Below are 60289 nucleotides of genomic sequence, written 5' to 3' on the forward strand. Positions count from 1 at the left end.
GCAGTGTGGGCAATGCTGGGGCTCTTGCTTTAGCCTTGGCTGCCTGAATTCCTGGCAGGTAGAGCTGCTGCGTGACCGCTGTCACGGACAGTTGCACCTGATGTGTGGGAGTTACTTGGCACATGGTGGATGTAGTTTCCCATTGATTTTTGGTGGAATTGATTTATAGAGCTATTTAATGGAATTGATTCCTTTTACAACTTTTTCCCGTCTTAAAGACCAATTGTTTTTCTTGAGTGATGGCTGCAGGTTTGTGTTTATGTATTATTATGCTCGTGCACCCACAGTCCCAACTGTGTTCTCTCTACTTGAACTGCGAAAGAAAGTCTCGATCTCAAATGCCATCTTAAATCTTAATATTATGTTTGATGTATGACCTGGAATAAATTAAACGTGCTAGAACTTGCAAGATGAAATCCTAGTGGTGGGTATAACCACAAAGCAGTGTTCTATTAAGCCAAGGACTGTCGAGAATGTCTGTTGTGGTTGTGTCTGGGTTATGAGTGGCTCCCTTTGGTTTAGTGTAGGTGGATATTTTTATTCCGCCTGGCTTGTGAACAAGGGGATGAAACTTCAGAATTTACCTACAAGAGGAGTAAGGCTCTGCTGACTTTTCCTTTACAAGCCCATAGGTTGGAACCACATTTTTATCCTAAACCCAGTATTTTTATTGTATTTTAATGTATTTCATTGATTGTTACTCGAAAGTGGTTTGTATTAAGGAAACATTATATATTATACCTGGAGGAGTACTATGAGAAAGTGTGAATATTGTAATTCTCTGTTACTGTTCGTACTTTGCAGGTCAGTTCTGTCAGTAAGCTTAAGTGGCAAATTCGTGTTGTGGTTTTGGGCTGCTTTCTTGTTCCCTTCCTTTCTGTCTTTCCTCTTTCAAGAAGCACTGAAATAAACATGGGCAGGATCCTTACTCTGGGTGGGACTCCTGAGCAGATATGCCGCCCAGATTTCCAGATCAGAGAGATTTAAATGTGTATGCTGAGGGCTTATGGTCCAGCTAACAACTGCCTGTCAGGATACAACAAAATAATCTCTGAACTAGCCAGCACTCAAGTCATACAATAAATTAGTAATCCAAAAGTACTGCCTTCAATGGCAAAGTGAAACAAACATCAACTCTCACAGCTATGAGAGTTGTGTGAAATTTAGCTAAGCAATTTGGCAGCTGTATGCAGCACTAACTGGATCTTCCAAGTGGTCTGATGTAGCTGTGAGCCCAGTACATTTGGGTAATCTAATTATCACCACAGAAGTGAAAGAGATAGAGACAGCAGTAGTCAACATCCTATTTGAATAGAAAAGCTCTGAACTTCATCACTGCTTATGAAAACTTCCACCCATGGCCAGCTGTAATCTGGAGCCATCTAAAAACTGCTGAGAATCCAGCAGGGCTCACTCCTGTGCATCTACCTTACACTGTGAGTTTAACAGGATGGCCAAGAATAATATCATTAGGATGCTGAGTGTGCAACTGCTGTAGGAGTGGGCTGTGCGTGTGGACAAAGCTTAGCACGAAAACTGTAGCTGGTAGATGCATGATGCAGAGCAGATAATAGCAGAGTATCCGGTTGTCTTGTATCTGCAACTCCAAATACCACGCACCATTAATTTTGGAAAAGGACTCCAAATGTAAGCAAATTGCTTTGACCCAGATTTTAAACTGGTAAAGGAACCTGAATTCACAGGGAAGGCAATATGGGCCCTTTTGCAAAACATGGTATTTAAATGTGGCTTGCTTAGAGAAACTTCCAACAACAATCAACCTTCACCCTGTGCCCCAGAGGACTGCCAAGACTTTATTCAATGTCATAGTGATCCTAAATGGCAGACTTTGAGAGGGAAAACTGTATCCTTGCTTTGTAAATGAAACTGCAGAAGTTGAATTATACTGTAGTTTTACAGAGGTGTTTTATATACTACAACCACATTATAAAGTAGATTTTGTTTGCTAGGAATTATCCTAGTGATTTGTAGTCTGTCTCTGGCAGATGTGTCTCTCTCTGACCATCACATGCCCTAAGCAATTATGCAGAGTTAACAAAACCTAGAGAAGACAACTGCTCTTATCTGTCTTGCCCCATGCCAAGTCTTTGCCTTCCACTCTCTGCTGGGAAATAGTACAAATTCCAGGCATTCTTTGGAAGGGAGAGGGTTAAATTTAAAGAGAAGGATATCTTGTCTTTCACCACTATTGGGGTGGAAAGATTTTAACTCTGTCTGTTCCCCAGAGGTGCTTTGTGTGACGGTATGTCCTTGTAGGATAGGTTGGACATTAAGGATCTGTACTGCCAAGTTTCTTCATTGCCATATGGACAGATTCAGGACATCAGAAGAAGCATTTACATGAGAATACATGATTTCATAGTTGGGGTTATGTAAATTGGACTATGTTTGACTATGTTTGGCTTAGGGACTGCAGAACCCTAAGGCTGTCACTGGGCTGTACCAGCACAATCTCTTCCCTGAAGAATGTTCCAGTCTAAATAGTAGATGGTAGTAGATAGTAGATAATAGTAGATAGTATAGTAATAGTAGATAATAGTAGATAGTAGATAGTAAAGCAAAAGGGGAGAGAGGAAGCAGAAACACAAACAGATGCATTATTTGGCCGAGGTGGTGTGACAGATGTAGAGAACTAGGAAGAGAACCTAAACTCCTTCAGTTACAGTTTACTTTGCTACCAGAATAGACTACTGCTATTATAGCACTCTTTTTTTCATCCTTACTCTTCCAACTAAATTAACTTTCCTTGCCTCAAGGACTGACACAGTCCCTGTACAGTCTTCTGGCTATCTTAGCTATTCCAGGGAACTGGAACAACAAGCACACAAACAAGCCACTGCACATTGACTGATCATTGCTTACTCTCTGCACTTGGGGCTTTAGCTCATGGCAGTGAGAGGTAACCAGTTACAAACCAAGACAAAGGCAGCCACACAAGCAGCAGTTGCTTCTGGATTTGCACAGCTACTCATCAGTCCTGCTTGTTCTAGAGATGCCTACCTTGCATTTTGGTCTGCAGGTTCCTGGTGCCTGCCTACATGGGGTGAGGCCAGGTAGCGCCAACACCACCTCAGGCTGCTCTGGCTCCAATTCAGATCTTCATGAGCACCTTGCTAGTGTTAAAAATTCCTTGCCAAACTCCTACCTTACAAAGCGTTCGAGGGACTGCATTTCTGTAACCCCTGGATTTGGAAAGCTGTGAGATGAAACAAATATTCTCCAGAAGATAACAAACAGGACCAAACAGTTACTTACTCTTTGTGTGCTGCCTTGGTAAATTTAAAGACTTCTGTGTATTAAATGACGCAATAGCAAATTCCTTACAAAAAATAAAATGTCTGTAATCAGATAATGGTTGCTCTGGTGCTAGTGGTAATATGGCATTGAATATCTCTTGGTTTGGCTTCCACGATTCAGGAGTGAGGGGAACTGGAATGGTGTTTACTGAGCCAATAAACTTCTCACTAAACATAATTCATGAGCTCTAGCTGGCTAATAACCAGGACCTCAATGCTCTAACAGTTGCCCCCATACATATTAAAACAAAGCTTTATTTGAAGTGAAAACTTTTAGAAAAATAAACTTCATGATTTAGTGGCCTCTAATATTGTCTGCCTCCACAGGCCATGAGAGATCTCATAACTAGAGAGTAGGTTTAAAAATATTTCTATTGCATTCTTTTTGACCGATGCTGAAAGGCTGCTTGGTCCAGAGATTGCCTCAGCATAATTTTTTGTTTGCTATTTTCAAACTTAGAGGAATCCATATGTTTTTTTTAAAATAACACTGTGCAGGGATTTTTCTTCCCTATTTATGTTAAAGAGTTTCTGCTGGCCATTTGAGTGTTTTAGGCAGTCAGCATTCTTCAGCTATATGAGAAAGGTGAAGAGCTGTAAGAAAGTTTATTCTCTTTAAGAAGGCATTTTAAAAATTACTTCCATAACCTTTCTTACAGTCCTAGTTTTTCTCTGGAGAGATCTTCATCTGAACAGGTTTATTTAAACACTTGCTAGATTTTGTATAAGGATTTCCCTTCCTCTCCTCATGAATGAAAACCTGTGCTTCTGCAGGTTCACTCAAGGAGTGCTCCTCCTTGGAGCACTACAGAACTTCAGATCTGGATTGGTTTCAAATCCCCATCATTTCCCTGTGTGTAGAAGAGTATTCTCGTGTTCTGTGTTTGTTTAGTTTCTCATGAATTAAATTTACATTCTTAAAGAATCCTGAGCAGTTCTCAGAGGGGTGTGGGTGATTGGTGGCTCTGCTCTCTGGGGCACGTGTAATTTGTACTGGGGCAGAGTAGTTCATTTTTAAGGACTGGGAATCACTTCATTTAGATTTCTGCTAATGGTTTTACCTTCTGGGGAAGCCTTGCCACTCTGTGCTGCAGCTTCTTCCTTGGACTGATGACGAAACAAGGCCTGCCTGCCTCCTGTCAGATGCTTTGAAGTCTGCAGATGAAAGATACCATATGAATGCAAAGTACTTGCCAGTTAATGTCAGCAAGTCATTTTGCTTGTACCTTGATGAAAAAAGCTTTATTGTCAGCTTACAATGAATTGATTTACATATGCACCAGTAGTTCTTTCCCTTTTACTTAAGTCTTTTGGAAAATTATATTGACTACCTCTCAGAAAGATAGAGGGAGGTTAAATAACAAGCAGTAAAGATTATCGAGGAAATTTCTCATCATGCAATACCTTAAAGATAATAATATTTTGAAAGGGAAAGAAAATAACAACTATGCACAAGGAGTTTCTGCTAAATACTGCCTCATTCCTGTCTTTCAGGGATTATTTTCTCATGCAGAGCTAAGTCTAGTTCCATCAATGCATAGAGAAGTTCTATTATTATACACTGATTTGATAAGATAATATAATTAGTGTCTTGGTCCATTGATGCAGACCTCTACTGTCCAAAACCAACATTAGGTTATTAAATCAATTCTCGTATTTGTTACAGTAATAAGATAAAATAGCATTATTTAGATACCGCTTGTCTAAACTTAGATAAGTCGTTCAACCGTATCTCTGTTTGCTTATCCACATTCTTCCTCTGCTTTTAAAAACCAGCACAAATTCATGAGGTAGGTGCAGACTTTGGATTTCCTGGTCTTTATTGTTTGGTGTGGCAAGGTCTTCCCTGTCAGTTATTTGTGTCTTGTCTGTGTGGCTCTGCCTCCCCTGCAGCAGATGGGCAGTGAGGAAATGAGGGCTCCAGTGGATAAATGCAGCAGCAGCAGCAGCTGCTTTCAAGAAGGGTGTCCATGAGCAGGCCACAAGTGAGATGTGTCCAGGCAGCTAATCTGGACAGATATCTACTGATAATTTCTGCTGACACACAGATCAGGAGACCTGGAATTGATGGCTAAACTGGCACAGAGCCAAAGTCAACAGAGAGAAGAATTTTTAGGTAGAAAGGCAAGTTTCCCAAATTACAGTAGTCTTGGGGAGCTTGGGAGCCTTCTGGCTCCAGAGCAGGAAGAAAGAGGCTTTGCCAAATGCCCATTTCAAGTATAAACACTCTCCCAAGTTCATAGACTGATACCGTTATTTAATATTCTGCTGGAAGTGGGTCGACTTACTCAAAGTTTGTACAAATTGGTTTTGTAGGTAGGTAACCTTTGATGAGTTTTGTTTTCTGGTTGTTTGGGGTTTTTTTTTGCTATAGAGGCTCAGATCCTATTGGACAATGACCAATCCAACCTGATGTTAAGGGACCATGGTGTCTAGTGAGATCTGGTGTTTTTAAATATTGTATTTTGTATTAACTTATGCTGCAGACCACAATTCTGCTCTGTCCCCTCGTTTTGTAACATACTTATTTGCATGGGAACATCCTGCTTCTTGCACATATGAGGACTTCCAGGATGAAGGCTGAGCCCTGCAGAGCTTTGTTCCCAGATTCTGCGGTGGAACACAAGACTCTTTGAGAGTGCAAAGGGCCAAGCTGTCCTGCTGTGTGCTCCTGGTGTGCTGCTGGCATGACTGTGCAGGGCCAGACAGGGAGGGAAGGCTATTTAATGGGGCCATGTGTTACTGGAACTTGCCATCTAACATTCCTGGCTTTCCCCAGTGTGTTCTCCCCCTTCTAGGGTGGAATGCAGTAATTGCCATACCAGAAAGAAGCCATGAATTGTCTGTCTAGCCTGGCATCCTTTCTCCAAGACAGGCAAACACCAGATGCTTGAGGGAAAGGTACAAGAACTCCTAAAACAAACAAATATGGTATAACTTGCACATAGAGGAAGTTGGTGGTTGGTTTATGCCCTGAGGTGAGGGAGTTTCTAGACTTTACATGAGTGTGTAGCTGGGTATTCTCTTCACATATGACAGACTTGTACTCACGCCATTCCTGCAGACTCCCTGCCTCTGGAGTTGGTGCCAAGGAACAGCACAGCTCAGCTGCACCCCTGCACTGTGCTGGCGTGGCCCTCGGTCCCCAACTTCTGCAGCAAGGGGTCTGAACTCTACAGTGTGTTGCTGATATCGTTGTCTGCAGAGAATGCCAAGAGACTGTGTTCCAGGCAGCATTACCAAATGACAGGATTTACTCTGTTCAGTGAAGTGTGATCTGAGCTCTGCCCTGCTCCTGTCTTCTAAACACGGGAGCAGGAGGGTTGGCTCCATTGGTGTTCGATCAAGGCCAGTAGGGGACCACTGAACCTCTATCATGAGTCACGATAAGCGCTGCTATCTGGTTCCCTCCCTCCTGGTGTTCTCCAGTGGCCAAATCTTTCATCACAAGCTGCACACACAAACAGCGTGTCCTGCCACACAGGGACCTTCGCAGGAACTGGTGTGAAACAGCCTCCAGCAACTGAAAGCATGAGGGAGAGAGGCCTGGGGAGAAAGGAGAAACACCTCAAGTGATAGCTTCATTGTCTGGTGCTGATGTAGAAGTCAGTAATATCCAGGATCTGTGTTCACCTCAGGGATGAGGAAGAGGAGAGTGCTCTTTTTAATTAGGTATTGCTAATTCTTTCCCAACCAGCCAGCCTGGGATTTCCTTGCATTCTGAGGCAATGCTTTCATCCATCTCCTGTTTAACAATCTGAACTTGCTTGAGAAGTTGTTTTTCTTTTTTGTGGAAGATTGCATTGGAGCCAGAGTGTTGTTTACCTAAGATCTATAATAAAAATTCTTTATTCTTATTTTGCTTCCTCTCCATCTCGAAAAGGGGTGGCATGGAAAGCAGCACGTATTCCGTAGGGAAGATCTTTTGGGTTCAGCCTATTTAGTAACCACAGTTACCAAACTGCTCTCACTGCAAGCAGTTGGTCAGTCTCCCTTGTGCTATCTGGACTTCTATAGTCTATGGTTCTGATTTGCTGCAAGCTCTCCCAGCGATCTCAGGTAAACTGAAGAAGAGAGGTTGAGTCTCTTCCCAAACAGCAGCTATGGATTGACCATTATCTGTCATTTCTCCTCTGTGAAGTGATTTTTGCTGAGCCTTTTGATGAAGAAATGTTCTGTCTAAGCCACTATGTGGGTTGTGGTGTTGTAAGACCCATGATGAAGCTGTAAGAAGTCCATACTACTTACTAAGCTGGAAACATACCTTGTTGCTAACAAACAACGTAACAATCTCAATTTAAAACTCGAGAATTTTCCTCTCTGTTAGGTAGTCAAATCAGTAGCTCATGGAATGGTCTAGATCCAGGTCCATTGACAGACTGCAGCTGATGTGGCTTGGGTCTGGTGTCTGGCTGTTTTTTAAGCAATGCTGTGAATATTTCTTACATGCTCTTGTGTTTTTCTGTTTTTTTATTGTATCAATATTCTTTTTTCTTCTGATACTTTAATTTTTAAACAATGCATATGGTCTGATAGATTGAAACAAGAGACAGATGGAAAGGCAGAGGCAAGTTTTTCTAAACACAGCTTTAGATTTGTAGGCATGGGTAATTAGAAAAATAAAATTTATCATTTTAGTTAGCTTATTTTTGAGTGAAATGAGGGAAATTGAGGGAAATGAGCATTTCTTAGCATGGAAGTGGGGAGACTTCCTATGCCACATTCAGCTCCAGCATAGCATGTAACTTCATCATGTGTGCAACCCACTAATCCCTGCATGGGCATTCTTAAAATTAAAATGTTCTTAATTTAGTAGAATGAGATAAATGAAATTAAAGTTCCTTTTTTAATACTGAATGAGGGTGTCTGTACAGAGATACAATGTGGTTTAGCTAATTCACTTTAAATTCACAACTTTAGTTAATCTGAATTAAGTTTCCCAAGTCCTGCGTGTAAAGACATCTTTATTTAGAAAAGGCTGCTGTTGTGGAAAGAGCAATGGATTCAGCCCTGTCCCGAGGCATTCTGGCATGCAGCTCACTTGTTCTGAGACAGAGAGTTTCTGGGCATTAGCAAATTGTCTACCACATCCTTTTCTTCTCCTCTCAGAACGCCTCTGTGCCACCTCTAAAAATTGTGGTTTCTGAGCCATTACTCTGAGTAACTCTGGCTGTATTTGCTGTGCAGCTGATGAAACAATATTTCAGCAACTTGTACCATTTTGGAGCAGGGAAAGTTAAACTTGTCCTGAAACCAGTCATGAACACACCCTTTGGTCTGAAGGGCCTGTCCAGTGGATGTTCCTTGCCCAGGCCAGGTAGAGAGCAGGGAGCAGGATGGGGGAATCTTTTGTGCATAGCAAAGGTTTGTGCAGTTTTCCACGCTTGTGCTGTGTATAATTCGGAAGCAAAACCATGAGAACAACTGTCTTTTAGAGTCAGAATTAGCTGAGCGGCTTGTTCCTGAAAATATTTGCTTTTGTGCTTGGAAATGATCTTGTGGTCATGTTACATTTTTCTTATGAAAAGAGAAACTGGTCACATGGGTCAAATACAACCCTTTAGGACAAACCCCTAAATAAAACTGTTTGCCACATGCAAGGAGTGCTGGACCATGTAACTCTCACTGCAAGTTTCACCCAGTTCACTTTATAGGACTGCTTTCTAGCCCTTGCCCTAATGGGAAATGGTTCATAGGATAGTTGCATTGTCTCATGGGCTGCTGGTTTTGGTAAGAGATCAGCTGGAGGGGGATCATTGGATTTCTCTACCTTTTTTCAATTGTAATTTCCAGTATGTTGATCATAGATGTTATGAATAATGGGTAGGAGAAAACAGAGTAAAAGTTATTTTATTGCACTCCATCCTTGAGTTGGAGTACGTAGATAGCCACAGTGAGGAGGAGATGCTTTTCCATGGGCCAGCTGATGAATTCATGTTCCTTCCACCTGGTGAAGTTCTGCCTGACATGCTGAAGTCTCCAGAAGCCCTGAAAGCATCATGCACTGTGCGTGTGTACTATAAATAAACTTTTAAAAACATAATTTAAAAACACCTCTGGCAAAGCACATGCTTAACTGAAACTTGTCTGGTCAAGGCTGACTCAGTGGTGTAGGAAGAAGATGGGGAAAGAGCAAGTGGGAGCAAATAAGTGAAACCTGCTGTCAGAGAAAAGGCACTTGTTTGTCATTTCAGAGTGTCCAAGGTCTTGGCATGTGAGCTTTGGGAGATCCCTAGTGACTTTCTGGATATTTGCCCTTGGCATGTGTGTTTGTGAGTGATCTGAGATTTCATTAACAAAGCTGCACAAACAAGGTTAGTTAACCTGTTAGAAAAAGATCAGATGGCTGGGAATCATAGTTGATTCTCCAGTTCTAAGAATCCAAACAGCTCTGGCTGAAGGTCGCCAATCAATTAGACAAAATAATTTCAAGAAGTCCCCTTAATGAATTTTTATGTCTTCCACCCACAGTTTGGATAGCTGCAACCCTTTATTTTAAATGGACAATTCTTTTGATCTGCACAGAACCAGAGGAGGTTTGGGGAGATGAAACTCTCTGAGGGTAAATTGCTCTGATAGTATCTGTGGAGGTATATAATCTATATAATCTGCATTGCTCCTGTCTCAAAGCAGGTCTGACTTACCTACTTGTTTTTTAAGTTGTATGAAAACATGATGCATCTTCAAGCAAGAAAAAGAAATTACAATGAGGCTTCTTTAGATGGGGCACTAAGGGGTTAAAGGATTGCCCAGTCCTGAGGAAGCCTGTTTCAAGGCAGGCATCCACTGGAGTAAGGTTTTGCTGCAGACACAGGCTGATGTGCTTGCAGCAAGGATTGTAGCCTTATCAGTAAAGATAAACATGCAAAGGCTTCCAAACCCCTGTGTCCCTGCCACTTGTTTGGGATACTTTTCCAAAGACCAAGAGAAAATATAAGATCTTCACCAAGATAGATGCTCCTTCCAAAGGAGGCAGCCAGCAGACTTTGTAGACAGAGACCATGTATTACTCTGTGGTTTGGAACAGGTACAGGAGATATTAGTTTCCCTGATTCAAAATAGTACTTGAGACCTGGCAGTATCATTTGGGGTTGGCCCTTTCCCCTCGCCCATCAGTCTTTTGCTGAGTGTCCAAATGCTGGACAACGCTGGGTTTTGTTGCCCTCACTGAGTTACTTGCCATAGCTAATTTCTGCTGCCAAGCAACCTCCAGGCTTTACTACCCATTTGTTTGCCATTTCCCACAAATACTTTGAATGTTACTTTATTTTAATCCTGGTAATGAGAGGAGAGGAATGGAGATAGTGTTTCTGTTAAAAATGCACAGGATCAGCTACAGAATTTTGGGCACAGAACAGACCACTTGAGTTGCCTACAAAAATAGTCCCCATGGTAATATTAGGTGTAATTAAGGTGTAGCCTTGTAAATATTACACTTTTCTTATTTCTCTCTCCTCCTGTTCTGTCACAAAACATGGCAAAGCAGGAGATGCAGAAATCAAGCACTTGGCTTCTCGGAGTCAAATTCCAAAAGTCTGCACTGAAAAATGCAGAAATTATTCCAGATGGGTGAGAACTGGCACTCTTTTTCTGTCCAGGAAAGTTTGTGCCATTCGGCAGGCTCAGCCTGGGTCCCTCTGTTTTGCCACTGAGCCTGATTGACACTTACATGTGTGTGGCCTTTTTACACGGTGGTGGACTTAAGTTTGAAAATCCAGACATTTTTGAACTGTGACAACAGTTGGTATGGTGTTTCAATCTGTATTTTACTTTTTAAAAATTATATATCCTATTTTAAAAGGGAGTGTGGCAACTTACTGCAAAAATCAGAGACGAGAACGGATTACAGAAACAATTTAAAAGTTGCTCCCAATTGAGTGAGTCTTTGAATGTGGAAAAAAGAGACTTATTTCAAAAATTTCTCTTAAACTCACAGTGTGATAGATAAAGCTAGTTCTGAGAACGTGAAAATGTGGGCTCCATGTGCTAAAGCTATTTGAAAAGAGGTGTGAGTGAAGGGGCTGAGGTTGGTGTGAACGTCAGACTTCCTGCCTTCTGCACTTTCTGTGTCGCAGCTGTAGCACGTTCATAGTGTGGCACTTCTTTTAAAAGGGACTCTGAACTAGCCCAGCCTTTCAGGGAAAGACAAGCTGCAGCCAGAAATTCTGGCCCATTGCAGGATGACAGGAGGAAGAGCTTTGTTACTAGCTTGTGTTTGATCTTAGCTGTTTTTTTTTCTGCTCTCAGTAGCATGCTAATGATACCTGTGGGAGCTGAAAAATGGGTGAATTCCTGCTAGGGTGCGGACAAGTTCGCAGTTTAGTTCTTGTCCTCTTCTTCCCCTCTGGTAAAAATTTTGGGGGCCGTCCCAGATACATAAAAAGGAACTTTTTCCTAGAATAATTTCTGTCCTACATCTGCTGAGGAGTCTGAATCAGAAAGGCAGTAAGCAGTTGACTCAGTTTGTTTTGTCTCCTCTCCCCCTTTCTTATGTTTGAAATTATGAGTATTTATGGGAAATGACTGGCTTGAAAGTCTAGGACAAGTCTGAGCTGCCCATAAGCCATTCCTTTTCCACAGTTCAGTTTTGCCTCGTTTATTTTAAACTGTAAAGCTGAAATGCCAAGTGCATCCTAACTCCCCTTTAGTTTCAAATGCCAGAATTGCAAGTTTCACATTTCTTACTTGTGATTCTCTACATATTATGTCCCTCTTGGTATCAGAGGACCCAGTGGGGTGGGCAGGCTGCACCCTGGGTCAGAAGAACAGGGAGATGGTGAAACAGAGGAGTGCCAAACCTGGAGGCACATACACCCCAGTTTCTGCTGCTGCCCAGGGAGAGGGTCTGCAAGTCTGTGATAAGGGATGGAAGGAGACCAAGAGTGATGGGTGGGCCCCCAAAGGCGGTGATCTGGATGCCAACATATCTTGCTCCAGCTTTGCAAGGAGCAGCATGCAAGTGCTTCAGAGGGAGGGCTAGTTGTGGTCTGTGGTTTAGGGAGTTGACACAAATAGTCTCTGAACCCTTTTTTTATGGGCCTGCGAAGGAGTGCTCTCTCTGGGGAACTGGAGCCTGTCATCCTTGGTGTAATCCTTTCTTGCTTAGCAGGTTCGAGGCTGTGCTCAGAGCAAGCAGCCATGGCTGGCTGACAGAAAGGGGGGTTTAGCATCCTACACAGTTTGTGCTGTGTTAGATTAGAATGGGCATGTTGGTAATTAAACACTTGGGTCTGGGCTTCTGTTCCTAAACTACTGCTGTAAATCAGCAATTGAGTTCTGTGGCAGGCAACCTTTGACAATATTTCTGTGCCCAAGAACCGTGTGGGCTAGGCTATTTTTAAACCTCTTTCAGTAAATGCACTGTGTAACATTTTTGTGGACAGAAAATACAGAACAGTGTGTTGACCTTCATTGCTGATCAAACTTCAGTTGCACCCAGCCATAACTGATAGCAGGTCTTACCTGGATTTGCTTTCTGTCAATGCATGTAGGTGGTCACATGGAGGAGAAGTAAAATACTTCCATAATCTATATATATATATATCATAAATACCTGGATGGAATAAGAAGAAATAAGGACAAATTGTGTCAGAGGGGAAAATGCATTGCAAATCTTTCAACTTCAATGATAAAATATTCTCATAGTTCAGCTATTTCATTCTACATGAAGGCTGATGCTGAACCTAATAAAAATCACCCAGATGGAGAGAGATCGCTACCTAGTAGTAAAATACCAGCACTCCTGTTGGTGTGCATTGGGCTCCTTGTACCTGGCAAAGCACTGGTTGCACTGATCTTCCAACTGGGACTTCTACAGGGATGGCCAGTGGGAATCTTAGTGATACTACAAAGAACCCTGTTTACTCAAGAGGGCATATGTACATCTTTTAACAATCTGGTTGTGTACCTTCTTTGTGGGAGGATCCCTGACCTTATACAGAGAGGGACAAGTGCTAATTAACTTAATTCTGGGAACAGGAGGTGGTATGACCTTTTCCAAAGTGATTCTTTTGGGCTAGAGTTTACAGAGAGGTATTTGCTAGGACTGATGCCTGGGTTTGCTATGAAAACATTATTAATACAGAGGTGTAAAATTCCCTGGTGTGGTCAGGGTAGAAATTAACCTCCCAATCTCTCTGGTTAGGGTTCATGGTTCCTTGTCTAAAAATTGTTGGCATGGTGTCCAGATTTATGTTATTTGGTATCAAAACACAGTTAGGTTTTCTATCATATCTTTTAGCACTGAGCACAGCAAGTAGATCCAAGTTATTATTAGACCATTGTTTTGGACACCACCCACTGGGTTGTGAACACCCCATCTTTTATTGGCAACACAGCGGGAAATTAATTTCTGAGGAATTTTTTTCCTGAACTATCAAGGTGTTATTTATTCTGAGCACCTTCCAAATTCCAACCTCTTTGGCCAAAGCAGTAAGGCCATCTTAATGCCATCTCTGCTGTGCTCCCTCTGAGCAGCTCAGGGACACAATTACAAGCACTGAGTGTGCCTACACCATCCCATTTTTGTTCTTGCTACCAGCACTAAGCAATCAGTCCCAGTTGCTCCAGCGTAGACAAAACCAGAGGCAGCTACAGCACTGCCTTTGCAGCAACTGCAGAGAGCAGAGCCTATGGAAATGTGCCTGAGGTGAGCAGGACACAGGGCCATTGGGCTGACTCCGCTGAGGAAATGAAATGCAGCCCCAGACTGGAGGCAAGTTGCTGTAGACCCCCTGGCTGGCCACGTGTCAGGCTCACAAAGCATTTATGATGCCTGGCTGCAGAGAAGTAAGCAGAAAGCTGTCCATGGTTACTTACAGCTGGAGAAAGGTAGGAAGACAGCTAATAGAACTGAATTTTTCTCAGGCAAAGAAATATCTTTGCCCCCTGCTCCCTGTTGTCTTCTAATGTAGTTTTAGAAACCCCAACGAGGCAACTCTCCCTCATTCCCCACCACCACCCCCAACAACAAAAAAGCACAGGCTCGCTGGACCCTAAGAGAAACAAACATAAGCACCTCTTTGGAAAACACTGCTGAGGCCTGCGGCCATCCCGCATTCCTGAGGAGGCTGCGAGCCTCCTCCCCAGCGTGCCTGCCCAGCAGGGCAGCCGGCTCCGCAGGCCGCGCTGCTGCTGCTCCCTCGCTGCACCGACATGCCCGCACACAGACCCCGGAGGGGCTCGCACCTCTCTCTGCAGTGGCCGTAGCCACGATTTGTGCTGCCCCTGCTCAGGGGAACAGAAGCAGCGCCTTCACCATGCGGCATTTTCTGCCATATTCATTCAAAGGACAGCTCCGTGTCTGAAGTGCTGCCTGCCTGAGTACGGCTACGGGTACCGCGAGGTAAACAGCTGCCACATCCTCATCCTACTTCTTGCCACGACACTGCAGTGGAGCTGGAAGTTTTTCAGCAATGTAACTAGGTAAGGAGTATTTATTTTGATGAAAATGAAGGTAAAATCCCTATTTCCCAGTTGGTTTGACCCCTATTTACGAAGATCTAGTAATGCATGTGTGTAGAAGAAATATCTACATGAGTGAAAATGTGCCCTGCTAATATTAAAAGGTACACGGTGGAATTTTGCCTAAGGATAAAATGTCATTTTAATTGAAAGCTGCTGTAACTTGATAGGGCATATCCACAACAGTTTTGAGGATCTACTTTAAAATACAGTTAAAGACAGAGACTACTCCCACTACTCTGTCTCTTAGATCTACATGTCCTCTTTGATCCATCCATGGCGCTTATGATTCCTAAGAGACATGCATACTGCCAGTAGTCTGAACTCATTAATATTTATAGGATACCTTTCTTCTGAAGATGTGCTTTGCAATTATTAATTAAAAACCATGTCACAAAACCCTAAAATTTAGCTCCACTTCATAGCTTATAAAATGAAAACCCAGAAAGTCTAGGTGTCCTTTGCATGAGACAAAGTGAGATTAGGAATGTGGCAGCATGGACTTCTACTGTGCCGTATTTCTTTATCTTTCTTCTACCAGTAGCTTTGGACAAGGCAGCACAGGTTTCCTTTGACAATAAGATACACCATGAGCCTGTGCTACATAGGTGATACTTAGAAGATGAGTGAAGGAAGCCTTCTCTTTCATTCTGGTTCTTCACACAATGCTTACTTGCTTTTTAGAAAGCTTCTTTAAAAATACAACCTGGAAATGCTTCGTCAGCCCTGCAGACCACAGACCAAGTGAATATTTATTTGAACATGTTAAACCCTTCCCATGCACACAGTATTTTAGTTTCCATGTTAGAGTAGAGAAAAGGGATGGTGAGTTATAATCCACACCAGACGTGGGCCCTCTCTTCTCAGTCCTCCCTGGTGCTTATGGAATGAAGGAGCTTGGCTCAGTGTGAGACTGATAACGGGAGGGAGGGCTTGCCATGCGATTAGACCAGTTCACTGTAAACACCTAAGTTGCACAAGTGGCTCAAACTTTGATCTTTTTGTTGTGGAAAAGAAATCTGAGACTCTGAAACCTGCCCTCAGTCACAAACAAGGAGATGGACATTACTCAAGCCCAACTGTGGAAATGTAAATACAGTTAAATGTGATCAAAATGGGAAAAGCGCTTCTTTCTTCCTCATCCCCTGCTCCCCAGTGTACTGCCTACTTTTACCAGGGGCTCCTACTCTGACTTGTCTAGCTCTGCTTGTGAATGCAGGCCCCAGTCTCACACCTGAAACACCCAAATCCAAATGCTCCCGAGTGCTGTCTGGGATAAGGTTTAAGCCACAGGTACAATTAAGCTTTTAAGTGGTAAGCCTATTTGGTTAGGGGCACACCTAGACCCTGCAACGAGCTGGGAGAAAAACGATCAGTCCTTCAAACTGACAGGTGGTTCCTGAAATAATGCTGGAAGGGTTAAGAACAAACTACAGCATTTGTGATTCTTCTGGTATTTAGTGTAACAACTCTCAGAACCAGGTCTCTGTGGGTGCATCTGGCTGCCCTAGTGAGGTGGGATTTAATTTTAATTACAAATCTGGTAATGGATTATTGAAATGATGGTTTTGCTGAAGCCTTGGGCACACTCTTCATAGTCCTGTCTTTTTCTCTCACCCTGCCTTCCAAACACTGAAGCAAATGGATAAGTTTTGTAGGTGTGTAGTCTGTTAGCCTGTGGTCTCTTTTACTATTGGCATTTAGGCCTTTGATTAGATTTTTAGAGGAAAAATGTCATAGTAGGTTGTCTGGTAAAATGCTGGTGAATATTTTAAGATGCAAATGTTCCCAGGCATTCAATGAACATAAGAAAAATGGGGGATGTGAGACTTCAGCAATTCCTCACCATTCTGATTTTTTGCACTGTCATAGCTTTGCTTTTACAATCATTAGAACAGCATCAGAGACCTTTGCTTTGCATAGCCTTGAGTCCTTGGGCAAGGATTTAAACATGGAACATTAAGACACGTTAGTGAACATGTCCTAATTAGTCTCTTCCTTGGCTACCACATCCTCAAAGGCCACAAGCCTTACCTACACTATACCTCTCAAACACCTTCAACAATATAGCATTTTATCCTAGTCTAGACAAAGTCTTAAGGGTTATGTTGTCTAGTCAACTAATCACTCATTTTAGTGGGGAAACTGCTTTTCTTTTAGGATTGTTTCTGTTTTTTCCTCCTTGCTGTCTCTTTTCTCCTCCTTGCCTCTGCATACCTTCCCTGCAGCAACTCCTGTTCCATCTGCTGTAATAGAAGCATTAACTATTTAATTGCTGATTAGGAAAATCTCATCACGTGGACTTTGCAACAATACTGGAATGGGAGGCAAGAGGAAGGAGATGTGTGAGTTCCCAGTTCTGTATCACAAGCTGACCTGGGAGCGCATTAGTCATTCTTGACGCCATGAGGGTGTTTAATGTCTCTTCAGTCTAATGGGTACAACAGTTGAATGAGATTTGGATGTACCTGAGCCCTTGTCATCTCTTGCTGCTGAACTTGCTATTTTGACCTCGAGCAAACTAGGCTGGGCTTTTTGTCCCTTAGGTGGATATAGGGCAAGTACTGTAGCTAAGTGCTTTTTGGTTCTTAAATGCAGAAAACATAGTCATGCAAAGGACTAGTTGCTTTTCTTGTATGGTAAGAAGTACTGTGAGGTTTTGAAATCTTTTCTATGTGCTTCTGCACCAAGTTGCAGAGAGTGAGATGAGAAGCTGGAAGAGATCTGCAGTTCTCCAAGCAGTGAAAGCCCTTTTAGCTCTGCATTCCCAAGCAGCCATATGGGGCTTCTGCCCAACTGACTTATTTCCTTGTGTGATGCAAATTCAGCTGGTGGCCCCCTTCTCTCCCCCTGGCATCTGCTATTCTAAGTATTCGCGTGGGTTATCAGCATTTCAGCTCCTCTTTGCACTTCCAGCACCCAGTTGCCACAGTCGGGTGTAGTCTGTAGTAGATACTTGTGAAAACTCGGCAGACTCGGAGGGGACTGTGGGCGATGTGGTAAGAAAAGGTGTGCAGGTGGACTCTGTAACCCACGTAGTCAGTCTCTGCCCTGAGGGCTTTTTGTGGCTCGTTGTAATTGCCAGTTTCTCACTTGGTTTTGCAGGACTCTGAAAGTTGCGTTGGAGATGAGAATTGGACCTTTTTCATTCTGTTGTGAAAAAGAAAGGACTAAAATATTGGGATAATTTGAAACTAATGAAATTGCCATTGTAAAAGACAAGAAAATGGTATTCTTAGCAATTAGCAAGGAAAAGCATTTCAGTCAGACTGAAACTATCTTCTCATTTGTTTGGGGAGTTTATTGTTAGCAGATGTTTAATTTCCATAAGCAATTAATATTTGGAAAGCTTAAAATTATTTTATATATGTAAAAAAACGCTTGTATTTTACTTCAGTGATGAAGTAACCACTCACACAATGTCTCCTCAAAGACCTCACAAGGGCCAGAACTGGGCTTCTTGATGCTTTAAAAGAAAACATGGGTATATGTGTAGGAGAGTGCAGAGGAGAGGGTAACTATGTATGGGCACAGCATGGAAACAACGGACAAAATACCTTTGAGGAAAGGGACAAAATATGCCAAAATACTTATCATCTACCAAAATACTTCTATCTACCTCTATCACTAACAACCCCTACTTCCCCTCCCAAAACCCCACCTCAAAAAAAAAAAAAAAAAATCCAGTTAAAAAACATCCTTGCAGATCACGTGGCAGCTGGCAAAGGCTGCTGCTCCTTCTGCCAGAGGCAGTTCAGGCTCTTGAAACAAAGCAAACTGGGTTGAAATTCTAGGCATTAAAATACTAAAGCAGCTGCCTTCCTGACATCCTGGGTTGGACTCTGATTTCAGTTTCGCTTCTGCTAGATCTTGGGTAATGTCATTGCTATGGTGTAACTGAAATGAGAACTGGGGCTGCTAATCTTGACATTGGGTCACCCAGTGGTAATCCATTTGTTATCTCTGTTACATTTGTGAGAGCACACACACCCACTCCCTTTAGACTGCAGTAATTTATTTGGCCTATTTTATGTCTGATGGTCACTTGAAACTGTACCTCTTGCCTGTCAGCAGCTGTAGTTGTTTTGCTAAGTGACAATCTAAAGCGAGACTTCCTTGTGCAAATGTGTATTTTAGACACTGTCACCAGAAATCCAGTGGCTCTCCTCTCTCCCTACCCCTTTCTCCCTGTCCCCTTCAGCTGTTTAGATTTCAGGACACATGGCTTAAATGAACGTATGCTTGGAGTTTGCAAAATGGCTTGAATGACAGGAGAAATCGGATCACACAATGAGAGTTCAGAACCCAGCCACCAATTGGTACAGCAGGAGTCTGCAGCTCTCTTACGCTCATTATTGTCTCAGCATAACATCCAGCACTGTGTGTTTCTCACGTCCCCTCTGGAAAATGGGAATGCAATGGAAAGAAGCAGGCGGAGGAATGTCCCCCTCCCTGTGAGCTGGGCTGGCAGCCTCCGCTTTCTGTGGAACCCCCAAGGCCTGTGGGGAGCGGTGTGGAGAAGGGCCTGCACACCTCATTGTGCCTTCTTTGCTTACGCTGGAGAATCTCCAGCTTATCCTGCCAGTGCAGTGACTGCATGTGGAGGAGGGGGAGAGGTTGTGTTGCAAGCTCTGAGAAAATTAGTTGTCTCTATTTTATCTTTTGCAGCTGCAGCACTTTTTTTTTTTTCCCCTCATCATTCCCCCCTCCCCATGCGAGTGGTATGTCTGAACCATATCCTTCAAAACCAGTTTTCTAAGCAGATTAGATGGGCAGCAGAGACAGCTATGCAATCAGGCAAAAATGTGCACTCAAGCCTTCATTTCATGCAGTGGCCAGAGCAGTAAGTGTCTACCACCTGCATTTTTTTTTTTTTTTCATTCTCTCCCTTTGCTGTTATTCTGTAGTGCTGTTGTCTGTCTCTGATGTAGGCTGAAACAAAACCCTCTTTCTGATCCTTAATTATATAAAAATTAGGGAGGGGAAGGAAGTTTGGTTCCACAGTAATACTCATTAACATGAAACATAGAGCATGCTCCCGAGCTGGCATGCTTCACCATGCAAAGTGACATTTGCTCCCTGTGAGTGTGGGGAAGGGTAATCTGGGGATTACTCTCAGGTCCTCTAATACCAATCCTCTCCTGACCAGTCTGGAAAACCAGTGTCTAACTGCTCCTTTGAATTCAGTATACTCCCCTGGCCTGCCACTGCAAGTGAATTTGGTCTCTTGCTACCCCATATCTTTCAGTGCTCCCTATCAGCCTTTGTTGCATGCTAGGAATCTGACAATAATGGTCTTCACCTGCTTTGAGATATCATGGCAACTCTTAAGCATTGGTATTGGTTTCATGTCTGCTCTCTTATAGGACAATGAGCTGAATTTGGGACTAAGCTCTCCAGACAAGTTTGGAGACCTTATGTCTTGTTCAGTGTGGGTAGAAAATGGGGATAGGTTAGTGGGCTGAGTGGCAGACCTGGGGAAGAGAGAATTGAGTAAGCCTTGGCTGTCTTCCAAGAGAGGAAACAGAGCAAATTGTCCCAGGAGCCAATTGTTGCTCCTCTGGAGGAGAGTCAGGAACCTGGAGTAAGGTGATCAAGTAATGCTTCTTCCTGTGAGTCTGGAGAAGCAGGGAAGAGAAGCTGTATGATAAAACTAGAAAAGAAAAATTGGGGGTTGAGGCTGTGGGGGAGAGAAGGAGAGAAAATAAATAATTTTCTATAAAGGGTATGAAAAAGGAAAGAAAGAGAAACTAAACTGAAGACTTTGGTGTACTTTGCAGGGTAAAAAAGAATCTGCTATAAGCCCAGACAAAGAAAATTGTATTTCAAATACTGGTAGAAAACTGTACTTTATCATGTTGGCATGATGCATTTAATTATCTTCTGTTAATCCGTCAAAAGTAAAAAATTACTTTGAGAAGAGTTAAAAATTGCAAACAACCAGAGACTCGATCTTGCTGGCAAAAAGGGGGTGAAAAAGTGGGTGGAAAGCTGGTTGAATGTGTCAACCACAAAAGCGGTGAGATACGGTTGTAGAGAATTCAGGTTTTAAAACACAAGGAAATCGTGCAGAGATATTTCTCACACTGACTTGTAAATAGCATCTTTGGGTGTGCAGCATTTCCAAATTTACCCTTGTTACAGGGGCAACTTACACTAAGTTCCCACCAAAGCCATACACCATCTGTTTGAATTACTTAGAGGAAAGGTTTGTCTCCTTATTCCTCTTCTATTAGATGTGACAGATTAATGTCTTTGAGGGCAGATCACTGTTAGGCTAAATCTTTCTCTGGTTATGATTCCTTATAACTATAAAACAGTCGCAAGGTTATGGGGTTTAAAAAGAGAGGTTTATTGCAGTTTCCAACACTGAAACTACAGGCTAAGTGTCTCTCCTTTTCATTTTTTTTTTCAAGAATAAATCAAATCCATCCATACACACTCTGCCTTCTCTCAGATATACAGACCTGGGGGAAGAACACACACTACAACAGCTGCTTTATAGAGTCTACAGGAAAACTACTAAAATAACTTTCTGTGAGTGCATACTAATCTTCCCTCGGAGTCCTCTCCACTTGTTTTAAGAGCTGGTTGCTGAGCATGAGTGGGTGGCACCCCTAATGTTTGGGGCAGAACTCAGAGCCTTCAGCAGCTCCACCAGCAGTTGTTTCTACCCAACTCTCATAAAAGCTGTTCCTGTGCCTTGGCTCGAAGCAACAAGGTATTGACCGTTCAGACATCTGTTGCAAACCCCCTGGTTCAATACTTGTCAGACTCAAAACTAGTCATTAAACTCGACTGATGAACTAAATCCTACAGTCCTTAGGTCACGCCAGGAGCTGTGCAGGATGCAGAAGGGTGCTGATATTGCAATTATTTAAGTTCCCTACTGAGGAAATTTCTGCAGTAGTGAGATTTGTTCATGATATTATTTTTAAGCCATTTTAAACAGTGTAGTTTCTTTAAAATGGAAACATTGTTTTTCCTCCTAGAAAACCCCAGTGATAGCTTTCTGGTCACCCGTTAAATTAATAAACTAGTTTTTACCAGAAATGTTACATTGACCTGTCTATGCTGCTGGAATGGGAATACCTCTTTGCTTTTCTTTAACTGATCTAAAAGGTTTCACTTGGGATTGGTTCAGAACATTGCACTGGACTCCAGGTCATCCGTGAGCGCTCAGAGAGCTGTTGACTGAGGTATCTATTCTGCTGGACTCCAAGGGCCTTAGCCATCCCCTATGGCAGCACAGGTCTCCCAGGGGCCATGCTGTGCCACAGGAGACCTCAGTGTGAGCCTTGGGAGCTGCCTTCCAGCACGGGAGTCTCACTCAGAACTGGGGACAGGGTTACCAGGCTGCCAAGCTGCAGTGACTGAGGCAGTGCAACACTGTGGGAAGAAAAGCAGCTCAACATTGTACTGACTCAGAACAAAATTTCTCAGGTCAGGTCACCAAACCAAAATGAACTAACTTTGGTTTCAGTAATGTAAAATATTCCATTTCAAATGACACAAAATGTACTGGTGTTCACAAATAGTCACAAATAGGTTTCCTTTTTCTTTTTTTTTTTTTTTTTCTTGTTCCTTTCTTTTTAAACTTGTGAACTTCCGTTCTACATAGTCTCTAATTTCAGTTTTTCTGCCCAAATTGGGATCAGAGCAAATGTTGAAATACTGGAATTTCTTCCTTTCTGGGGAGGAGGCAGCTGGTGAGTAAGAGCAACCAGTTTCAGGGTTGGGACAACTGACTCTGAAGCCCTGTACATTGGGGCAGAGCAGGTGATGGAGGGGCAGATAGGCTGTGGAGGGGAGGGGAACACACTGGCAGGAGGAGGGAAGTAGGAGACAGGAATGAGAAACAGCAATGAGGGCTAGAACAAAAGATAAGGAGGAGAGAGCAGAAGTTTCTACTTGGTTCCCTGGACTGTTCTGTTTTTGTGCTGTTAGACTGCTGGCTGTGCCTGGCTCAGCACCCTGTGCTTGGCTGAGTGTCCAGCAGATGTGTGGGAAGGTGCCACACCAAGAGCTCCTGTCCCAGAGCACAGAAGGAACTCTTTGGAGAGGTCAGGGGCTGGGTGAGGTGGAGCTGGGGGGGTCACACCAGTGCACAACCAGGCAGTGCTGCAGGGTGTCACTTCTGCTTGAAGAGCAGGTGGGTCCTCCTGCGCAAATGGAACAGGAGGTGAGTGCAGGATCAAAAGCTGAGCACTTCTGAATTCTCATTGTGGCTCTGAGCAGGGCACTGCAGCCCTTGTGAGTTACATTCTCTGCCACTGAGTCTTTTTCTGCAAAGTAGAAAGCACAGGAATACTCTTCTCTGGTGGGACTGGGAAGGAGCTCTAGTGACTGTTCCTGACACTGCAGAGTGTTTATTACACTTACGATTTTATTATTTAGCAAGTTTCTTGACTTTTAAAAATAAATATACCAAATTGATACACTCCATCCATCAGCAGTGCCCTCGAGGAATGAGTAGCTAATTAGAGAGCAGGACTTGTGAAAAGACAAACCTGGGTTATGCACAGAACAGGTTTCTCCAGTATTTATTGCCTACGTTACTGGCCAAGCTTCCTTGTTGTAATAGTCAAATAATCGGCCTGGGTCCTTTTGTGAATGGCTTGAGTCTGTGTGGTCCCTCCTTTGTTAGAGCAACTCATGGCTTCTGAAAGCTTCTGCACCCCCTGTTCTAAACAGCAGAGCCTGGTGGCACCAGCTGCTTCTGCCTGGAACAAACATTTGCATGTGACATTAAAAATAAAAAATCTAATTTCAAAATGTACTTTCTTTTCCTTATCCCCTCATTTTCTAGCCCTAGTTCAAACTCTGGAAATATTTGAAAGATTAATATATTTAGCTTTTGCTACAAGTATCTTTTAAGCAAGTAAAGCTTGAAGAGGAAAGAGAAATCTTCAGAAATAAAACAGCAGCCAGTGTTTGGAAATATTTTAACAATAGACCATATGGGAGTCTCAAACTATTAAGCTTTATTATTCAGAAGGCGGAAAATGTGGTTTGATATTCAATTGATATACAGCATAAATGAGAGCCGCAAACTCGGCTCCCTTGAGCTGGGATTCAGATGTTCTCTTGAATATAATAACCAATGCTTTGGCCTAGTTCCACAGAATGCATCCAGCCTGCTGATCACAAGCCAAGAAACTGTAGGCCTTTTTTCCCCTTCCCCTCTCTTCTCCAAAGTACTTTCCTCTCCTGCCAGCATGAGCTTTTGGCCTGAATATAAATCTCCTGATACTGGATGTGTATAGAAAGTGGGGAGGATGCTAGTGGTGCACAGTAGTGGAGCTGTGTGTGTTTGTTTTTCTTCTGCTTTCATGATAAGGTTTTCCCCTCACAATGTGCTCTCAGGGGATTACATTGGTCATCCTAGGTGGGAGCTTCTTTGTTCGTGTTTCACTGTTTGTTTCTTAGTGCTGTGGAAGCAGGTGAACATTTTTTGGGTTACTGTGAAGTGGTTCCAGAGACCATGAGAGCGTGAAAATTATTGGAGGGAGAGACTGGAAATGGTTTCAGTTTCTATTCCCTTTTTTTTTTTTTTCATTTTTTCCCTGCTTTGATTTGCATATATTTATATTTGCCATTACCACTTTCCATCTCTCTCTCTTAACTTTCTCTCCTATGGGGAAAAGAACCCATAAAAGCTGCTTATAAAATATTACATACATGGATTAAGATTGTCTCTATGCAAAAGGAGGCTGAAAGATTGATACTGTGATCAAGTTATGGCAGACTGGATCACCCATTTTATTGACACAGGATCCACTTGGTACCAATATCCTCAGCTGTGTTGGGTCCTGTCTCTTCTATCCTCTCAGGATCTCTGTGGTTTGTGATTTCCCCTGAGTTGGCAGGAAACACCAGCATTAAGGTATCTTGCATTTTTCTCTAGAAGTATGGTGAGCCCAAGAAAAAATACTCCCACTTTACGTGTGAGTTCAGGAATGCCTCTCATGTAGAACACTGGAGAGAATATAAATTATACATGCTGAATGTGAAATTTAGTTTTGGCTTCTGTCTTTTCTCCATTTCTCTTTTTCAGTTGTTCTTGATAGCTTAAATTTTCCGTGTTTTTGTCTCAACCCATGCTCAAATTTTTTCCTTTGGGGAAAACTGGAGCAAAATCAATTTTAGTGCAATTTTTCAAGCCTCCTTGACTTGCACTTACATCTGTTTGGTGTGGGGGAGTGGAATTTTATCATAAAACATTTGATTTATTTAATGTATTCAATAAGCATCGAAGATGTGCCAGGTACTTTCTCAGCTCTTTTGGATGAGAAATCTTGCAAGCTAAGAACTTAATAAACAAAGAAGTTCCAGAACTCAAATTTTCCCTGCTGTTAATGTCTTCATATACCTAAGGAATAAACCAAGTTTGAACAACGCAGATCTTAAGACTTGTAAAGTATAAAATGTCACAGGCAGTACTGCTGAGATCTGTGACTGAAACAACTGGTTTTTTAAACATATTTCCAGATCCTGTTATCTGCCCAACTTAAAACAAACTCGTTTTGACACATGAGATGTGCCCATGCAGCTGCTCTACCTTCATTGCAGCTGTGAGTCTGTTTCTGTTGGTGAAGCTGCTGTTACAGGTGTGTGATGCTCATCTAAACAGGGTCATTGATTGAGACCAAGGCAAGTTACAAATTGAACGGAAGAGCTATTCTCAGTTAACTTCATCATCCTAATGAAAGAGGCAATTTGGAATAGTTAATAAGGAATAGCTGTTCTGGAATAATCCCTTTTTAAGACAAACCCTCACTGTTTCTATAATTACATTCCAGGAAGCTATTCTGTTCTGAATCAGCATGGGATAGAGTGCCTAGAAGACGTTCAGACCAAGCACAGCTAGCGGTGAGTGGGCAATACACACCGGGATGCCCTATTGCAGCCATTCCAAGTGAGCAGCAGAATAGCCCAACTGGTTGCCTGTGCATCTCTCTAAAAGGCAAAGTGAAAGTAAATATGAAAATCATGGTACAAAGGCCTCTGTCTTAGCAGGGATGAAGTCTGAGCCGCCTGTTAGTGTCTGAACATCAGCCTGGTGTTACGGACAGAATGCATGTTTCAACCCGTAACTGATCACAATTTGATTAAATGTTGGGGTGTGGAAGGGACTTGTGTGCTTTTTCCCAATGTGAATATTTACATCATTATGTGGGAGCAATCAATTTATCAAACCCATCTGATTATTCAATAGTGGGGAAAGACAATTGGTTGGAAGAACATGTGTATTGTTTTTAAGACAGATAGAAAATTGGTTTAAAAGAAACTCACACAATTCCTTTCTTTCTTTCTGTTAATGTAGGAGAACCTACATTAACAAACCAATCAAAGAAAGGGAAATCCAGTAATTGATAACCACCAGTAATTTAAAATGCCATGAAAATTTTCCTGCAGCATAAAATTTTGTGCTTGTCCTTGCCAAGGAGAATGGGCTGGAGCAGAGGTAGCGCTCTTGTGCTTCAGCACATTGTAGTTGTGATAGAGCTACTGTTAATTCATAGTTCTCTTGACTTTTGGAATTCATCTGTTCCCTTAAAAGGGAAGGTGGCAGCCTGGAGTGGAGAAGCTCCAACTGCAGCCCTCTGGATGTTAATCCACCCCTACTTTCTTAAGCCTCCTACTTAAATCATTATCTTAATGAATCACCATTGCTGCTATCTTCAGTGCTACACAGGAACATGCAAATTTTAAACAGCCTGGGGGAAAGCCCTTTTTGTCTGTAAAGTGCTCTGATACTTGCATTTAGTTGTTACCATGATAGGTACCTTGGATACTACTTTCTGTCTAACCCCGTGGATGGATCCTGGGGTGTAGCTCTCCTCCCTGAGAAGAGATTCATGTGGTGATTCTGCTCCTGACTGGAAGCACAGCTCAGGTGGTTGAAGGCACATCACCATTGTCCTTCAGCTGAGGGCCTCCTGCCTGTGCTTTCCTGTAGCTGCAGAATGACAGGAGAAAGATGATATAGGGCAGTGAGGATGGGGGTCCTTCCTTAACTCTGCAATTGTCATTTTCACTTTGGGCAAGTTTCTTCATCTCTTCACTTGAATTTTTTTCACAGCTTAAATAATCCATGCAAATGTTCATGGATCAAGTAAATTTTCTTCCAAGTAGGTATCAAAGAATTTGATACAACAGGAAAATTACTGGCTTGCTAGAAAAACATTTGCTTAAGGAAAAACTGAACATAGTGAAGCCACTGCAAACTGCCTCCAAGACTTTCAACGTTGTGTTGTCCAAATTTTTCCTTGATGATTCAATTTGGCTACACATTGAGTTTGCCTGGGAACTTGAGAAGATCACTTGAGAAATCTTTATTTGTAAATGGTGGATATGGAGAGAGAGCCATGATGGCAAATCTTTGTGGTTATTTACAATATGTATTGAAAGATTTGATTCCTTTATTCATTAAACCAAGAGCTGGAGAAGCTGTTTCATGCAAATGTCCTAGATGATAAGAAATACCCTTCTCAAATTGCAAAATCAATTCATCTATTGTCCCTTTTCAGAGGCTTAGAAGTAGAGTCCATTCCCTTACTATGGGTGGATTTTTCTTACTAGTAGTAGTTCTGCTTCTGGAGCAATTGCAGGATAAATGTGGAAGATACCAGGTGAAGAGGGATCCTTTTCAACTAGGAGAGAACCTTATTAACAGAACTGAGCTTAAATGCATTTTTTGTGATAACATTATCAGTTGTCAATTCCTGCTGGGAGAGTTATGCCCACAAGAGGCTAGAACATTTATCTCAAGGAGGGCATCCTCATTCTCTCATTCTTAGTCAGGTCTTCTCTGAAACAAGTTAAACTGGAGCTGGATACTTTCATGTGAAGAAGAATGCAGCTTCTCAGTTGGTTACCAAAGAAAGGAGATGTGAACAAACAGTACATGCTGACTTTTCATAGCTCAAAGCCTCGACAGGTGTCCAGGTGTAAGGCAGGAGATATGATCTGCTTCATCACCTGTTTGTGCACTCCTTTCTGGAGAACAGCAAAGAACTAGCTCTGTGACTCAAGTGACTCGAACTTTTTTCCCTCCTTGGTGTGCCTTGGAAGAGACTTCCACTTTCTTGTCATAGTGTTAAAGGTACTCGTTGCAAACTGCTTTACAGTGATAACTTTTCTGCTTATTGTGATCAAGCTGTTGTGGTTGAGATCCTGGCTGGTTCTGATCCCTCATGGAATGGCAGCATTTTATAATTCAGGGGGTAAATTAACTGGGGAACCATCTATTTGATTCAGCACCATGAGAAGTGTCAGAGCAGTGATTTCAGAAGAAATATCATGAGGGTGCTGTACATGTGTGTATAAATGTGTGTGTATATTTCAAAAGACAAAATAGAGGTGACTGACATTTGAAGCTGAGTACAAAACTTAAACACAATTTTTTTCTCATTCCAGTCTTGGAAAGTCATGGAGATGGGTGTGGGCAGGTCTCTGGCTGACTTTCTGAATTGCCTTTATGTCAGAACTCCAACAAGGGATTTGGTGCAATTTTTCATCCTATTGAGTAAAAAGGATGTAAAAGTAAAAATGTTCTATCCCACATAGTTTCCTTAGGAAACTGAAGGAAAGGGATTCTTCTTCACAGATCTTAACATACCCAGTGAATTTTTGAAGACACTGTGTGCAAAATATTCAGTAAATGGGATATCCAAAAGGAATGTTTCAATATGCTGAACTGGATTACTTGATTCCTCCAGAAGTTTTTGCACACTGTCTTATGCTTGTGGGTAGTTGTAGATCTTTTGTCAATGTACAAAGGTTGTGATTTCTATAGTTACCTCATTTAAATTCAGAGGTTTGTAACTATGGAAGTAAAATGTGTCTGTGCTATTATTTTGTTAATCTGACCTGAGCCACTTTTGTTAACTGTGTGTTTACTCAAATTACCTGCTCAGTTTTCTGGTCAGGTATGCTAAGATTCAGTATTTCAGTTTATAACTTTGGATTTTGTTATTTTTCTCCTGATGTGTTACAACTGCCTGCCAGAAATTCTGAAACCGTGGTCAAACAAACTGCTCTGATGTTTCCTCCCAGTGTTTGCTAATTCAGCAGTACTTGAGCTGCTTATAAGAAGCACAGAGAAACTGCAGCTGAGGACTGTGAATGGCAGTGCTGTGTGAACAAATGATGCACAGCACTACACAGGTAGAGGGGTTTTAATCTGCAAACATATCTGTCATTAATTTTAAGGCCTTTAGGAACCATGGTAGCTCAGCTAAGAGAGGGGAGATAAGCCAAGCAATTATATGGAACAGCTCTGTTTGGTGAAGCACATCTTTTGGGATTAGCAGGGGCTCATGAGGCAGGGTAGTGATTTGTGCATCGCACTGCCAAGTCTGACTGATCCTTCAGGACGGTCACTGTTAAGTGGGGCCTCCTGGGAAATTTCTTTAGACTGGGATATTGGCTGGGACAAGACTGAGAAAGTTTCCTTGGTTTGTCAGTGTATATTTTAATGCAACAATGCTCCCCCCTGCTTACTGGGGACAACCACATCTTTTCTGCTTCTCTGCTTTGTGGACCTTCTTGCTGGGTGTACAGTTAAAAGAAAGCAGCCATGAGCTTTGAGTGGCTGCAAACTGCTGTGCTTTTGGGAAGACTTTGAAAAATGGCAGGGATTTGAAAGCTGAGATTTTGAGTGACTTGAATTGGGTAAAAAAATTGAGAGAACTGTGGCAGCAGTTCTTGGGAGAAGAAAAATGTCACCTGTTACCTCAGCAGACTACTTGAGAGCACTCTGAAGTGAGTCCCCAGAAAGTTCTTGCAGAGAGACAAAAGGGCAGCTGGGAGGAAATGCTGTACTCCCTGAAGAAACAACAAACTCTGGATGTTTACCCAAGCTGGTAAACCAAACAGAAACCATCAGTGTGCTGCTGGGTAAATCCGTGGTGTGCCAGTGTCTTAGGCACTGTGCAATTCTAATCACTGCCTTCAAAGGGAGGGGAGGGCTAGGAAAGGTCTGGAGAAAAGTCAGTCCCTGTGACTTCTCTCTGCCATAGAGAAGAGACTTATTACAGAAATTGCAGATGTGTTGTATTGTCATGAATGGGGAGTAGGGAGTGATCCTTCACAGTTTCTGTGTTTGCTAAATTGATTCAAAGCAGGCAAAGAGGAGGCACTCTGTCAAGCAGCAGTTACCACGTGAAACTCATTGCCACAGGGTGTTATGGATAGCAGAAGTCTAAACAGATTGAAAAATCGATGAAGGACAGATAAGTTCTTATTAAAAGTGATGGCCTGGATGCAACCTCTGGATCAGGAGATCTTTAACAATTGCACAGGGTGTAAGAAGGAAAAAGACTGCCTGTATTCTACATCATTGCTTTTCCTCCCTCTCTGCCATCCCTCACTTTTTTTTTCTTTTTGGCCCTATTCTGGCTACTGCTGAAGAATAGAGAGATATAGACCTTTGCTCTTATTACATGGCTATTTTTATAGTTCAAAACTAGAAAGGAAACTGGCTATCCTGCAGTGCAGGGAACTAGCTTTGCCTTGCAGCCCACAGGTAGGTAAAGCACACTGAAATGAAGTGAATTAGGAATCAAATGCCTAAAAATGTGTACGTGTTATAAAATACCTCTGTAGCTGGCATTTTTTTAAGAAGTCTGAGTTAACAGGAAGCTGAGCTTGTTAATGAAGTGTAAGTAACTACAATGTTTCCAGTTACTTTTCACACTTTCTCCTCTAAGTACTATAGTCGCTGATAGTGCACCTAATGAGCTGACTTGGACATTTTTAACTCGAGTAGCGGCGACACCTTGGGTTGGGAGCAGAGGATGGCTGCCCTCCACAGAAAGGATTGGGAAGCAGGACAGAGAGGGAAGAGGCAGAAAGTTAGGAAGGAGGCTGAAGATATTAAAATCCCTTGTATATGCACAAAAGCATGGAAGTATAACACAGAGGAGGGCTTGTAGCTGTGACTGCAGCAGCAACAGTCGGTTGATATTTGGGAGGTGAAAAAATCAGTTTTACATTTTGCTAGACGACGGTACTGTAATACAGCAGTGCCTCCTGGCAGGGAAAGCAATGTAATGTAAAGCAATACCGCGTGGAAGAGCAGTTGGAGAGCTGTCAGAAGCTGAGTAGCTTGGAATGCTTCCACGTGAACCTGGGAGCAGCGAGCTCACTGCAGCGTGGCATTCCCCTGGCCCGAGGAGGACAGCGGCTGCAGCACAGGCGTCACTCGCCACCTTCCAGCACAGCTCCACTCTCTGGAGGAGGCTTTTCTAGGCAAAATAGCAAGAGTTTCTTTCTTCTCTTGGGAGATTTCTCTTCCAGCTCACAGAGCCCTTGTGAGTTGACATGCCAGGCAGTGCTGGGGTAAATGAGTTTGTACCTGTCAGCTGTCATCACCTGCCACACAGGAGTACTCAAGGGCACAAGGCTGCCACAGGGGTAGCAAAGGGCAGGAGCTCTCCAGAGTGGCCTGTGGATCTCTGGATCTGATCTGATGGGGTGAACAAGGAAGAAATTACTTTTTTTTTTTTTACTTTTTTTTCTTTCTTAATGTTTGTGTTTCCAGAGGGCTTTGGTGCAGGGCATTGGCTTTTATTCCAGTTTTTAGATTCTGGATACACTTAGTAATCTTATTTGTGGTTTTTACCTCCCCTCTCTACTTGCCCCCAGCATTTTCCTTCCCTTCAAGTCCACTGCCTCACTGTGTGTATTGCTACTATAAATTGCTTTGTATGAAGGGTCCTGTTTCTTACTTGAAGCCTCTGGATGCTATTAAGTAATTGGTGGAAAAGCTTGTTTAAACGTCACAACCCTAAGTTATTTTTTAAATTGCCCTTTGAGGTGGCTGAAATGCTACTGAAAGATTACTTTCCTTTAATACTGGACAAGGAACTTCATTAGGGAAGAGAAATAGTGTTCTTACTAGACTATTTCCAAGTTACAAGTCATCCTTCTTATAAAGAAGGGATGTACAGTTTTATTTCCCCTGGTTGCTTCTCCTTTCATACCAGCAAAATGGCTGTTTACAGAAAGGAGCAAAGAAGGTTTATTGGTTTTATTCCTTCAGTGCATCCAGACTTTCTTTTGGCAAAAACCTGTAAGAACAGAATGATGCATTCTGTGCATCTCATATCTAGCCACAGCTTGAAACCAGCAATACTGGTAAATTATCCAGGGAGATTGTCTCATTGTGACAGTTGTCCAGCATGATGTAGGACCAGGGCACCATGTCCAACACAGAACTGCTTTTCCTGCTTTATCACCTCAGCCACACTACTGGATGATTAACGTGGGTGAGCTTGAACAGCACCCTCCACCATACAGCTGGCAAAGACTTCATTTCAGGTTTCCTAAGTTTGACAGGTCTTTGCAAACAATTAAAGTGTGAATTTTATAAATGGAAGTGCCATCTTGGGAAGGAATAAACAAATAAAGAACTTAGTGCAGAAGTGCTTTGAGAAATATAACGGATTATGAAGGCAAACATGAATTTGAAAGTAGCATAGGAAGGTTCCATGAAACCCTGTTTCTTCTGCACTTTGCATATACCATGGTGTTCAATCAGGTGAAGGTCTGTATTCTGTTTCTCTGCTATCTTCCTGATAGAAAATTAAGCTTTATCTTGTTATTTTGGCATGTGCATTAAGATTTTTCTTGAAAATAAGATTTTTCTCTAATATAAATTGCTAAACAAAATGTGGACAGATGCAATCACAGCCTCTCAATACATACACCAAGAAAAGTGAAGCAAATGTGGATGGTAGGAAATGGATGCATCACCTCTTGCTTTCGTTGGTTTTAGTAGTCTTTGATGGCAGTTTGTGGGATATTCCACAGAAGTCAGTAGATGTAACAACTAAAAGTTACTGAATTGGACAATCTTTTTAACAACTAGGAAGAGAAACTTGAAATTACAATGGCTGCCTTAAGCAATTTTCATAGATCTTAATGAGCTTAGATCTGTCTTAGGCACTGCTTGTGTTCTGCCAAAGCTTTAAGGAAGGACAAAATCCTCAATTGCAGAAAGTCTGTCCCTGTACATGAGGAACAAGAGTTTATTCTGAATGATGAAGCTGCCTTTGCAAGGAGACCTTCAGGCTGTTTTTGAAGATTTTTATTTAATCACTAAAAAATTTCATTTGAGAAAACATGAAAAGTTTAAGAAATTCAGGATGCTTGTTCTCCTTTTCTAAGCTGGTGAATAAGAACTAGGTCTAATGGGAGGCAAACATCTCATAGCTCTAGATTTTGAAGGACAAGGCAATGTGAATTCAGTTTTAAATCATCAGCTACAGCTTATTTTTCTTTATGGAAGAGTTTGGACTTAAATACTTAATATCGTAGATCCAAAAAAGAAGTAAAAAATTCTCAGTGGAATTTTTGAATTTTCAGGTATTATGATTCAAATGAGAAAATGTCTAATAAAAGTCACTGGCTGTTTATTGAAATAATAAAAAGAAGAAAAATGTCAGCTGGATAAATACCTATGAATTGGAATAAATGTTTCAACTGGAGATAGTGCAGCTCTGGTTAGCAGAAAATAAGACTGAATTGAGAGGAGATTATATTTGGTTGCAAATCGATATGGCTTAGTAGTTACCAGCCACTGATCATCCTTCATGACCTAGAGTATAAATGTAAAACAAGATTAAAATTGGTGGTTTTCAATTACTTCTATTTAAATCCAGTCTCTTCTACCACTGAATAAATAAATAAGTAAGTAAAAGCACATTTAGCTGCTGGCATGACATTGCCCTGGCTTTTCCTGTATTTGCAATGGTTTGATACACAGCTAAAGGAAACTCCCTCTGTGTGTTCATATATGAAGTCTCTAATGGAAGAGTTGATCTCTTTTTTCCCCTCTCCTTCATCTTTCTCATCTCCAAAATGGGGGCAAGTGAATTTTGCATTTATGTTTTAAATACTTCTCAAAGTATGTGAGGCTGAAGATATCTCTGAATATAAGTACACCTGGCCTCCTATTTTCCTGTATTCTGTATTGTTGATACAAACTCCAAGAGAGCCCTAAAGAGGTTTTTCCTATTTTACTCCTGGTCACGTGTTTGGCACTGCAAATTTGAACATTAAAATTAATTATGGCCTTAGAGACAGACAGTCCAACAGTGAAATAGCTTGTAATTTATTTGAACTCTAAAATTCCACCCCTAAAAGTTGTGTAAAACTTTCCAATAGTTTATTTATATATTATTTTAAGAAAAAAACCACCTTAATTATGAGTCTGGTTGCTCAATAAAAAAGAATAACTATTTGGCTAATCACTGCTGTGCTCTAGATCATTAATTTTCTTGTTAATGACAGTAGGACTTTTTCCATTTTCTCCTTTAAAACCTTTTCAATTATATAACAAATGTGCTTGATTTATGGGGACACTCTCTAGGATTTTATGCCCCAAGACAGGCACGTCATGAAATAGCTGGAGGTTGGTGAGGAACCTCAGTTGGATTAAAGGCTTGCAAGTACTGACAGGAGTGGGAGTTGAGCATTTGGATGGGGGCCTATACAGAGGCGCGTGGACAGCTCTGTTCTCAGCTACTCCCACTTTAAGGAATAGTTTTGTTTTGCTCTCACCTAGAAATTCAGATTTTTCCTATGGGAGCACACAACTCTGGGTATGCAGAGGGGTTGTTTGTAAGAAGACCTGGTTTTCCCAAAGCCTGAAAAATTTTTGTTTGTGGAAAAATGAAGTGACTGATTGCACTTCTGTACTAAATGTGGGGATTTTAAAAAATGGCTTCTTAAATAATAATTTCTGCATTAGGTGTGTCACCAAGTCTCAAGGTTCCTGGAAGTGCACATTTTCTATGTGGCACAATTATAAGATACAGTTGGGCCTCCATTTGTCTGTTTGGGATCCCAGATCTGCTCTGTCAACTTGATTTCAAGTTGCTAGAGAAGTACAGGACAGTTTGTATTCTAAGCTTTCCCGCTAAATGTGTGAAGTTCAGAGGTCTTACCAGGCTGGCTGCTAACTGGCCAGGAAGTCCCTAACACTGTGGCTGGCAAAGAATAAAGAAAATGTAAAGATGTTAAATTTTGGTTATGGGAGGCTGTTCAGCATTATTTAAATTATTTCAAATTTGAATAAATAATATTTGAATATTTGAATTATTTGAAGTCCTGGTGTCTGAGAACATGGAGTGGCATTTGCAACTGATGTTTGCCTGGCAGTAAAGGACCCAGCATAATAAATAGCTGGCTAAGTAGTAAGAATTTACCTGGCAATTAGTGCTGATTTTTATGGCTACAGACTTGAGGCCTCTTGAAACTGAGAAATGCCAGTAATAAGAGGGTGTTTGTAGGGGTAGATGGATTTGGGGGGCTTTGAGGTCCTGCTCATGTGTTTAAGAATGAAGTACCATTCAAACTGGAATCATGGAATGTCCTTATTCTAGATTTACTTGAACAGAAATGGTCAGTGAGATGAAGAGATGAATGGGATGTAAAGTATGTGAGAATTTCCCTTTACTTCCAACTTGCACTGGACTGATGAATAGGGTTCACTGAATGTGCTGTTTCACCCAGTCCTTGAGGAGTTATAAAGTAGAGATGGACTGAAAAAGCACTTGAGAAGAACGTTTAGCTTGGCAATGCCTTCATCCCCAACAGCTGATTGTGATGCCTGGAGCCAGTTGCTGTAGGGGGATGAGCAGATGAACTTGATGTGCATTGAAACCTGGAAATTTGAATTAATTAAACAGCATAATAATTTATGGATGTGGTGGATTCCTTGTAAGTTGGGCTTTTCATCAAGACTGGTCCATTCATTTTTACTCACATACTCTCCCTCCTAAAAGCTGTTGCAAGAGTTGTTCTCTGGAAAATGAAGGCACTTGTGCTGCTGTGGACTAAGAAGGAGATCCTGCAGAGCCCTACAGGGCTCCACCTCTTAGTCCATGTGTGCTGCTCAGCAGCTTCCCACATCTGTCGGTGCTCTGGCTCCCTGATCAGTACTACAAGATCCTTTTCATGATGGATGGCATTGGGGCAATTCTTCATGCTGAAGAATTCCTTTGAATTGTGATGCAGAGCTATGGCTAAAACCAAGTAGCTCTTCCCTTTGTATTATCTGTGCCACTCATGACACAAAAAATGTCACTAATGTGTTTGCTGCCATAAAAATTTTCTTACTATCTCTTCCAGCTGCTTAGGCCAGCAAGCTAGCATGCTCCAAGGTTAGTGATGAATTAGGTTGAAATTGCCAAGGGGTGTCTTTCTGCACTGACTTGAAGATGCATGAGGCTCGCTCTCCTTTGTTCTTCCTTCATCCTGCTTTAGCCATACCTGCATTGTGCCCTGTCAGCATTTTCTCCTTGGGAATGGCTGAGTGGACTTTGCTCTGTTAGCCGTGGATCTTTTTTTATTTAAAGGAGATCTTCAGCATGTCTGTTTGGCATAAATTTGTTGCGAATTTGCTGGTAATAAGCAGAGAGGAGGGAAAGAAAAGGATACTTGGAGCCTGCGCTCAGCGTCTCCCGGCAGTGTCCCCTTCCTGCTCTGGAGGACTCTTGCTTGTCCCTGCGCTGGCTGGCCCCTGGAGCACAAGTGCTCGGAAGCCGCAGTGGCAGGCTCGCTGTCTGTCTGTCTGTGTGTCTGTCTGTCTCCGGGATCATGTGGCAAAAGGGCCGTGCCTGCGGCTCGAGCGGCTCCCCCCGTGCGAGGAGTCACAGGACACCACGGGGCAGCTCCAGCTGGTATGCACTGGTACCGATATAATCCTGCAGCCTGTATCCATGAGACACAAGTGTGACATGGGAGGTATTTAAGGAGACACACCTGTTCTAGGCACAGGCTGGGTATTGCATGCCTTGGACATGGAAGGTTTTGGTGGAGCAGGAAAGACTCTCATTTTATCCTCCGGAGGGCTTTGCTTCCTTCTTTCTCCCCAGTTGCACATTATTTTATAATTCCCTAATATTAGGCACTCCTGAAGCCTGTTAGCACCGGGCTGTTTCAAAGGCCAAGCTGGTGTTTGCAGGAGAGAACAGCCTCTGCTCTGAGTGATGGTTTGGGTGTAACTGCCCCAAGAAAGGGCAGAGAATTTGGAGAATGTCGTCTATGTGTGGGGTTGGGTTTTTTGGTCCTTTAGATAATTTACATTTTGTGTTGTGTTTACCAGTATTTTTATTATAAGACCTCTGTCTTGAAATTTAGAGCAGTAAATCACATAAAAGTAATACCATCTTACAAATTTTTTACAAAAATATTTTGTCACTTTGGTTTGAAATTTTTGAGTGTATTTCCCTCTCTACTTACCATCTGCCCCCATCTCAAAAACTACTGTGAAACAGTTACTCTCCATAAGAAGAAGCAAGTAAATACAAACTAAATTTCATGGTTGCACAGCATAAAGAATTAAATTGCTTAGATTTTTATCTCTCTTTATCTGACACCTTTTTGGCAGAAGATAATTTTTTTTTTGCTATTGAAAAGGGAATGTATTAAGATGAAGGAAAAAGAAATTGCAGGGTCTGTCGTATGATTTGATTCAATCTGTCTGTCATATCTTTCAAGTAGAATGGAATTTTTCTCTCAAATTTGATGTGCCCTTTTTTGATGTTAATGTGAAATCTCCTAGTTTGCCTTAGTCTCATTCCACATGGGCCTTCTTTCCATGGATTCCTGCTCTTGGTGAGGTGTTAAGTGCTTGTTGGTTTGGGATAGCTTCCAGGACTGGGGAGAAGGCTTCTCTTACATTTGATAGACTTTTAGTGTGGAAATAGTAGCAACTGGGCAGTCTTTCCCTCCCATCTTTATTTTAAATAAGATTTTCAGGTAAACATCCAGTATGTCAATTGTTTGCAGAACTAAAGTAAAGGCTGGTGGAAATAAGAAGGAGGGTTGTGCTCTAGGTTAGTTTTGGCAGTCAGGTATTTCAGGGGGAAGGTGGCAATTCTCTTCTGTAACAGCTTTGCACTCTGAGTGTGGTGATCTGGAATAACCAGTCCCAGTCCCTGTCCCCAGACTATCCTTCTCAGAAATTTAAGATTGTTGGCAGGCGAGAAGATCCTGGAGATCCCTCAACTCCAGCCTCACTTGGCCTATGGGGTCATTGACCCTTACGACAAGGGGGTATAAATATGTATATTTTTAATCCTAAGCTGAAAGACGATTCCAGCTATATGCTGGTGTTCAGTTTGACCAGATCCAAACCCTCAAATAGTTTTCCTCCCTTGTGGGCAGACACATTTTTGTACATATGAATGTAAAAATACCTTTGATTATGCTACTGAGAAGCAGAATATCTTGTTGTAAGGAAAGAATCATCCCTTCTAGCTGTGGTGCCTCCCAGGCTGGCTTTGGGCCTCTGCAAATCACATTTTGCTGCATAGCCTGAGGTAGACACAGCCTCACTATCCCTGCTAGCTGGTAACAGTGGGCTCTCCCTCACCTCTTTTCCTACTGGATTCTCCCAAAGTTAATAGATGTGCAATCAAAATCTGAAGATACTTATTCTGGGTTGTTTTGGGATTGTTTTTTCTCGGGGGTGGGGGTGATTTGGTTTAGTGGTGTTTTTTGTTCCTTAACTGCACCCTGCAAAATGTCCTGGCTGAGTTGTTTCCAAATACTGGCATCTCCAGGGAAGGGGTTATAAATTGCTAATTTAAAGCCTGCAACAGGATAATTAACTAACCAGTTTGATGTAAATGGCTTAATGGGGCTTTACTAGCCCCTTTGAACTTAAAGTAGCACTAAAAAGTAAACTGTAAATACCTTCAAGGAACGTAGTGGCATGTTTGAATGTGGGGCTGCTTGGCTGTAAGGAGCAAGCCTGCTTGACTTGCCAGGAATCCACTGGCCTGTGTGACAGCAAACATGTCAAGGGGGTGAGGGGATCAACCAGGCACCCTTGGGGAAGGCTCTGCGACTACCTTGGTTCTCAGGCAGCACACACACTCTGATATATCAAGCTTTCAAACCTGTCCTGCCTGCTTTGGAAAATTTAAATCACAACCTCAGTTTAAATGCAACTGTAATGAATTTCATCAGGATTGAAGGAAAAAAAAACCCAACAAAAAAACAACAGAAAAACCAAAACCCTGAGGGGGAGGCAGCCACTAGAGTCCACCCTAATTTTCCTGCAGTTCTATTTGCATTAAGGTCTTTTGGCAAGTCCAGGCAGAAACACTTATTATACTTTCTTTCAGAAGACCTTGTTACCCACTGAATCTGCTGAGACAATGTACTGCAGCCCTGCAGCAGATTCCAGTTTCTGATGTATTTGGGGGGCTAAGGGGAGAATCTCCAGACTTTCACTCTTGCTAGGCTGTTACAAAGTTCTAAAGGAGTAAATCAACAACCATTAATCACCTAGAATTAAGGTCATTACAAAGTGGAAACATCTTCTGTAGTTAGGCATTGATCTCACTTCTGACTATGGAAACTGAGGTGTTGCAGAGGAGAATTTCAGGCCCAAAGGCCCACAGGAATATTCCCTTGAAGCTCTTCCCAGTCCCAGTGCTGCTCTGCTCTGTCCTCTCACTGTGCATACACCACACAGAGTCCACAACAATTCTAAGAACTTTTTCTTCATTGTTCGTCTGTCTCACAACCATCTTTCACCTATTGCCAGCAGCCTTCCTGGATACCAGAGGATGTTTTGGGAGTTGAAGCACAATCCTCAGTTACTGCTGTGACCTCTGACACGTAGGATTGGCTTTACAGCCAGCTTTGTTCAAGAGTGTTCCTGCTCCTTGGCTGTGCTTTACTGCCTGCTCTGTTGTGCTGCCCTGAACACCATGGGGCAGTAAGGCTGAGCCCAACTGGGGCTGATGCAGAAAGAGGGCAAGACCTGACCTTTTACATGGTGGCTCTAACTTGGATGCCCTAAACCAGATCATGATGTCTCATCCTCTGTGATGATGGCTCTATTTCTGTGTGGTTTGGTTTGGGATTTTTTTTTCCACCTGGTAAATAATGTATCATTGGCAATGTAAATGCTGGCCTTTAAAACAGCAGCATAAAAGCACTGAAATCTGTTGTAGAGGGCCATGATGCAGAAGTGCTACATCTTATTTTAAAAGCCATGTCTGCCAGGGGATTTAGCCCCGTGCTTTAATTACTCAGGTGTCTGTTGTATGCAGGGATCAAAATGCTCTGCTGTGGCCTTTAGAAGAGTTAATAACATGGCACTTTGCTTCTATGTGCTGACTGAAGCAGTTGGCACCATGGCACTACCTGCTTTCTGTGTGTGGGTTGGGAGCACAGCACAGGATTAATTTGGGGTTGTGTTGGCAAGGATCTGTCAGCAGAGCTTGCCCAGCTGCCTGTGCTATGCTGGAGCTGTTAATGCTTTACTTTTATAAGCACTAACCTAGAGCACATTTTAAAAAATTCAAAATACTGTTAGAGAGAGATACTTGCAAGTAGAAGAGCTCTGTACACACAGTGTTCATGGTTGGAGACTCCCTTCAAGGAACACCACAACACCTCAGCCTGCCAGCTTTGCTATCTTGGCATCTGACTGGGAAATGCAAATACTCAATCTTAATCCTTCATTCCCACACGCTGACATGTATCCAAGGGGAACTTCTGTGAATGTTGTTGTTATTTCCATATAACTTCAGCTGCTGCTTTGCTTCCCAGAACCTCCCCATCATGTGTCTCAGTGCAGTGTTTTCCAGGTCTTTTGGATTTGTTTCCCTAATGGAAGGCAGGCTTTAGTGTGCATGTCCTTATCACAAATCTGGGCAAGGGAGTTGAGGGCACCTTCAGTGAGCTCACAGGTGACACTAGGCTGGGTGGGAGTGTTGATCTGCTGGAGAGCAGGAAGGCTCTGCAGAGGGATCTGGACAGGCTGGATCCATGGGTTGAGGCCACTTGGGTGAGTACAACAAGGCTGAATGAATGTTGTAGCCAGATAGGGCTTGGTCTCTTCTCCCAAGTAATGAGTAATAGGGCAAGAGCAAATAGCCTCAAGTTACACCAGGGGAGATTTAGGTTGGATATTAGGGAAAATTTCAAGGAAAGGGTCATCAAGGATTGGAACAGTCTGCTTGAGGAGATGATAGAATTGCCACCCTTGGAGATTATCCAAAGGATGTGTAGATGTGGCACTTGGGGACATAGATCAGAGGTGGACTCAGCAGTGATATGCTAATGGTTGGACTTGATATTAGGGGTCTTCTCCAGTCTAAGTGATTCTATGATTTTATGTGGAGAAGAGGAACAAACCCTATGATTGGAGTGTCTGGGGCTGTTTTTATAAGGCTCTTCTCTTTCTAATCCCCCTCCAACAAGCCCTTTCACAGATTTTTAGATTCCTCACTAAATCCTTTATATAATATGATAATAAAAAATCCCCCTTCTAATATACATTTTGTTTTGAAACCCACCAAACCTGAAAACTAACTCTATTTGGTTTGTTGGCTTAAGAATCACATAGAAAATATAAGTAGAAACCTTGGGCCAGGACTCTGGACTCTAATTATCACTAGAGAAAGAACAAATGATGTGTAACACTGTTTTCCTGACCTCTCCTCTGTTTTCAGAAACATGAAACAGAAACAGTTTCATCTGACTATTGCTAATGTTAGAAAGTTGTGTAAAAATTAGAACATAATGAAGACAAATTTTAAAATGGTGTCTGCTGCAGTTCTTGGGTGTGTTCTCTCAATTGCCTCCTGCTTAGAGAGCAGCTGAAAAATCCATGTCCTTTTTCCAACACGTCAAAACCAACTTTTTCAAAGGATTCAGTAGCTGTGCCAAAGCACCTTGCCTATTTGTAAGTAAATGCATAGGGTTGGAACTGTCTCTGCCAGGGCCAGCATTCACACATGCAGCTGGCTCTATTAAATCAATTTGATGAATTACTGTGTACCTCCTAATTTTTCAACAGGCAAGTCCCTGCTATTTCTTGCCTGCACAAGATTAAACGGGCTTTAGCATTACATACCCTGTTATAAGACTGACTGTCTGGAGTAGGTGTGGGTGTTCAATGACTGCTCCTGGAAGGGTCTGGGGATTTGGCATTACTGTCAGGCTTCTTACACGAGGTTGTAGAGAAGGCAGGTGTGTGAAGACCATGTTAGCATCTGTGATGGAGGATGCCTTGTAATAAGAAGGATGCCACCTATGCGACTTATTCTGGTTCTTCAGAGACATTGACTTGTTTGATTTGGAATTTTGAGATGATTTTCCTGCTGTTAAAACGTATTCTTTGAGTGAAGTGCCTGCCAAGAAAGTGCCTGAAGAAGGGAATAGATTGACCCAAGGTGGACTGACTTGGTGGGTCAGAGAAAGCTGGATGGCATCAGAACACCCCAATGGCTGGTGAGGCATGAGCCTCAGGATGTGTGTGTTTCCGAGCACCTGCACTGGGGTGTAACAATGCCACAATTTATTCAGCCCTTCTCTGTGACAGAACTGCATGGAGCTGAATAATGTGCAGCCAGGGGCTGAAAGCAACTGGATCCTAGATACAGGTGTTTGGGAATGCACATTGCCAAGAGAGAGGCTTTAGTCCAAATGCATCCTCACTAAGAGCACTTCCTGCATCCCCTGTGTGTCTCTTCATGCTCTTCTATCACTGGGCTCTGCTGGATGTGGTAAGGATGGAAGAATTTTTCTTGTTCCTTCCACTCTAAGGTGCAGTATCAATGTTGTGGCTGTGAGCAGAAGTTTGTACGTGTATTACTCCTTGGGCCAGATCCTGATCCTATTTATGTAGGTATAAAACTGCTGTGTTGTTTCATCTGTGTTAGGGAACTTCCAGCCTCTCTGTCTGTTTTTAGGTTTTGGTTCTGGCTTTTTGGTTGGTTTTTTATTCCTTTAACCACTTTCCTTGCTGAGAGGGGAAAACTCCAAGGGAAGTGATCCAGCAAACTTTTAAAATAACCTTTTAGTGTGGGTTTGGTTTTGTTGGTTTTTTTTTTTAACTGTTGCTCAAACTTTTAAATATGTCAATTGTCTTTGTGAATTCTGAGTGCCTCTGAAACCTGCCAGCCAAGCCTAAATCTTGCAGGAGGTGTGGCTACATTTGCATTCTCAAAGCTCTCTGGCACAGACACCTGGTACACCTGTGTCTCCTGCTAGTTTCAGTACTGTCATAACTTCACCCCTCATGCCTGTTTCTCTGGTACCTCCTGTTTTTCCCAAGGTTATCTTCTAAAAATAGAATCTGTTACAGATTTTCACTCCTCCACACCCACCTTGAGGACAATAATTACCAATGAGATGGTTTTAATAATGCTGAAAGAAGGAAGGTGATGCATTCTGCTCTGCTCTTTGAGGCATTTTTTTTCCTGGCAGGGAAAAAAATGCACACATTGCTTAGCAATTTCATTAGGTGACAATTGTGAAGTGAGTAGCTTTCGAAATACTTAAGCTTGAGTATTTAAACATTTCATGGATTATCTGAAGAATAAAATTATAATGGTTTAGCACCAACAGAATTCCATGCAAAGGTCTCAATCTGAATAGAAAATATCTTCATTTTCTTAATGGTTGCTAAACTGGTGGAGATAGCTGAGGTATCTGTGGCGTTAACCTGTCCAGAAACCAAAGCCATGCTCAACCCAGGTGAGCAGAGATGCTTTTGATGATGCAGTTATCTGTCAGCAGCCAGAAATAAAAACATTTAGAGCATTCATAAGAGAGAAAAAACTTCTCTAAAATGAAAAAAATAATAAATCCGAATGAAAGCATGTAAGGGTTTGAGTGGGTGATGCTGACTTTACTGTCCTCTACACTATGTGTGCAGCAGCCTAGTTTTATTGTCACATAAACCAAGAGAAATAAAAGAGAAGCTGTCTCTATAGGCTACATGATGGAACTGGTGAGCAGCTGCTCTGATAGTAGGGTACTCTGTGTGTGATAATTGCCCACAGATAGAAATGCTGTGTAGAGGAATCATTGCTGGCACACTGACACAGGCTGGCAAACTAAACTGTTTGGTGGAAGGATAAGAATCTACTACAGCTCTTTAAAATCACCCTTGTTGTGATCATCTTGTGATCAAACATTACTTTCTTCACTGTGAATATAAGCATAGCACATTTCCCAAATGATCTCTTAAAATAAAACAAGATTGGTGCATAAGAGACCAAGTCCTCATAACCAGTAAATGTACAGGGCTACTACCCAGAGCTCAGAATGAAATGAGAACAGTGATGATGTTTCAGCTTTTATAGCCACTTCTGTGCTCAACTTTGACAATTATTTATTACCACTAATATTGTGCTTTGTAAACTTATACAGCGCTTTATGAACTAAGACATGTTTCCTATTTTAAAGATCTTATAATCTTGTGGGCTGATAAAGGGTGCAGATTATCCCTTGGATGTTCATAAATAGCATTAGCACTAAGAGTTTTATTAGCAGTGGGTCCTTTCAAGCCTGTGGCTCTTTCTTTTTCTTAACAACACTTCCCTAGTCAGGTGCCAAAATAAGGATTTCTACAATATGATGTTCCAGGCTGGAATAATGTGGGCATTCTTTGGTTTTGCTTGTAGTGAAAGAGCAAAACCCAAGCAGAGTCCCAGCACAGTGGCTGTTGCTCTGCATGGGTTTAATCCACAGCCTTTGCTCGCCTCTCTGAGACTCCAGATCTGGAGTTTGGGGGATGGCAGTAGAGAGCAGGCTCGGGAGGTTTGTGTGTGTGTGTTTGCTTGCGCGTGTTTTAAATAAACAAACAATGCAACAGCAACTTCAACAAATTGTGAGTGGTGCTAATTTGTTATAGTGCTGTCTTGCCTTCTGGCAGTGTTGATTTAGGAGAAGCTGAGCAGACTGGAACGGATGCAGGGAGCTGCTGGTTCTCTTGCTCTGGGATGTGTATATGGTTCAGCATAAAATACTTTTAAGGGTCCTGTCCTGAGGAGCTTTCAGATTACAGGGTAAAGCACATACATAGGCTGTCAATCTCCTTTTCAAAACCAAATCTTAGGCAAAGGTACCTTCCCCCCTGCCTTGTTCCACCCTTTCTACATTTTTAAAATTAAGAGAAGTTTTAAGTCTTAGTTCATGACAAAAGCCTGTAATTTGTGTACTTTGAGGACTGCCAGGAAATCCTTGACCTTGACAAGAATAGTGTGTAGGGAAGGAAAGGAGGAAGATCCTGTGCTTTGGACTGGAGCAAAGTTTTCAACACCCCATGACCTTGCTGGGCTGCCTTTCATAACATGCGTGGGGCTGTAATCCCCCAGGCTGAGCAGCTGTCTGTCAGGGAGGGCTGGCCAAATGTGCCCGAGGTATCTGCAGCCCTGGACCACTGCTGTGCAGGGCTGCAGGACAAAGCCAGCAGCATGGGAGCCTTGCTGGGAAGAGGTGGATTTTGGAAACACACATAGAGTGACCTCTCTGCAGTCTGTGAGATGAGTTTAAATAATGCTTGAAGTCTCAAGTGAAGAAGACAGAGGAACAAAACAGTCAAAATAAGAAGTAGGGGCTGAGGAAAAGCAGCCAAAGAAATTAAGAGTTCTGAAAGTGAGTAAACTGTGCTTTCCCATTAGGTCATCTTCAGTTTGGAGAGATTTGGATGCAATACAGGCAGTTTGCAAGACTTGGAGTCTGTTAGGCCTTTTACAAGCAATAGTGGCTTTCTGGCCTCCTCTCATTTGCCAGGCTCAGATGTGCTGAGATTTCTTGGTGGCTGCAAAGAGCCAAATAAAAAGTGTTCAGGGTGATTGATTAAGCATCTGACTTGGAGGGATGCTTGGTTGACAGTTCAGTCTTAATACTACCAGGACCAACTCTTACAGTGATTTGCTTGAAAGACTTCACCAAAATGAAACTTAAAACCAAAGATTTTTTTGCTAAGTACAGGGCTGAGTATATGGTCAGTTTTTGGGGAAAAGCAAAGAAAAAAAATGTGGGGAAGTGCTAAAAGTGCTGTGTTTAAGGTATCATTTATATTAAGAACTGTTTCTGGATCTAGAGATATGGGTAAAGGGAATGAGATTTTTTCTTATTGGAAAAAAACGAGACAGCAATGCTTGCTTTGCTGGTATCTGCACTGGTATCTGGCATATGGTGAGAGAGATGACATTTTGGTCCAAGACATTTACTACACCCCTCAGCATGGAAACTTGGTGTTAACTACTGCAAGCTCATGATATTTGCAGTATTGTGTATGCAAATGCTCCTGTGCAGATTGCATCTTTCTGCAGAAACGTTTGCTGAATCCACACAAGAAATGAAAATAAACAGGCCAATTGGGAGGATCTTTATCAAACCTGCTCTCATTTTTCCTAGTACTCTGGGGCTTTGTTTGCTCTAACAAACCATGTAACTAAGGAGTCTGAGTCACAGTCACTAGTTCCAGCTGCCTGCCTCATCCCTGTCCTGGACATCCCTCCCCAGTTGCAGGGACAGTTGAAAGGGTCATGCATTTGCTCCAATATTAGTGCATTTCACAACCTGCTATCAGCTTCTACCTGTGCTGACTCAGAGCCCTAAAAGAGTGCTGCAGCTGGGAGTGTCCTGTAGGACAGTCTTGGTTGGAAGAGGGTCCTGACATTTCTCCTTCTCCACAGTGCTGGGTGTGCTCTGCCCTCAGCATGGGATTGCCACCCCATGCACCCCTTGCCTACCTGTACCTTACTGAAGGACAGGGCTCAAGACTCACACTCTTTAGGATTAACTGGGGGGTAGCAATGATCCTTTAGTCACGTCCTAAATTCTTGCATTGTAAAGGGAGGATTTTGTACAGGCTCAGAGGTGGCTGGGAAACAGAAATTTTGCATACCAAAGGGGCCTTTGAGCTACTTCATTCAATATGGTGTTGTTATTTTTGTGCAAGAGGGAGTAAATAAATTAATTAAGTGAGATTAGCATTGGTCATTGGAGCTGCCTTTACTACTTCCAGTGCAGGTAAAACTAAAACTGAGTTTTCTTAGTTGTAGTAGGAAGAGGAGCCCAGCATCTACTGCTGGTCACTAAGTGGTCACGAGCTTCTGAAGCTTTGTTTTGTGCCACTGGTCTGTTCCTGACATCAACTGCACTCTGCAGATATGCAGGAATTTTTAGTGCTGGACTCTGGCTGACAAGATCTGCAATGACCATGCCTCTCCCCTTCTCCTCCCAGTAGATGTTTGGGTAGTCCTAGTCTCCTGTGTGTCAGCAGTGACAATAAATGTATAATATACAAGCACTCTATTTAGGAGTTGAGCAGAAGCTTTGTTTGACTGCAGTGAGATGCTCTAACAGTAGGAAACACCTTTGGTTGAAGCAGTTCTCTGCTAAACTCTGCCCTAGAGGGGAAATACAACTATGGAGCTCTTGTTTCACAGTAGCAAGAAACAAATTGATGTAATCTGGGTGTGGAAAACCTCGTGTTTGAGCTGCTGTTCAAGAAATACCTTTATGCAGCATTCAGCCTGTGTTAAACTAAGAATTGCTGGTATTGCTGAGGGTTTTGCAGAGTTGTGATGCTGGGAGATGCAGCCAGAGTTTAGGTTGCCTTAATGCTGTGCAGAGTGCGATCTTCTGGAGAGGGGGGAGCTTCAAATTCCTGGGGCTCTGGCCCATTATGCTTCAAGTGTGGTAGTTAACTGTGGGTTGGCCTGTTCATGCTGGCAGTGGTCTGTTCAAGCTAGTTCAGTAAATGCTCTTGGCTCAGCACAGCCCAGGTCAGTAGGCAAACAGTTGTTTACATTTCACTTCCTCATTGTATTGACAAGATTTAAATATCTTCAGCCTACAGCAGTCAAAACAGAGTGATCTGAATATAAAAGACCTATTAGTTCAGTGTGAAAGGGATTTGGTTACAGAGTTGTGGGGATAAGTATGCAGGTGGGAATGATGGGAACACTGTCCTGGGCCTAAGCCCAGCAGATATTCAGAAAGAATGAACTATCTCCTTGTACACTGCCCTTCTCACAAAAACCCATTCCATTTCTCAGGCCTGTGTCTTCCTTTATGCTTTCTCTCATTCAACATTAAGTATTATAGATATCTTCCATTTGGCCTTTTATCTTTTAAGGTTGATAATCAATTATATTCTCACTTTTAAAATATAAGATTTCTATCTCCAGAAGCACAACTGGAGACATGCAGCTATCAGTCTGATAAGAGCTATGCACATGTTTCACTTCACCATGAGGGTCTAAAAACATATGTTAAATCCCTGCCAGGCTGCAGGCTTATTTATGTACTGGTTTTTGGTGGGTTTGGGATTTTTGTTTTGTTTTCACTGGGGCAGCATCACCACTTGTGGATAGGAACCTGTGCTTAGCATCTACTCTGAGACTCCTCTATGATAATCCTGCTGGAGCTGATTAGAGGATCTCTGTGGGAAGGATATGCACTGCAGAGGATGCAACCAACTTGTCAAACCTAGGGTAGCTGTGATATGTGCCTTTCCCTGACATGGAAAAGATGATGCTTCTTTTTCCTTCGGGCAGGGGAGGGTGGAATTATAGATCTTAAATTTTGCGACGCTCATACAAGCTGCAGTTCACCATGAATCAATTTGGTCTCCAGTCTCCAAGAATGGAGATTAAAATATCAGTGAAGTATCATTATAAACAGGAGAGGGTATACCCTGTCTTCTTCTCCCACCTTGCACCAAAGTATCCAGCCTGTAACATCTCCAGAAGATATTTTTAAAGGCTTGGGAAGTGGGACAGGGAAATGGGGACAACACAGCAGATCAGATTTGAAGAGCTCTTTTTTGCTGCCTGTACTGTGTTAGGAATGAGACCGTGAAGCTCTGGCACCAAGCTGTTCTTGTCATAGAGGCATTTCTAAACGGTGATATTTCCTTGCCTGAATTTCTGGGCAGAAGGAAGCTGGTGCAGACATCCTGGGATCTGCTGGTTTTGGATACATGTGCACTGGTCTCCCTGAAGCTCAGTGCTATTGGGAGTCATGAACGTAAGTGGCCAGGGAGCATCAGTAAGAAACTTACAGAGTCCTTCTGTTCCGCTTCCGTCACAGTTCAACAGCTGTGGGGAGATGGGTGGAGGGGAGGTTGTTCTAGCAGTTACATATTTAAGGCAGGTGGCTGTTTTAAAATGTACGTTTCAATTTTGATTGCAGTATTTTAATTGCATTTAACAGCGTCCCTGCTGGTTCTCCATTCTGCATCCGTGCAGCCACGTTCTATTGATGGCCTGTTGTGATTTCAATGGAACATCATGGGATGTACCTGGCACGTCGGGCAGCACTGGATGGAGGTGCCTTTAGCCCAATGTACCTGGCATGGTAAGCGGCAACCAAGTGGTTAATCTGCATTCTACTGCTCATAGTTTCAGCTTGTATAGCAAGGTGTTCCTGCTTTGCTGCAGCCTTGCACTGACTGGAAATCACTTTGCTCTCCTGATTTTAGTGCTTTCATGCACACAGGGCCCCCACCCTTTTCACCCATGGAGATTCCCCTTCCCTGGGAAGTTTGCCATGCAGTAGAGAAGGGCCTAGCATTGTCAGGCTCTCCTTGTTATTCTAGAACATGAGAGAAGGGACTGGGAAATCATCTTACTATTTTTTTCTCTCCTTTTTGGGCCAGGAGCTGGTAGCAGTTGAGCAGGTATTGCCCACGTCCCAAATATCCAAACGTTGCCGCACAGAGGTACCAGACAGGTGCTTATGTCCTTAAGCAAAGCTGTGCCGTTTCTGCGGGAGTCCTGCAAGAGCTGCCTCAGGGAGCCGGGAGGGCAGTTCTGCCTGGCACTAATTGGAATGTAACAAACTAAACAAGGGCAACTTTCAGTTTGCTGATATGGTATCTGCGAAATTATCCTCCATCCTCCATTTTCCTTCTCTTTTCCACACCCACACCTGCAAAATCAGCTGCACATCCTGCTCTGTCCTGCATGCTTTCTCTCCCTCCCCCAGCTCTGCAGACCTCTGCCCGAGTAACTTCACATGTTGGTCTTAGCTATTTTAAAGTGCTAAATATTTGTGTGAGAAAAACAAGGGTGCTGCATCCTGTTTTCTGTTTGAGCCTTCTTCACAGAGCTTTTGCTGCTCCACTGCCAATGATGAAAATGCATGTTTGTGCCTCAGCTTCTGAATTCTGCTGTTTGACTGCTCACAGGGGCTGGGGATAGGGAACTATTTGGACTAACACAGTTCCAGCATTTCTTCCCATGCTTCTGCTGTTCTAGAATGTGAATACCTCTAAAAGTCATGGGCTAATGATCTGCCAAGTGCAGCTGCTGGGGGCAGGTTGGTGGCCCTGAACCACCCACTGCACTGACACCTCTAAGGGTCCTGGTTCTGTCCGGATGTGGGGAAAGATCAGATGAGCCAGTGAGGAACAGGAAAGCTCTCTTCCCAATGGGGGTCATTAAGTGCTCAAACAAGTTGGTTCATCTGAAACTGAAGGGTGCAGAAGTCATCTGTTCCAGTTTCACTCAGTTCCAGTTGCAGCTGGATGCAGCATTTTTAATGTCATAAATTGGTGGGAGAGAGCAATGTAGGAAACAGTGGGTTTCGTTTTGTCTTGTTTTTCTCCATGCTCGCTGCTGCAGTGTCTGCTCAGTGCAGCTTAACTGCTTGGGAAGGTGGAGAAATAAGTAAGCAGGCCACTGTCTTTTCCTGGGTCTATTATAACATGCACAGTAGGCTGACGTTTTAACAGCATCTAATTTGATACATCACATCTAATCTGTTTGTTGGTTTTTATCTGCAGTACTGTTAGTTCACTGTTCAGGTGCTCGGTGTCTAGCCTTCTCATCCAGCCACAAATCCTCTACGTGAAATGAGTGATTCCTTAGATCTGTTTTTGATTGATTCTTTGCTTCACTGGTGTTGCTTCTTAAAAGGTAAACAATATTCATGTGCTGCAATCTATAACTCAAAGATTAAATCAAACAGCATCTCCTGCCAGAGGTTGCTAAGATAACACATTTAGCATTCATTCAGTAATTCTTTTAAGAAGAGATTTAGTGATATTAAAGAGAATCAAACCTGTAGTGAATATGTAGATTTTATACTGTTGAAAGGGGTGAGGGGATTTATCTTCTCCTCTGTTTAACAATTTCATTTTCTGTGATGTCCAGAGTCTTTGTGCAAACTGAGAGCAAATGAAGTTTTTCCTGCTGTGTAGTGAGAGCAGCACAGCTCCAGGAGCAGCCTGTGTGTTGTGCACAACCTTGCTGCCCATGGGGTCACAGGGTGTCCCAGGTTGGGCACAGTAGCTCGCAGTTACCCAGCTCCTGGGGCAATATTGCTTATTAAGATGCTGTCGGCTCTTAGCTTGCAAAGCTTTGTTTGATGTGTGGCATCTGCTTGCAGCATTACTATATTCTGTGATTTGTGCCCTGTACTTCTCGTGTCTTTGCATGTGCTGTGTCTCTGTCATGAATATGGTGGAGGTAGTGGAGAGCCTTAGTCTTGTTTCATTCCCTCCTTGCATGGGACCATTTGAGCATATTCACTGCTCACTGAAAAAAATGTGACTTGAATGTGAGGTAATCAACCTGAATCTGGGAAAAGACCATCACTGTGCTATTTGTCCAGAGCCTTCTGTAATCCTCTTTTAAATGCAAAGGGCTGAACTTTTGCACACCATATTCAATGTTTAAAGACTGTGGCCCCAGTGAGACATCTATGTATTCTTGAGGTCTTGGGGTTGGGTTTTTACTAGAAACGCATCTGAGCCTTTTCTGAACCAGGGCTCCTCTGAACTGGGAGTATGGTTTTTTCTGATTTTTTTTGCAGAAAACAAAAAGGGAAGAGTTATTAAAAATGATACTGAAATACAAGAAGTATAAACTCACTGTCATTTTTTAGGGCTTTGGGGGATTGTGGTGATGTTATTCAAATGTTATGGTTTGTTAAGAGACACTCTCTGCAAACGAATGGATAGCAAGGCCTTTCTAAGGTTGCACCTACCATTTCTTTGGGCAGATAACTTTTAAACAGGATTTAAACTCACACTTGTCCTTGGTCCCATGCTTTCAGCTAGAAGTGAGATTCTAGTAATGCTGTAAGTTAAGGAATAATGCCTGCTTCTCTTTTGCTAACAACATTTCCGACACACTTTTCTTCCTCCACCTCTGAAATGCATCATTGTCAAAGAAGGGTTTGTAACTGTCCACCTCTGGAAGATACCTGGACTGGATTCATTTTTGTTGAGGACCTCACAAGATACACAAGGCAGGTTGCTATAAGGTTTTTGTCAAAAAGGGATGTCAGCCAAAGGAGTGTTCTCTGAGCCATACTCCTGTCCTGGTCAAAGCCCTTGGTGGGCAATTCTGACAACATTTCAAACACAGTGCTCTGAGATTGGTTGTAGGTTCTGCTGCCTTGATTCATTACATTCATTTTTTGGGGGATGTTAAATCCACGTTAGACTTCAGCTAACAAATTCAAATTTGATAGGCGGCGTGATACTGCTTACACCTGACCACTGCTTTTAAAATCTACTGAATAGCCTACCTTATACATATGTCCTACTGAACATGAACAGTTCTGTAAAATCCGACATGTGAGATAAATAGAGGTAATGTAAACAACTTGTACTATGCGAGTTTTTATGCTGCAGAACATACTGAAGTTTAATAATATTATCTTTCCCATGAAGGTCAGTAGCAGAATTAGAATTCTTACTCTGTTTCCAAGGCTTTGCACTCTGCAGGTTCATTACCTGGTTTCAATATCATTTAAGACAAAAAGAAAAAAAAAAGTAAACCAAAAAAAAGTAAAATGCTAAAACTATTCTGCATTGATAGCTTTCTAAGCCTTAAGGCTTAGACAACTTGCATGCAACGATTTCTATACCTCGGCTTTAAGTGCCACATCAATGGGAAATAAGCCCACTTTTACTTCAGTACCATCTTATTATTATTATTATTATTACTAGTAGTACTACTTTGTTTAGGCAGAAAATATTGGCTGTACTGTTTCCCTTCCTTTCGCATATTTGTCCTTTATGGAACACTTAAAAATTATACCCAGGGATTTTGTGTGTTACATGCATGGAAAAGCACCATTATGTTTGTAGTGAAATTGTAGTACTAGGCTGTTTCTTGCTATCTTGAGGAGGATGCATTTATATAGAGAGAAGCTATTAAGTTGCAAGCCATGTTTTTGTCCCCCCCATCAATGTATCTCCGTGATACAGAAGTAAGGGCTCTTTCTGGCCTGGCTAGATAAAAGTGGGTATTTTGTGCCTCTGTGCTGCTGCTTCTTCCCCATAATCAGCAATTCTGGAAGCAAGCCACTAGAACCAGACAGTGCTGCAACTCTGATGTGACTAACTGCATCAAAACTTGGTTTTAAAGTGTTCAGCACTGCTCAGTGGAGGTAGCCCCTGTCCTGTCACATTTTTCAGATTCTGCAGGGTGAGTTTCTATTACAGAAACATTGTAGGTGGAACTAGCACCACGGCAAGCCTGTACTTCCTTCTTTTGGCTGCCACCCTTTCTAAAGCCATCGAGCTCTGGAAACAACATCCATGTGCACAAAGGCACTGCGGTGAATCCACCATCTTCTTGGATTACCATCCCCTACTGAAACAAAATCAAATGGAAAAGCAGAGCAGCCTTTTTAGCACTGGGTCAGGGTGGTGAGCCAGAGGGATCTGTGTGGATGCTAAATCAGATGCTGCTCCTCTTCTACCAAAAGCATAAGCAAGCACCAGGCTGACCAGCAAAACAAGTGAAGAGCTGTGTCCTGTGGAAGAAGGGAAGCACCTGCTCAGCAGATCTGCTGGGAAAAGTACCAGGGTAGTCAAGCAACAACGCTGGAGGAAATACTGCATTTGTTTACTTTTTGGTAGCTTTTTTTTATAAAGCAAAACTTCTCTGTTGTGCAGAAATGGATGATATAAATTTACCACCTTTCTGCCAAATGAAATCTTTCTATTTATCATCAGATAGTGAGAATCAGGTTTAAGGGAAGCAATTTTTTTATACTAACAGCATCAGTCCTTATTTCTTTTTGTTGTGTACCTATACTTGGCATTGAGGGAACATAAGGCAGTCTAACACTTCATTACTTGGACTGTGATGGGAAAAAGTGTGGTAGTGGAACTCACAAACTACAAAACAATTAACTGATGATGATTTTAAGAGAAAACTTAAACTCTTAATTTCTCTGTATTTATGGCTTGCTTCTCCTTCAATTAGAGAGATGTTTCAATAATATGATGAACTGGGAAAGGAAGAAAGGAAGTAGAGGGCTAAATGGTGGTTGTGTTAAATTTTGTATTTAATTCCTACTTCTGAACCTCAGAAAGTATTTAAAATCAACTTTAACAGATAAATGCAAGTAATAGTTGGCATTTTCAAACAAACAAACACACAAAAAGAAACCCAACAAGGAAAAAAAATTAGAATTGATCTTGGATTCCCAAATGCAGCCCCCAGATTGAATTCTGGGTTTTATGGATTGTAATATCTACCAAACATGCAACTGCAGGTAGTTCTGACATATCTCAAACTTGGTGTTTCCTACAGTTCATACTACTGGGAAGGCCAATATAAGCATCTAAACTAAAATACATCATGACTACTGTTTGTGAAATGCAGGTAATCACAATTTTCCTCTCTTTACAGTATTTCAGGACAGAGAAGCTGTAACTTGAGAGATGTTACTTGCCTCTATTATTTTAAACAAAATTATTTCAAAATTAAAGACGGAACAAAATTAACTTGAGAAAAATGTTTCAGATTTTTGAAGACATTTGGTGACATTTAGCTAGCTCAGCATCCTGAATTTCAGCCAGTTGAGGGTTGATTCTAACCCTACATGTCAATGGATTGGGATATGGACATTGCCAGGGGAGTGGTTTTTAAAGCAGCTTTTCATACTCTTAAGGAGACTTCCCATTCACACCTCAGTGTGGGTAATTCCATCTTCAATGGATTTAGTTGCTAAATGTCATTTTCTCAACCCTGGAGCAGCTGGGTGTTATAAGATTTCAACATGTAACAGCCAAGAAACAAACTACACGTTAAAGCAGGGAAGCTGCAGCTTATGCTAATTATTTTACATGCTCAGATATGCAAATGACAGCGAAGTAGATGCTTCTCTTTTCTTCCTCTTTTTCTTGCTTCTCATCCTCCCTACAAGTCTGTGTTAGGAGAGAACATTTTCCCCTGACTATTGTTTTTATCCTGGTATCTTTTGAATAGTGATTCCAGCCAATGACTACTGCTTCTGTAAAAAGATAATTACAAATCTGATTTTTGAAAGATTTGAATCAAGTCTTAGCATTAGAAATATTTCTCTCTGTATCCCCAGCAGGGTCACATCTTGCAGGGCTCAATGTACTCAGATCTCCCTAGACAGTGTCAAGCCTTACATAGACTGCACTGTGTTAAAGCAGTCAATTAAATGTAAGCTGTTCTAGTGGAAATAGCAAGCTCACACCTCTCATTGTCCTGTTTTGCAGGTGGTAAGGTGAAGGTGAGAGGAAGAGAAGGTGGAGATGGAACTGCCAAATCATGCCAAACAACTGCTACTGCAGCTGAACCAGCAACGAGCCAAAGGTTTCCTCTGTGATGTGATCATTGTGGTAGAAAATGCCCTGTTTCGTGCCCATAAGAACATCCTGGCAGCCAGCAGCATGTATTTCAAATCCCTTGTCCTGCATGACAACCTGATAAACTTAGACACTGACATGGTGAACCCAACCGTGTTCCGGCAGATCTTGGACTTTATTTATACTGGTAAGCTCTTAACGACTGACCAGCCTGGTGAACAGAACTTTAATGCTCTCCTCACCGCAGCAAGCTACCTCCAACTGCACGACCTGGCAGCTCTCTGCAGAAAGAAGCTGAAGCGGAACAGCAAGTCCTTCGCTGGCAAGGCCGGTGGCCTTGGTGTTGGGAGATCTGCCAGGAGTCAGAGACTTTCCACTGCTTCAGTCATCCAAGCTCGCTATTCAGGGTCAAATGAGGGGTTGAAGGGCTCGCACTCAAAGGAGCTGTCAAAGGGAAAGCTCTCTGATGACGAGGTCTTCATCAGCAGCTCCAACCAAGAGAACTGTCACTCCTTAAGCAGGGGAACCAGCAAGAATGGCGGTGGGAGCAGCAGTGCGAATGGGAGCACCGGTGACCAGGAGCTAGGCCTCGACTTGTCCAAAAAAAGCCCCTCGCTCCCTGTCGCAGCCTCCCAGGATGACACGCAGCACAGCGAAAGCCAGCAAGGCTCTCCCCAATCTGCCTCAGCCCCTGCAGCCAACAGTGCCTCATTGTTCGACGAGTCTGGTGTCGGAGCCCCCCACAGCATGGCAGACAGCAGCGACCCCATGGAGATGGATCTGAACGAGGAGTGCCACCACTCACTGACAGAGAGCAGCCAGCGCAAGGGCCTCCGGCACTCGTCCCGCAAGAAGGAGTGGATCAAGAAAGACAACGCCTTTGACCGAAAGGAAGGGGGCAAAGAGAGGGACGAGGGTGAAGGGCTGCCCAATGGTATCCTGCTGGGGCCCTTGTCCAAGTCTGTGGAGAGGAGTCTGGCCGGGGCCTACGGGGCAGACCTGCCCTACCCATGTAAGGAGGAGGTAGAAAACGGTAAGGAGAACAGTGATGACAGTGGCCAGAGCGAGAGTGAGAGCGGCGGCCATACCAGTGCCAACTATGTCTACCGGCAGGAGGGGTTTGAGCCAGTGGCCTACGGTGACAACCTGTATGTCTGTATCCCCTGTGGCAAAGGCTTCCCGAGCTCCGAGCAGCTCAATGCCCACGTGGAAACGCACACCGAGGAAGACCTTTACATCAAGGAGGAAGGCACATACGGCAGCAAGGATGAAGCTGAGGATTTGTCCAACCCCAATCAGTCCTACGCTGCGGAATCCCGGCCCTTCAAGTGTTCAGTGTGTGAGAAGAGCTACAAAGATCCAGCCACGCTGCGGCAGCACGAGAAGACTCACTGGCTGACGCGGCCCTTCCCTTGCAACATCTGTGGCAAGATGTTCACGCAGCGGGGCACCATGACACGGCACATGCGCAGCCACTTGGGGCTCAAGCCCTTTGCTTGCGAGGAATGTGGGATGCGCTTTACCCGGCAGTACCGACTAACAGAGCATATGCGTGTCCACTCAGGAGAAAAACCTTACGAATGTCAACTGTGTGGTGGGAAATTCACCCAGCAGCGCAATCTGATCAGCCACCTGCGAATGCATACCTCTCCCACATAAGCCAAAGACTCCAGAATGAGCTTCAAGCCCATCCGCAGTGATTTACCTTTCTGTAGACTTGCTGCTTAAAAAAAAAAAAAGAAAAAAGAAAAAAAACAAAACAAAAAAGGGGGCAACTCCCCATACTCTGTTCAGTCATGAGAGGCCTAAACAAATGTAGCTTTAACATTTAAAAAAAAAGTTCCTTTTTTTTTCCTTTTTTTAAAAAAAAGAAAGGTCCACAGCCAAGCTGATGCATTTAGTCCCAGTCTCCCTTCAAATTCTGATGACCTGGCAAGAAATGCCTCTTCTTTTTGCACACATCGACTGCATTGCCATATTGCTTATCTGGAGCAGGTAGGGAGACCTTGGGGAACTTTCAGCCTCTGCTGGCTCCCCCCTGCCTCATTCTGTTCTCACTGTACTCACCTCCTTTCTTAAAACCAAACTCAGTAGGGGTATTTCTTGCCATTAAAAGAAAACAAAGTACACCTTTTCCGTGGCCTAAGTAGCTGTGAAATAACAGCATTCTCAAGTGCAGAAGCTGTGTCTGTGGACCATCTCACAGGGTTGGCAGCCCCACCAGAGACTGTGGGAAAGCCACAGCAGTGGTGGAGCCCACCCCCATCCTCTGGGCTGGCGATGGTGGGGGGAGCAGCTCCCAGGGCTCCACCAACCCCAGTACTTCACTTAAAGAAATGGTGAAGCCTCCCTTACCATCCCTCCCCATTTTGGTTTTGATCTTTGTCCTTGGCACACGTAACTATGTGCCACCTTCTCCCATAAAACACGCAAACCTCTTTTGCCTTACCCATGACTGAACAGGGACTGGATGCCCTGGGAATTTCTTTCAGTGAGCAGGGGGTCGTCTTTACTTTTCTAGTAGTTTCGTATGAATATTCTTTGCTTAGAGGTACTTGTTTTATTAAAGGAAAAACCATTGTAACGTTTATGTGAATGTTTGAACTGGAAGGTCTGAGGTTAATTCTAGGGTGGGTGGGTGGGGAAGGGGTTTGATGTAGGCTGGACTTGCTACAAGTTCCATAGGTACTTTTTTATTATTTTTTTATTTTATTTTTTTGTGTGTGTGTATGTTTTTAGCTTTCCTCCCTCACTAAAGAGCAAGTCTGTGTGGACAGACTTGTTACCTTTGCTACCTCTTGAATTCATGAGAACAATAAGATGGTTAGTGAAAGATTAGGCATTTTTTTCTTTTATTGTAAGTAATTAAATGTATAAAAGTAGAAGCTAAATTAAAGTTAAGGGATTTTTACCACCCCGTCCTTCCATCAAAAGTCAACTAGAGAAATGTTAAAGCAAAGCTTGGCCAAAGACAAAGCAAAAAATACACTGAGCTAGAGGCTGTGCTGGCTGCTTGGACTGGCTCAATTCGCAGTCTCTTGGCTGTCTGTAGTCACTTTTAGATAAAAGCAGAAAACTTCTCTGAGCTTTTTGGGCCCTTTCCAGCTTTGTTTATTGAGTCTGGATACTATGGGGAGGGGAAAATGTCCCCCTCATCTTCCACTCCCCCAGCACATCTGGGTCAGTCTGTAAACACCTGGCAGGACAGAGGGTGAGGGCATAGCAGCCTATAATTTACTAGAATCCAGAGTGCAATAAGGTGGGGGAGAGGAGGAGAAAGCAAACCAAAGTGTTTCATATCCTCCCTTTTAGACAATTTAACACACGCACACAAAAAAAAAAAAAGAAAGAAAAAATGAAAAGAAAAAGAAACAAAATGTTCTTGCAACATCTGCCTAAGATATCACAGCCAACAGCTGCTATTGGTTTAGGAGAGAAGACAGAGAGAGAACTTTGCCCACCAATTCTTGGCCCCCTTGACTTTGTTGGCGTGACCTTGTGGAAAGCTATGGCTTATTTCAAGCCTCCCGTGACTGTGGTGGTAAAAATTCACAGCCAGTAGAATCATCCCTTCTGAAATGACTAAGGTTTACACTTGCATTTTTCATTTGTTGGTTTTTGGTGTTTCGTTTTTTGTTTGTTTTTTTTCACTCAAACCAGTATAGTCTCTATGCGTAAGTTTTACCAAACCTCACGTTTTGTCTTTTTTTTTTTCCTAAAAAAAAAACACAAAACAAACAATTTTTAAAAGTTTTGACCAAAAAAGAAAAAAAAAAGAAAAAAGTGAGCATGTTTGACTAAAACAAAGAAATATAAGCTTAATTTTCTGTTGGGGTTTTTTCCTTTTTTTTTTTTTTTTGTTTTGTTTTGCTTTGTTTTGTTTTTTGTTTTGAAGGTAGACTAGTCCATAAGAAGTTTTTGGGTCAATTGAATGAGGAAACTGGAATCCAGGCTCCAAGCAATAGACAACCCAAAGGCGCTGAGCCTCGGCCTGGTGTCACGTTACAGGGAACACTCGCCCCTCTCCAGCCGCTCCCGTGTGCTTCTCCCAGTGCCATTGTCCGCTTGCTCCCGGACGCCTGCGAGCCCCGGAGCGCAGGAGGGGTGCACGAATTTTGGTTTTGTCTGATTGTGCTGAGACGCGCTGTTTTCGGGGGTTAAGTGGGCTTTTAGCGTCTTTAGCACTTCCATATTTTTGAATATATACTGAATTGTTTTCTCCTTGATTCCTTGTTAACCCCCACCCTGAGAACGTCCCCACAGTAGTCTTTAGGGAGGATAGGGAAGGCCGTGCCATCTACCTTGTGCTCAGAGCGACTCTGAGCAGAACCCAGGGACAGCTGTGCAAGATGAGTTCCGCGGCACTTTCACCCCGCCTTTGCCTCCCCTCCAGCCACCCAGGGCGGAGCCGCCCGGCCAAGGAGCCCTTTCAGAGCAGGCTTTAGGTCCCTTAGCGAGGGCTGCGGCCGGGCTGGGCCCTGGCCGTGCGGCGGGGCTGTGGCCCTGCGTGCCGCTGGGGACGGCGGGCTGGAGCCACCACGGGCCAGCGGCTCTCGGAGGAGCAGCACGAGGCAGCACCGGCACGGAGCTCCTCGGCAGACAAACCCCTGCTCCCCCTCTCTTAATTCCATTTTTACGTGTGTGTGGGTCATGTAGCTTCTCCCCCTGCCCCAGGCCCCATCTTCATTTGTCTCTTAAGCCTTGAGAATTACGTTGAACTTTCAGGACCCAATGCTATTTTTTAAAAACTATTTTTTGGAGCATCTTTTTTTTTTCTTTTTTTAATCCCCTCCCCAGCACTTAAACAGTACGACATAAAGTCTGTGTACAGCAAGAGTATTGTACAAAAGGAAATTATGTTCTTTTTTTCAAATAGCTGTGTAAAGTTGTGTTCCATAGACTGAGTATAAACGACATTTTCCAAATTGTGACAGTAATAATGAATAACTAATAATACTCAAAACTTCAGGGACTGTTTGAGGCCTGCTTGGGGCCTAAACACTCAACTGCATTTGTACGACATAGTATTGTATCAACATTTTTCTGTATTTTAATGAGAAAGCAAAACACTAGTTTCATATTTAAGATTTTAAGAGTTTTAGGGTGGGGGGGAGGGATTTGCATTTTTGGTTTG

The 60289-nt window shown here is 42.7% G+C and overlaps 1 protein-coding gene across 1 annotated transcript; it reads left to right on the forward strand.

Annotated features, from left to right (window-relative positions):
- The first annotated feature begins 24339 nt into the window (after positions 1–24339).
- On the forward strand, positions 24340–57759 carry HIC2 (HIC ZBTB transcriptional repressor 2). The gene is made up of 3 exons (XM_015643758.3): positions 24340–25652; positions 48783–48926; positions 55066–57759. The coding sequence occupies exon 3, from the start codon at positions 55102–55104 to the stop codon at positions 56812–56814; it is 1713 nt and encodes a 570-aa protein (XP_015499244.1). The 5' UTR covers positions 24340–25652; positions 48783–48926; positions 55066–55101; the 3' UTR covers positions 56815–57759.
- The last annotated feature ends 2530 nt before the right edge of the window (positions 57760–60289 follow it).

The sequence above is a fragment of the Parus major genome, chromosome 15 (assembly GCF_001522545.3).
Source record: "Parus major isolate Abel chromosome 15, Parus_major1.1, whole genome shotgun sequence".
NCBI classification, from domain to species: Eukaryota; Metazoa; Chordata; class Aves; order Passeriformes; family Paridae; genus Parus; species Parus major.

Bases quoted from the DNA above. Each gene is read 5' to 3' on its own strand.
- HIC2 (XM_015643758.3), top strand. From the start codon at position 55,102: ATGGAACTGCCAAATCATGCCAAACAACTGCTACTGCAGCTGAACCAG.